This window comes from Dipodomys merriami, unplaced genomic scaffold, assembly GCF_024711535.1.
Source record: "Dipodomys merriami isolate MVZ:Mamm:240054 unplaced genomic scaffold, mDipMer1.0.p SCAF_31, whole genome shotgun sequence".
In the NCBI taxonomy this organism is placed as follows: Eukaryota; Metazoa; Chordata; class Mammalia; order Rodentia; family Heteromyidae; genus Dipodomys; species Dipodomys merriami.
In genome coordinates, this window is record NW_027204604.1 from 10,268,624 (window position 1) to 10,339,261 (window position 70,638).

Sequence of the window (70,638 nt, forward strand, 5' to 3'; positions counted from 1 at the left end):
GTGAATGAGGAACTGGCTCTTGTTTTTGTCTGTCTTTATTGCTATGACTGAATAAGTGTTACAATTTTGGGGATTGATTTTTTAAAAAAAAAATAAGTCTTTTGGGTCAAGTGTCTCTGAATTTGCTATAAAATCATGATCATAAGTCTTTAGACTTCTTTATTTAAGAGAATAAGAAATGGACTTCACTTGGAGCATATGTCAGGCTTTTAGTAAGGAAACAATTCTTAAACTTACTGCCATAAAACCTTTAAAGATATAGAAAACTATCTGGGGACAAATGCAGGCAGATGAGATAACACTGAACACATCTCTGAGTGATTTACTAACCTAGAATTGTTTCAACGTAAGATTCTGAACCAGCTGAAGGAGTTAGAAAACATTCAAACTTAACGCGTTTTCGCCAAATAGCGAAGACACTACATTTCCCAGAAAGCATTGGTGGTGGCTCTCCAATATTGCTAGGTCTCTTTGCCGCTGTACATGCTGGGAAATGTAGTTCTTCGAGCAGCCAGAACGAGACGCTTTGGGAAGAAAAAAAAAAAGGGTGGAGGGTCGGAGGCTCCCGGGGAGAGCACTCGGCCGGAGAATTAACCCCGCGCTGTCCTCCCTTGTGGGGACAGCCCCCGTGGTCTGTCCCCTGCCGTGGAGTGAGCTTGCCTGGATTCAGGGGCTGGCCGGAACCGCTGTGGAGCGGGGGGAAAGTCCCGGTGGGTGAAGCCGCGACGCCGGGTCCCGGTTCCCAGCAGCCGGGTGGGGCCGAGGAGAAGGTGCGAATCGCCGGGGGCTCGAACTCTGGCCCTGCGCCCCACCCAGGCTGCGGCGGCGCGGGGAGGAAGCGCGCACCGCGCATCGAGTGAGCGCAAAGTTTCCTTTTCTGCTTTGTGATCGGAGCTGCGAGCGGGCGGGGGGCCACCGGGGTGGGCATGCCTAACGTCGGTTTGCAGAGGGCCGGGTGCTGAAAGGGTTAAAACAGGCGGCTTCCCGCTTCCCGAGGACGCGGCCCCCGCGGCCATGGGCAGCCGCGACCACCTGTTCAAAGTGCTGGTGGTGGGGGACGCGGCGGTGGGCAAGACGTCGCTGGTCCGGCGGTACTCCCAGGACAGCTTCAGCAAACACTACAAGTCCACGGTGGGAGGTGAGGCGCCGCCGGGACGGGTGGGGGGGGTGAGGGGAGGGGACCCCGGAGCGGCGGGCGGTGGGCCCTGGGGTCCCTCCTGGGGTCGGGAAGTAGGCCAGGTGGCCGGGGTCCTGGAGCGACGAATTGATGGCAGGATGTCGGGTTTGCAACCTCTCTGGGTCTCCCCGGTGAGGTTTTTCCCGGCCCCGGGAAGAGATTAGGCGCAGAAGTGGAGAGGAGAAATGGGGGGGGGGGGGAGAGCGTGCCGGGGCGCCCTGCGGAGCCCCCAGCCCCCGCAGCTGTGGGTTCAGATTTCTCCACTCCGCCCAGACTGTGTGGGGCAGGGTTAGGTACCCGCTGGGACCCCTGGCCCTGCCTCCAGCTGGAGATGGCCAGCCCCGGGGTGTTCTAGAGAACCCAGGCGGCGGGCTGGAGGATGGCGGGGGAGGGGGGTGACACAAAACCCCTAAATGCCATCCGAGCTCAGCAGCTGTGTGAGTGTTGCTCACTGATAGCTAATATCCTAGGCATCTCCCACCCTTTCCCCCTCAAACTGGGGAGGGGAGGAAGGAAGAGAACACCAAAAATGAATTCATTTCTTTCCCTGTCTGACCTTTGGACCCAATTGAACTGTTTTTTGTTTCTTGGGTTTTTTTTGGTGGTTTTGGGTTTCTTTTAATCTTAAGAAATAGAGCTTCCCGCCGGGCGCTGGTGGCTCACGCCTGTAATCCTAGCTACTCAGGAGGCTGAGATCTGAGGATCACAGTTCAAAGCCAGCCCGGGCAGGAGAGACCCTGAGACTCCTATCTCCAATAAACCACCAGAAAACCAGAAATGGCGCTGTAGCTCAAGTGGTAGAGCGCTCGCCTTGAGCTGAAGAGCTGAGGGACAGCGCCCAGGCCCAGAGTTCAAGCCCCACGACCGACCAAAAAAAAAAAAAAGAAAAGAAATAGAGCTTCCCCCACCCCCGCCCCCAGCCCTGGAGCTTGAACTCAAGGCCTGGGCACTGTCCTACCAATTGAGCCACAGGGCCATTTCTGGCTTTTTCTGTTTATGTGGTACTGAAGAATCAAACCTTGGGCTTCAGGCATGCTAGGCAAGCACTCTACCACTGAGCCACAATCCTAGCCCCAGAAATAGAGCTTTTTGCTAATTAGAAAGTAGCTAAAAAGAGTGGGCAATGGAAAGGAGTAATTTATTAAAATAAAATGTAAAAACAAGAAAAAAAGCTTTTTTTATGTCTTCAAATACACTTTTTATAACTAATGTCAGTTTTAGAAACGTGTGCTGATGTTCACATGACAGGTTTTTTCCAATGAATATTTACTTTGCACTAAAACGTTCTCAGCAGTATTTGGCAAAATTAAGGATTTAATTTCAAACACTGTTTCCTGACCACTGCCCCCTACTCTGAAATAATATGAGAATCCTTATTTCAAGAATATGGGCAAAAATGTGTCCTAAGATTTACCCATTGTCCTAATTTTCCTTTAGTAAAGAATATAATTAACTTTATTTTTCCTGCAGCTTTTTTTTTTTTTTTTGGGTGCTCACACTGGGGACTTGCACTCTTGGGTTTTTTTTTGTTGTTGTTGTTGTTGTTTTTTACTCAAAGCTAGTGATCTACTACTTGAGCCACACCTCCACTGTGCAGCTTTTATTTCTGCCACAGATACAAAAGAATACTATTTCTTTTCTTTTCTTTTTTTTGTTGGTCGTGGGGCTTGAACTCTGGGCCTGAGTGCTGTCCCTCAGCTCTTCAGCTCAAGGCTAGCCCTCTACCACTTGAGTTACAGTGGTTTTCTGGTGGTTTATTGGAGATAAGAGTTTCACGGACTTTCCTGCCCTGGCTGGCTTTGAACTGTGATCCTCATATCTCAGCCTCCTGAGTAGCTAGTATTACAGGCGTGAGCCACCAGTGCCAAGCTAAGAATACTATTTCTAAACTTCAAATTTTTATTTCTCTTATGAAAAAGCTTTTCCCACTAGGTATCAGTGGCTCACACTTGTAATCCTGGGTTACTGGGGAGGCTGAGACCTGGAGGATCACATTTCAAAACCAGTGCTGGATTAAAAAAAAAAAGTCCACAAGACTCCATTCTCCATATATATACATGTGTGTGACACACACACACACACACACACACACACATACAAACACACACACATTTTTTTCATGAAAAAGTAGGGCTGGAGACAGCTCAAGTGGTAGAGTACCAGCGAACCAAGTATGAGGTCTCAGAGAAAGAAAGAAAGAAAGAAAGAAAGAAAAGCAAGCAAGCTAGCTTTTTTTTGAAGAGCACTTATTCAACCATAATTTATGTACTCCACATATCTACTTGCTGGTAGCTTCCAGCATAGCTCTTAGGCCTCATCCATATAATAGCCTCTTCCTAGGAATCCTCTGAGGTACCTTTCATTTATCCCATTGTTGCCTGAGGTAATTCCTACAGCTTTATGGGGGATGTAGAAATTCCCCAGAGTGTTTTTCTCATACTACAATTTGATTAGAAACTAACAGTGAAATTGAATGTGGGAGATACAAAATCCACCACACTTACCTCATTTCCTCCATCTTCCCCATCATCCCTAAGAAAAACCCCTACAAGGTTCCAGAAACTGTTTAATCTGAGAACAGAAGTTGTATACATAATTACTGCAACCCTCTAGGCCCCAGCCACGGAGAAAAATCAATGAATTCATTTGACAAGAGAAGAAAAGCTTAGAAGTTTTTAGAGGACTATGAATTATCTGTCCCACACTAGATTCACAAGTATGAGCTCATCTCAGTTTATTGAGGGCTTAAAAATAAATAACTGAGCCAGGCACTAGTGGCTCACACCTGTAACTCTAGTTAGTTAGGAGGCTGAGATCTGAGGATTGAGTTTCCAAGCCAGGCAGGGCAGGAAAATCTGTAGACTCTATCTCCAGTAAGCTACCAAAAAAGCCAGAAGTGGAGCTGTGGCTCAAGTCGTAGAGTACTAGCCTTGAGCAAAAGAAGCTCAGGGACAGGGCCCAGGTTCCAGGAATGGCAAAATAAGCCAATGGTTCAGGAGGCTGTGATCTGAGGATCAAGGTTCAAAGCTAAGCCAGAGCAAGAAAGTCTGTGAGACTCTTAATCTCCAATTAACCATGAGAAAGCTAGAAGTAGAGCTGTGGCTCAAGTAGTAGAACTCCAGCTAAAACAGAAAAAGCTCAAGGACAGTGCTCAGGCCCTGACCTGACTGAGTTCAAGCCCTGGGACCAAGTAGACAAACAAAAACAAATGGAATTGAAGTTACATGTCTTTAGGATTGTCATTACATATGTGATCTGAATTTATACTTGTATTCTTTTATAAGTAAATTTCATTGTAATATACGTATATTTTCAGTGGATTTTGCTCTGAAGGTTCTCCAGTGGTCTGACTCAGAGATGGTGCGGCTCCAGCTATGGGATATTGCAGGTAAAGTGGGAAGGCCAAATAGAAACAAGGAATACTGATTTTTTTGTTTGTTTGTTAGTTTGTCTGTCATGGGACGTGAACTCTGGGCTTGGGCACTGTCCCTGAGCCTTTCAGCTCAAGGCTGGCGCTCTACCACTTGAACCACAGTGCCACTTCTGGTTTTCTGGTGGTTTTTTGAAGATAAAAGTCTCATGTAGTTTCCTGCCTGGGCTGGCTTTGAACTGCGATCTTCAGATCTCAGCCTCCTGAGTAGCTAGGATTACAGGCGTGAGCAAGTTCTCAGAAATAAATTTGTGCAGCAAAGTCAGACACTAACTACCACCCCCTCCCCACCTTGAAGCTAGAATGATTCAGCTGCTCAGTAGATACAAGTTTTGAGATTATCTTTTTTTATAACTGTTTTGCTCTGAATAGCTAGCCATGGAGTAGTTTCTCTGGGGATGGAAATGTTTGTAAGGAGATGGTCAGACCCATCCATAGGTGGATGCTCACATAGCAGGGGCAGGTGCTTTTTTGAGATTCTCAGCTGATCTTGGTGAGAAACAAGATTCCTAGAAAATAAAGACAATAATAATAGTGAATCTTCATTGTGTGCTAACTCTTCGTCCCAGTATTTCAAATTTATGACTCAATAACCCTCACACACAAATCTGTCATGAAAGCTTTTATCTTACTTTACAGATGAGAAATCTGAAATACTAATAGTCTGACTTGTTAAAGTCACATGGATAATAAATGACAGAACAGAGACTTGGACTTGAGCCATCATAGAATCTGCCTTGGAGATAATGGTGCTTAATAATCCTTTATGGGATATGTAGACAGAAAAGCAAGAGGGAAGGATGAATGGCTCTTTCTACCACCTCTACATACTCCTACAGCAGTGACAACAGACAAGGTGGCAGAGAGGTGCTAAGAGTGGTTTTCAGGATCACCTCAAGAACTCTCTCTTCTCCCCAGGACAGGAGCGCTTCACTTCCATGACACGACTATACTATCGAGATGCCTCTGCCTGTGTTATTATGTTTGATGTCACCAATGCTACGACTTTCAGTAACAGCCAGAGATGGAAACAGGATCTGGACAGCAAGCTTACACTGCCCAATGGAGAACCAGTACCCTGCCTGCTTTTGGCCAATAAGGTATGTGGCCAATCTAAGAAAATGATGCCTGGCCTCTATCTAGTGGCTAGAGCAAGGAAATTTCATATGCCATCTGATTCTGAGCCTCTGTTTCCCGTTTTTCAAGTTAGCAGGACCTATTTTAACTCCTTTCAGCACCAGGGAATGAATTCAGAGCCTTATACTGGCTAAACCAGCACTCTTCCACTGAGCTAAATCCCTAACCCCAGTCTAACTCCTTTTTTTTTTTTTTTTGGTCAGTCATGGGGCTTGAAGTCAGGGCTTGGATGTTGTCCCTGAGCTCTTTTGCTCAAGGCTAGCTCTCTACCTCTACTACTTTGAGCCATAGTGCCACTTCCAGCATTTTGGTAGCTAATTGGAAACAAGAATCTCACAGAGGGCTGGGAATGTGGCTTAGTGGTAGAGTGCTTGCCTAGCTGCATAAAGCCCTGGGTTTGATTCCTCAGTACCACATAAACAGAAAAGCTGGAAATGGCACTGTGGCTTAAGTGATAGAGTGCTAGCCTTGAGCACAGAGGGGCTCGGGAACAGCGCCCAGGCCCTGAGTTCAAGCCCCAGTCCCAGCAAAAAAAAAAAAAAAAAGAATCTCACAGAGACTTCTCTGCCCGGGCTAGTTTTGAACTGCAATCCTCAGATCTCAGCCTCCTGAGCAGCTAGGATTATAAGTGTCAGCCACTGGTGCCTGGCTTCTAATTCCTTCTAAGAGATGTTGAGATCATGACTTTTTGTTTTTGGCTGGTCCTAGGGCTTGAACTCAGGGCCTGGGCACTGTCCCTGAGCTTCTTTTTCTCAAGGCTAGTTCTCTACCACTTGAGCCACTGTGCCACTTCTGGCTTTTTGTGTGTGTGTGTGTGGCTAATTGGAGATAAGATCCCAAGGATTTTTCCTGACCAAGCTGGCTTCAAACTGTGACCCTCAGATCTCAGCCTCCTGAGTAGCTAGGATTACAAGTGTGAGCCACTAGTGCCCAGCAAGAAATAATGACTTTCTTTGGATAGAATATTAACTGCAGATTGTAGATGCTGGTAGTTTTAGCCATTAATAGAATAGTGGGTTTCCCCCGTGGATATCTGAATCATGTTCCTGTTCCTAGGAAGTTGATGGTGTTGCCTTTTATGTTTTCTCCTGGTTAGTGTGATCTGTACCCTTGGGCAGTGAGCAGAGACCAGATTGACCGGTTTAGTAAAGAGAATGGTTTCACAGGTTGGACAGAAACATCAGTGAAGGAGAACAAAAATATTAATGAGGCTATGAGGTGAGTAGCTCATGACATCCTTGAGACAGGCACACAGCTTTACCCATCTCCCACTGTAGCCCCATACACCCTCTTGTCTTTTCCAGCCATTGGAATGTCAGCATCTAAAGGCCAGGTGTCTTTTCTCCCATCATAATTGTCAAACAACCTTGTAGCTTTACTGAATGCTGCCTGGTAATAAGACAATGTCTGCCATTTCTCCTCTATCCAGCTTCTCAGATTCCTTATTCATTTTCTTTTTAGAGTCCTCATTGAAAAGATGATGAACAACTCCAGAGAAGATACTATGTCTTTGTCCACCCAAGGGAGCTACATCAATCTAAAAGCAAAATCCTCCCCCAGTTGGACCTGCTGCTAGTAGCATTTGACTCATTTCCCATCGCTGGTGTACAAGGGTCTTTTCATCATTCCTGTTGGTCACCCACCCAGCATAATTGTGTGTGTGTGTGTGCGTGTGTGTGTGTCCCAGCATAATTGTGTGTGTGTGTGTGTGTGTGTGTGTGTGTGTGTGTGTGTGTGTGTGTGTGTGTGTGTGTGTGTGTGTGTGTGTGTGTGTGTGTGTGTGTGTGTGTGTGTGTGTGTGTGTGTGTGTGTGTGTGTATGCTGATCCTGGGGCTTGAACTCAGGGTCTGGGTGCTGTCCCTGAGTCTCTTTGTACTCAGGGCTAGTGCTCTAAAACTTGAGCCACAGTGCCACTTCTAGCTTTTTCTGAGTAGTTCATTGGAGATAAGAGTCTCATGGACTTTTCTGCCCAGGCTGACTTTGAATCGTGATCCTCAGATCTCAGCTTCTTTCATAGCTAGGATTACAGGCAGGAGCTGTTGGCACCAGTTGCATAAAAATTTTATTGAGAGCGTTTGAACTGTCTCTTGCCAACTGGACAGAAAGGAGGTTTGTTTTAACTTTAGAAAGATCTCTGGAATCCATATGCTCTTCTGGATGTTGGCTCTGACTTGCAGTTGGCCTTTGTGGCCTACTTAGCACCTTCTAAGGAAGAACAATTATCTCAGCCCTCAATCTGTGATCTGAAATTTTATGAAAAAGGATTAGAAATCAGCATCTGTATTTTACAATTACAAAACTCAAAGCCATGTATGGTGGCATGCACCTTTAATCCCAGCACTCAAGAAGCTGAGGAAGGAGCATTGAGGGTTCAAGGCCAGCCTAGACTGGCTTTGAATCAAAACCTTTAAGTTCTCAGCTGCCTGGGTAGCTAGGATTACAGGCTTGGCTTGGCTTGTTTTGTTTTTTTGAGATGAGATCTTGCAATGTAATATAGCTCATGCTGGCCTGGAACTGGCAAACCTCTTGCATTAGACTACTGAGTGCTAGAATTACAGATGTGTACCACCATACCTGTGCAAAGTTTGGTTATTCTTAAAGCCAAGACAAAAGAAAATTAATTATGACTAGAAATTTTGAAAACACAATGGCTTCTGGTTTACCACCAAAAGCCCAAACCCACAGATGTCCAATCTCCCCTATCTGCATTCCATAATAAAATATTGAAATTCCAATTCTAATCCCAGCTGAGATCTAAGAATCACAGTTCAAAGCTAACCCAGGAAAGAAAAGTATGTGAGACACTTATATCTAGTTAACAACCAAAAAGCTGGAAATGGAGCTGTGGCTCAAAGTTGTAGAGCACTTGCTTGAGCAAGAAAGCTCAGGGACAGCATTTAGGCCCTGAGTTCAATCAAGCCCCAGGACCTGCACAAAAAATAAATAAATAAATTCCAAATCCAACCACAGAGAATCTGAAAGCAATGGTCTATGAGGAATTTGGGGAAATACACCTGATTTCATATACCTTTCACTCTGAAGTTGTATTAATGTTATATACCAAATGGAAAAAAAACGCTGAAAAAACAAGAGAATTACAATTTTTTTCCAGATAGGGTTTCACTAACATAGCTCAGACTGGCATGAAACTCATGATTTTCCTGCTTTGCCCACCTGAGTGCTAAGATTACAGGCATGTATCACTGTACCCAGTTTGGATTGATGTCTTGATACACATGGCTGTAAATAATAGCAATTGGCTTGGTGCCCTGAAATAAGTCTGTTTCTTGTAGCTTTGTAAAGAAGAAAAGGAAGAGGTTAATAGAACTTAATGCAGCTAAGCAATTATGAACACTATGGGTGGCTAACACTTAACAGCTACAGGAAGCAAAGATATGTGGGCCTTGGCTTGGGGATGGAGAATAGATAGAAAATCATTAGTCAGTTTAAGTGCTAAATTGGGAAGGGTTCTTAATATGACATCATTTCTAGACAGTTCAATTTGTTTTTTTTTGTTGTTGTTGTTGTTTTTTAGGTCCAGTCATAGGGCCTGAACTCTGGGCCTGGGTGCTGTCCCTCAGCTCTTCAGCTCAAGGCTAGCGCTATACCACTTGAGCCACAGCACCACTTCCGGCTTTTTTCTTTTTGCTTATGTGGTGCTGAGGAATCGAACCCAGGGCCTCAGGCATGCAAGGCAAGCGCTCTACCACTGAGCCAACTTCCCAGCCCGACAGTTCAATTTGTTAAATTCTTTCTCAGATGGCAATTTATAATCTACCTAAAGTTATCAATACTCATACTAAACTCAGAGTCCTGAAGTTCTTGGATAGACCTTAAAGACGTATCCTAAACCAATGGTTCCAAAACTGGCTTGTCAGAACCACTCAGAGTTTGTTAAAGGAACTGAAATAGAACTAATTCTTCTATATGCTTCTGTCCATAAAGAAGAGGAAAACAACTAAGATGAGAAAAAAAAAACTGGGTGCTGGTAGCTCATGCCTATAATAACAAGGAGGCTGAGATCTGAGAATTGTGGTTCACAGCCAGCCCTGGGCAGATAAGAGAGACTCTTCTTTCCAAATAACTAGTAACTAGGAATAAGCTGAAAATAGAGATGTTTCTCAAGTGGTAGATCACCAGCTTTTAGGGGGAGAGGAGGAAGAGCTAAGCCAGAGCCTAAGGTCCCATAGTAGCATGCACGCACACGCACACTTGCGCACAATCACACACACACACACACACACACACACACACACACACACACACACGATGATGATTATATGAAAGAATATGTGATCAGACTAAAAACAGCCAAGTGCTTGTGCTTCACAACTGTAATCCTAGCTAATCAGGAGCCTGGGATCTGAGGACCAAGGTATGAAGCCAGCCTGAGCAGAAAAGTCTGTGTGATTCTTATCTCCAATTAACCAGCAAAAGCCAGAAGTGGAGCTATGGCTCAAGTGGTAGACTACCAGCCTTGAGTGAAAAAGCTAAGGGACAGTGCCCAGACCCTGAGTTCAATGCCCACTACGAGCACAAAAAAAAAAAAAAAAAAAAAACTAAATCACTAGGTCCCATCCTTCAGACACTAATTTTTTGGTTCAGAATATGCTTTTTTTTTTTGCCAGTCCTGGGACTTGAACTGAGGGCCTGGGTATGGTCTCTGAGCTTCTTTTACTTAAGACTAGCACTCTACCACTTGGGCCAGAGTGTCACTTCCAGCTTTTTCTGTTTATGTGGTACTGAGGAATCAAACCCAGGACTTCATGTCTTCATGTGTGTTGGCAAGCACTCTACCACTAAGCCACCTTCCTCCACATTCCTAGCTCAGAATATGTATATCCTTTTTTTTTTTTTTGGTCAGCTGTAGAGCTTGAACTCATGGCTTGGGCACCATCATGAGCCTCTTTGTGCTCAAGGCCAGTGCTCTACCACTTGAGCTATAGCACCACTTCCAATTTTTGAGTGCTTTATTGGAGATAAGAGTTTTCAAGCCGGGCGCTGGTGGCTCACGCCTGTAATCCTAGCTACTCAGGAGGCTGAGATCTGAGGATCGCGGTTCAAAGCCAGCCCGGGCAGGAGAGACCGTGAGACTCCTATCTCCAATAAACCACCAGAAAACCGGAAGTGGCGCTGTAGCTCAAGTGGTAGAGCGCTCGCCTTGAGCTGAAGAGCTGAGGGACAGCGCCCAGGCCCGGAGTTCAAGCCCCATGACCGACAAAAAAAAAAAAAAAAAAAAAGAGTTTTCAGACTTTACTGCCAGGGCCAGCTTCAAACCATGATCCTCAGATCTGAGCCTCCTGAGTAGGATTACAGGTATGAGCCACTGGTACCTGACAATATGTATATTGTTATAGTCCATCCCTATAGATATCCCTATATTTGAGACAAGATACCCCTCTAGCCACTCAGCTGGTTTTTGGCTAAAAAGAAAATAATCCCTTACAGAAAGCCAGGCATCACTATTTCACACCTGTAATCATAGCTACTAAGAAGGCTGAGACCTGAGGCTTGTAGTTCAAAGCCATCTTGATCAGGAAAGTCTGTGATACTATTCTCTCCAATTAAATACCAAAAAGCCAGAGCATAAAAGCTCAGGGACAGTGCACAAGCCCCAAATTAAAGCCCTGGGACTGGTTGGTGTGCATGCACATGTGCACGCACACGTGCACACAGGCACACACAAATTCTTTATAGGATGTTCTGAGAAACCTAATGAAGAGTTGGAGTCAGAGCTGTGAGATAGTGACTTGCCTAGACGTCCTTTAAACTGAATAGCAAGTGACCAACCAAATAGGCAGGGAAACAGGGATCACAGGACAGGAAATGTCTGCAGTGATGATTAGCTCTAACCAATTAGCTAAAATTACTCTTAAGATGATTTCCCTAATGCACTCTGCCTAGCTACTGCTAAGGTATAATTGGTTTTCCTCTTTTTTTTCCTGTTGTCTTCAGATTAATTTATTCTTTAGGTGGTCTGCCTTATGTCTTCAAGACATTGCTCAGTATCCCATGAAGCTTTTCTCTTGCCTGGTATTATCCTTTGGTATTTAGTGGCCTGTGTTTGACATGATCTAAGGCTGTGGAAAGAGGATATAAAATATTGATGGAATTCTGTAAAACCCAATGACTAAATTATCCAGAAAACAAACCCCAGCGCCCTTTTCCCCTCCATCTATTTTGAATTAGTATGTGTGGGAAGATTTCTACTGTGTGTTAAGTAATTCATCTACTCATAATCAAGTCATCCCCAAAGCTGAAGGATGGGATGGGTCACAAGTCACCGAAAATGTTTTACGCTGGAAAAAACCTCTGCATGTATTGTGTGTATGTGTGCACATATGTGTGCTGATACTGAACTCAACCTTATGCTCTTATTTAGCTTTTTCCATTCAAGGCTGGTACTCTACCACTTGAACTATGCCTCTACTTTTGGCTTGTGTGTGTATGTGTGTGTGCATGTGTGTGCATGTGCGCACGTGCTTGTGCTGCTAGCCGGGCTTGAGTTTGGAGTCTGGGAGCTGTCCCTTAGCTTTCCCAATCAAAGCTGATGTTCTTATCACTTTACCCAAGTCACTACTTCTGGAGTTTTGGTGATTAATTGGAGATAAGAGATTTACAGACTTTGCAGTGTCAGCTGGCTTTCAAACTATGATCTTTGAATCTCAGCCTCCAGAGTAGATAGGATTACTAAAGGCGTGAACCACCAGCACTTAACTCACTTCTAGCTTTTTGGTGATTTGTGATTTGTCTTCCCAGGCTAACTTAAACTGTAATCCTCAGACCTCTGACTCCTGAGTAGCTAGGATTATAGATGAGCCACCAACTTTTTTTTTTTTTCAGTTGTGGGGTTTGAACTCAGGGCCTGGTCACTGTCCTTGAGCCTCTTTGTGCTCAAGGCTAGTGCTCTACCACTTGAGCCACAGTGCCACTTCTGGTTTCTGAGTGGTTAATTGGCGATAGTAGTCTCATGAGGCCAGGCACTGGTGGCTCACGCCTGTAATCCTAACTACTGAGGAAACTGAGATCTAAGGATCTCAGCTCAAAGCCAGCCAGGGCAGGAAAGTCTGTGAAACTCTTATCTCCAATAAACCACCAGAAAACTGGAAGTGGCGCTGTAGCTCAAGTGGTAGAGTGCTACCCTTGAGCTGAAGAGCTGAGGGACAGAGCTCAGGCCCAGAGTTGAAGCCCCACGACAGACAAAAAAAAAAAAAAAAACACTTTTCTTCCTTTGCTGGCTTCGAACTGCAGTCTTCAGATCTACTCCTGAGTAGCTAGGATTACAGGTGTGAGCTACCGGCACCAGCACCAGCTCTACATGTATTTTTGATTCCATCATAATTACCAGAGATTGAAGAATATATCTCTGACTTTGTTAGAAAAACCCTACTTCCTTTTAGCTTTCAGGTGTAATCTGAACTTTTTCAAGTATTACCAGTGTAATATAATGGAATCATTCTATGTTAAGGTTCTTCAGGGAACATGCGCCAATAAGAGAAAGGAAAATATAGAGCACCATAAATATATAGATATATAAATGTATGTATATGTATTGTAAGGAATCGTCTCACATGAATATAGACACCAGCAAGTCCAAATTCTGCAGAACTAATGTCCCAGTTTGAGTCTGAAATCCAAGAGAATGGAAGTGCCAGTATTCTAGCTTGAAGCTTATTAGGCAGGATTCTCTTACTGAAGAGAAACAAGTCTTGTTCTTTCTACTCAGGGGAGAAAGAACGGACTGGATACGGCCCAACCACATTAAAGGGAAATCTGCTTTACAGTCTACCAAGTCAAATATTAATCTTATCCCGAAACATCCTTACAGAAACAGTCAGAAAATATCTGGGTACCCTGAAACTTAGTCAAGTTGACAAAGTTAACTACTGCATCCTCTTAGCAGTACTGAGTGATGAGTACTGATTTAATTTTTTTTTTTTTTTTTGGTGCCAGTGGTTGATTTAAACTCAGGATCTGGATGCTTTCTTTCCCTTAGGATTTTTTTTCTATTCTAGGCTGGTACTCTGCCATTTGAGCCACAACTCTACTTCCAGCTTTTTGGTGGTTAATAGGAGGTAAGGGTCTCATGGGCTTTCCTGCATAGGTTGGCTTTGAACCTTTATCCTCCGATCTTAGCCTCCTGAGTAGCTAAGATTATAGGCATAAACCTCTAGGACCAGGCCTAATATCTTTCCTTAACTATCTAATTTGATTCACACTCAAGTTAAAATTCATTTCATTAAGAACTCATTATATGTTAATGGGGATGAAGTGGAAAAAGCAGATAAGAAGGAGGGGATGAGCTGGGCGCTGGTGGCTCACGCCTGTAATCCTAGCTACTCAGGAGGCTGAGATCTGAGGATCGCGGTTCAAAGCCAGCCCGGGCAGGAAAGACCGTGAGACTCCTATCTCTAATAAACCACCAGAAAACCGGAAGTGGCGCTGTAGCTCAAGTGGTAGAGCGCTTGCCTTGAGCTGAAGAGCTGAGGGACAGCGCCCAGGCCCAGAGTTCAAGCCCCACGACCGACAAAAAAAAAAAAAAAAAAAAAAGAAGGTGGGGATGATAAGATTTATCATGGTGAATCGAAAGCATTGGATACCAGTATCTAATTTTGTGTAGAGCTCTTCCCTCAGATTTTCAAGTTGTATATGCCTCATATCATATCTGAAATAAGAAAGCAAATAGTCCTTCCTCTTTTATGTTGAAGGGAACAAATGTCTCAAAATTTGACTGACTGAAAGGAAACCATTTGCATTTGTAATAAAGCCAAGACATAACCACACGTCTTTTCATTCCCCGACTCCATTCTGTTGGGTTTCTGGGAAACATTTGGCCTTGAGAACCCATTTTTAGAAAATAAGCCCAGACATTTAGAAAAATAGAACTGAGCCCTTTGGGGTTTTAAACTCTTGATTTGTGTTAGATGGCTTTTAAAAACATGTCGAGACATGTGATTAAATTTGGGTCCAAATTGGGTGCTGCCTAAGTAGTATGCAGTGCAGAGGTCTTTAAGATGTTTAGTTGACAAACTGTACTTACCAAGGTAAGTCACCAAGTGCAGTGACGATCACTGAATTTTAAATATCAGTTCTCTTGTTTGCAGATTTGGGAATCAGTAGCAGCCATTCTATTTTCAACTGTTGCCAACAGTAGCTAATGTTAATCAGACTGTTTGCTATGAACTACATATTCTCTTAAGATTTTTTGTTGTTGTTGCTGTTAGTTGTGGGGCCTGAACTCTGGGCATGGGCACTGTCCCTCAGCTTTTCAGCTCAAGGCTACCACTCTACCACTTGAGCCACAGTGTCTCTTCCGGCTTTTTTTCTTTTTGCTTATGTGGTGCTGAGGAATCGAACCCAGGGCCTCATGCATGCAAGGCAAGCACTCTTAACACTAAGCCACCTTCCCAGCCAAGATTGTCCTTAATTCTTATATGTATATATGTGTGCTGGTACTGACTAATGAGCTCAGGGCCAAAGTACTGTCCCTTAGTTTTTTCACTCAAGGCTGGCCAGCTCTACCACTTGAGCCACAGCTCCACTTTTGGCTTTTTTTGGTGGTTAATTGGAGATAAGGGTCCCACAGACTTTTTTTTCTGGTCGTGGGGCTTGAACTCTGGGTCAGGGCACTGTTCCTCAGCTCAAGATTAGCACTCTACCTCTTAAGGCACAGCACCACTTCGGTTTTCTGAGACTTTCCTGCCTGGGCTGGCTTTGAACTGCAATCCTCAGATCTCAGCCTCCTGTGTAGCTAGGATTACAGGCCTAAAGCACTGGTGCCCAGATTAAGATTATTTTTATCTTTGCAATAACCCTATGATATAATAGATGAAAAAACTGAGGCTTTTCTGAAGGTTAGACAGTTGCATGTATTTAATCAAGGTCAGTTTTCCTAATTCCAGATCGATTAATTAGATTTTAAAATATAATGTCTTTTTTTGTTGTTGTGCTGGGAGTAGGGCTTGAACACAGGGCCCCATATTTGCTTGCTTTTTTGCTCACAGGTGGTGCACTGCCACTTGAGCCACACCCCAATTCTGGCTTTTTTTTTTGCTGTTTAATTGAAGATAGAGTAGTCTCTCAGACTTTGGGATGGCTTCATAAACTGTGTTCCTTAGATCTCAGCCTCCTGAGTAGCCAGGAATTCAAGTGTGAGCCAACAACCTGGCTAAAATGTGTAAGTCATTTTTATTTCTTCTGAGAATCATTTATCTCTAATCTTAGCTTGCTTCCTTATTTTTTGTGATTATATTATTCTTTTGGTGTTTGTTTAGGCGTGTGTACACACGCACACGTACACACACACACACACACACACACACACACACACACACACACGCTGGGGATTGAAGAGAGGGCCATGTACATGCCAAGCATGCTCTCTGCTATTGACCAGCATCCTCAACCTTTTCTTGGTGATTTTTTTTTCCAGTCCTGGGGCTTGAACTCAGGGCCTGGGCACTGTCCTTGAGCTTCTTTTGCTCAAGGCTAGCACTCTACCACTTGAGCCATAGCACCACTTCTGACTTTTTCTGTGTATGTAGTACTGAGGAATTGAACCCAGGACTTCATGCATGCTAGACAAGCATTCTACTTTACCACTAAGCCACATTCCAAGCCCCCTTCTTATTGATGTTTAAAAAGCTATTAATACCTGGCATGGGTGGCTCAAGCCTGTAATCCTACCTACTCAAGAGGCTGAGATCTGAGGATCACGGTTCAAAGCCAGCCCGGGCAGGAAACTTCATGAGACTCTCATCTCCAATAAACCACTTGAAAAATAGAAGTGACGCTGTGGCTCAAGCGGTAGAGCGCTCACCTTGAGCTGAGGGGCAGCACCCAGGCCCAGAGTTCAAGCCCCATGTCTGACAAAAAAAAAAGCTCTTAGTATATTAGGATATTAATCTTTTGTTAGTTATATCACAAATACTTTCTCCAATTCATGGAGGGATATTAAGCAGAGTAATAATTTGTGCATGAAGAGTCTCTCTTATGGCAGTTTAAATGCCAATTTCAGGAGTTTATATTTTATTATGGACTTACTGAAAAATTGAGTATGGAAAAGACAGGAGGACTGTGCTTTAGGAACTTAGTATTGTCTGATGTACCTACCACAGAATACTGAGGGGGGAAAAAGGCTGTTACATTGGCTTAAACATGAGTGATGGCGCTAGGTACCAGTGGCTCACAGCTGTCATTCTAACTACTCAGTAGGCTGAAATCTCAAGATTTCAAGGATCAAGGTTCAGAGGCCAGCCTATGAGGACAAATCAGAGAGTCTCTTATCTCTAATTAGACAGCAAAGAACATGGAATCCGTATCTCAAAGAGGTATCTGGACCCCCATGTTCCTGCAGTGTTATCCACAAAAGCTGAGAATCGCAGGTGGCCACTGATGGTTCACACCTGTAATCCTAGCTGCTCACCTGGGCAGGAAGTCTGTGACCCTCTTATCTAAACACCAAAACAGCTGGAAATAGAGATGTAGCTCAATTGGTAGAGTGCTAGCAAAGGCGGTTGGGGACAGTGACCAAGTCCTGAGTTCAAGCCCCATGACTCGCACCAAAAAAAGTGAGAAATGGAATGAACCTAGGTGTCCATCAATAGATAAAAGGATGAAGAAAATATGACATCTATAATAATGGAGTATTACTCAACATTTTTTAAATCCCTCTAATTGCAACAATGTAACTGAAATTGGAGGACATTATACTAAGTTATACTAAGCTAGACACAGAAAACATACTAAACTGGGCAGCCTTGTATCATGTATGTGAACCTAGTTACTAAGGAGGCTGAGATCTGTGGATCATAGTTTGAAGCTAGCCCTGGGAAGGAAAGTCCGTAAGACTCTTATCTTCAATTAATGTGCAAAAAGCTGAAAGTGAGCCAGGTGCCTGTGGCTCACACCTGTAATCTTAGCTACTCAGGATGCTAAGATCTGGGGATCCTAGTTTGAAGCCAGCTCTGGCAGAAAAGTCCCCATGAGACTCATCTCCAATTAAGCACTCAAAAACGGGAAGTGGTGGGGCTGGGAAGGTGGCTCAGTGGTAGAATTGAGCTGAAGACCTCAGGGACAGTGCCCAGGCCCAGAGTTCAGGCCCCATGACCGACCAAAAAAACCCCCAAAAAACAAAAAAGCAAAACAAAAAACTGTGAAGTAGTGCTGTGGCTCAAAGTGGTAGGGTGCTAGCCTTGAGCAAAAGAGCTCAGGAACCTGACTTCAAGCCCTAAGACCAAAAAATAAGCAAAAAAAAAAAAAAAAAAGAAAAGAAAGAAAGAAAAAGAAAAAAGCTGAAAGTGGAGTTGTCTCAAGTGGCAGAACACCAGCATTGAGGAAAAACAAAATAAAACCTAGGGGACAGTCCCAGGCACTGAATTCAAGTACTAGTATAGACATTTAAAAAAAAAAAGGCAAATACTACATGATCTCACTAATATATAGACTCTTGAAAAAGTTAAATTCATAGAGGAAAAAGGGAATTGGAAGAGATGAGGATCAAAAAGAACAAACCATCAATTTGGAGACCTAATGCACAGAATGTTAACTACAGATATTAATCATGTTTTATTTAATTGAAATTTGCTAAAAGAGCAAGTCTTAAGCATTCTCTGCACACCAAAGGAAATGTAACCATATAAGGGCATCATATTAATCACATATTAATATTAATGCATATTAATTAGTTTGATTGTGGTAATCATTTCATAACATATACAAAATACAATGTACAACTTAAATGTGCACAATTCTTGTTGATTATACCTCATTAAATCTGAGGCAAGGGAAGTGCTATATTGTTGGCAGAATTGGAGGAGTCAGGAAAAGAATGTGGAAAGAAAGATAATTGGTTCAGCACAGATAAATTGAGCTTGTGGGCATTCAAGTGGAAATGTGTGCCAGGCAGTTAGGGAGTACTGAGCTGGAACCCATAGATAGACAGACGTTGGCACTCGGGAGTGGAATGGGATTATGCCCATGCTGGACAGTTAGGAGGTCGTGGTGAGAGGTAATGACTTGGCCATTTTAGTGCTATGTATTTTGTCTTTATTTCTATCACCTTTTCCCACCCATCTGTAAGTTGTGACAAGTGTTATTAACTCAGGTTCGGGGTCGAGAAATGGTTGTGTTTTGCTGGGGCTGGGAAGGTGGCTCAGTGGTAGAGTGCTTGTCTTGCATGCATGAGGCCCTGGGTTGGATTCCTGAGTACCACATAAGCAGAAAAAGCCGGAAGTGGCGCTGTGGCTCAAGTGGTAGCGTGCTAGCCTTGAGCTGAAGAGCTGAGGGATAGTGCTCAAGCCCAGAGTTCAGTCTGCAAGACCGGACCCCTCCCCCCCCCCCAAAAAAAAAAAAAAAAAGAATAAATCTGCTGTTGGAGTTTGGTGATGTCCTGTTATGAAAACAATGAGATCCCATTCAGTCACCCACAGAGCTTCCCAGTCTACAAACTACTTTCACAAACAATCCCAATTTCTTTTTCCTTTTTTGTGCCAGTCCTGGAACTCAGGGTCTGGGCATTGTCGCTGAGCTTTTTGGCTAGTACTCTACTTCTTAGACTTTTCCATTGCTGGCTTTTTTTTTTTTTCTTCTGGTCCTGGAGGTTGAACACAGGGCCTAGGCTCTGTCCCTGAGCCTCTTGTGGTCAAGCCTAGCGAGCCACACAGCCACTTCTGGCTTTTTCTGAATGGTTTGTTGGAGATAAGCGTGTCATGGACTTTTCTGCCCCAGCTGGCTTCCAACCAAGATCCTCAGATCTCAGCCTTCTGAGTAGCTAGAATTATAGGCATGAGCCACTGACACCTGACCTACTTCTGGCTTTTTAGTGATTAAGTAGAAATAGGAGTCTTTCCTGCCCAGGTTGGCTTTGAACTGTGATTCTTAGATCTCAGTCTCCTGAGTAGCTAGGATTACAGGTGTGAGTCACCAGCATCTGGCCCCATTTTCTTGCTTGCTTGCTTGCTTGCTTTCTGTTGTTGTTGGTTATGGGGCTTGGGCCTAGGCGCTGTTCCCTACTCTTCAGCTCAAGGCGCGTGCTCTACTGCTTGAGCCACAGCGCCACTTCCAGTTTTCTAGTGGTTTATTGGAGATAAAAGTCTCACGGACTTTTCTGCCTGGGCTGGCTTTGAACCGTGATCCTCAGATCTCAGCCTCCTGAGTAGCTGGCATTACAGGTGTGAGCCACCGCTGCCCGGCCCCATTTTCTTTTTTTGCTGTTATTCTATAGATTTACTGGTGTCCAGCAATCTTGGTTTTTTGTTTTTGTTTTTTTTGTCAAGTTGTACAATTTAACTGTTTTAGCAGCAGAAATCCATAGACCCTTATCTTTTTTGTAGTACTGGAATATGAACTCAGTGCCTCTTGCTCTAACAGTCAAGCCATATCTCCATCCCTGCTTTTTACTGTTTTGGAGATGAAAACTTGCAGTTTTCTATCTGGACTGGCCTCAACTTGGTCTTCCACATCTCAGACTCCTGAAGCTGGGATTACTGGCATGAACCACTGGCATCAAGAATCTAAACTTAGCTTTTAGTGTTCTTTAAAGTAGACAGAAGGATGGAAGTCTGGAATTTTGGAGCAAATATAATTAAGACAGGAGCAGCCTCCTTAACCATCAGCTTATTCTCAAGCTTGTAACTTGGCCCCTGGATTGTGAGACACTAAACCCAAAGACACGCATTTCTTTTTCTTTTTTTTTGGGTCCGGTCGTGGGGCCTGAACTCTGGGCCTGGGCACTGTCCCCCAGCTCTTCAGCTCAAGGCTAGTGCTCTACAACTTGAGCCACAGCGCCACTTCTGGCTTTTTTCTTTTTGCTTATGTGGTGCTGAGGAATCGAACCCAGGGCCTCAGGCATGCAAGGCAAGCGCTCTACCACTGAGCCACCTTCCCAGGCCCAAGACACACATTTCTTCTATCCCATTGTGTGGTTTCTGTTTGTTTGTTTTGTTGGTCACGGGGCTTGAACTCAGGGCCTGGGTACTGTTGCTAAGATTTTTCTGCTCAAAGCTAGCATTCTACCACTTTGTGTCACAGCACCACTTCCAGTTTTCTGGTGGTTATTTGGAGATAAGAGTCTCACATGGACTTTTCTGCTCTGGGTGGCTTTGAACTGTGATCCTCAGATTTAAGCCTCCTGAGTAGCTAAGATTAAAGTTATGAGCCACTGATGCCCAGCCCCATTGTGTTATTTATTTATTTATTTATTTATATTTTTGTGGGTCCAGTCGTGGGGCCTGAACTCTGGGCCTGGGCGCTGTCCCTCAGCTCTTCAGCTCAAGGCTAGTGCTCTACCACTTGAGCCACAGCACCACTTCCAGCTTTTTTCTTTTTGCTTATGTGGTGCTGAGGAATCGAACCCAGGGCCTCAGGCATGCAAGGCAAGCGCTCTACCACTGAGCCAACTTCCCAGCCCCCCCATTGTGTTTTTTAGACCTGGTGAGATAGAGTCAGAAGGCTGGAGGCCAGCCTGGGAAAAGTTAGTGTGAGACTCTAGGTGGTGAGGAAGGAACTAAGAAGGAAAAGGAACAGAAAGAAGAGGGAGAAGGAAGAAGACAACAACTAGAAAGACTCTGCATGGCCGGGCGCAGGTGGCTCATGCCTGTAATCCTAGCTACTCAGGAGGCTGAGATCTGAGGATCACGGTTCAAAGCCAGCCCGGGCAGGAAAGTCCATGAGACTCTTATCTCCAATAAACCACTAGAAAACCAGAGGTGGTGCTGTGGCAGAGTGCAGGGGCAGCGCCCAAGCCCAGAGTTCAAGCCCCACGACCAACCAAAAAAAAAAAAAAAAAAAGAAATCCTCTGCATGTACTATATTTTTTGGGGGGGGGGGCAGTGCTGGGGCTTGAACTTAGGGGCTGGGCACCGTCCCTGAGCTTCTTCCCACTCAAGGCTAGCACTCTACCACCTGAGCCACAGCGCTACTTCTGGCTTTTTCTGTTTATGTGGTACTGAGGAATCAAACCCAGGGCTTCATGCATGCTAGGTAAGCACTCTACCACTAAGCCATATTCCCAGCTCCAAATTATTTTTTGTTTTGCTTTTTATTTTGGGTCCGGTTGTGGGCCTGAACTCTGAGCCTGGGCGCTGCCCCTCAGCTCATCAGCTCAAGGCTAGTGTTCTACCGCTTGAGCCACAGCACCACTTCCAGCTTGTTTTTTTGCTTATGGGTGCTGAGGAATCGAACCCAGGGCCTCAAGCATGCAAGGCAAGCGCTTTACCACTGAGCCACCTTCCCAGCCCTCCAAATTATTTTTTAAATAAAGCTCCCAGATGCTATAACTATCTGGTCTTTGAAGGAAATGGGTTTTCACTGAAAGTATGGCAGAATCATCAATCTTGTCATCCCAGCAGTGTCAGCTTTCCAGGCCTTGCGTGTGCGCGTGCGTGCGTGCGTGCGTGCGTGCGTGTGTGTGTGTGTGTGTGTGTGTGTGTGTATTTGTATGGTTCTTGAACCAGAGTGCATGCTAAGCACAAACTGGACCACTGCGCTACATCCCTACCTCTTACTGTCTTCAACATATGTGCAAGAAGGAAATGGCTGCTTCAGAGAACATAACTAAAATCAGGAAATTGAGCAACTTGGTTTAAAAGGCAATTAAGGATATTTATTTATTATTTTGACATAGGAGGGGCTCACTATGTTGCTCAGGCTGTTCTTGAATAGCCAGTGGGAATATGTGCTAGGCAATTTGGGAGTACTAAGCTGGAACCCAAAGAGGCAGAGGCTGGAATTTACTGGTAGGATCATACCCATAATAGTTCTGGACTCAAATGATCTCTCTACCTCAGCTTCCTGAGTACTACTGCATCAGGTTCCAGCTATTACTCCTAAAGGAATAACTGTCTTTTCTGTCACCTGAGACTTTTTTTTTTTTTTTTTTTTTTTTGTCGGTCGTGGGGCTTGAACTCTGGGCCTGGGCGCTGTCTCTCAGCTCTTCAGCTCAAGGCGAGCGCTCTACCACTTGAGCTACAGCGCCACTTCCAGTTTTCTGGTGGTTTATTGGAGATAGGAGTCTCACGGTCTCTCCTGCCCGGGCTGGCTTTGAACCGCGATCCTCAGATCTCAGCCTCCTGAGTAGCTAGGATTACAGGTGTGAGCCACCAGCTCCCGGCACCTGAGACTTTTTTGTTTCCATATTGTCCCTTCAGTGTTGACAGATGGTGGTTCTAAAGTCTAGTCTATCACATTGTAAGTATCTTCAGTTGCCAACAAACAGGTGTGTACAGGAATGCAGTCATGAGAAACAGAGAAGCTACGTATTGAGAGGTTGAAGTGGGAGCCTATTGGAGGGCCAGTGACTGCTGGTAGACACCTGTCTCAAAGACCTACAGCCCTCAACTACACTTAACACTATTAGAAAACTAAGCCATGAGAGTAGGAGAGGAAAGAAAGAGCAGAAAAACAATCCCAACAAACAAGATCAATTCCAATGGAGAGCTGAAGTGGAACACCATGGTGACTGGAGGGAGCCTGGTGAAATGAGGCATGGCAAAATGGTGCCTAGCTGTTCCAGGCCTAATTAGGGTCCTGGTCAGGGGGGGCAAAGTCATAGGGAGCTTGAGAGTTCATGACCCAAGACGGGCAGATCCAGTAACCTACTGTCCAAGTCCCTGCCCTTGTCTCTAGCAATTAAGGCACAACCATCTCCTGCGTGGTGGTGCTTTACCTTCCTCCACCATGAAGACAAGATGGTGTAGGTTGAAACCCAATTCCCTATGGTCTGCTACATGGCCATGATAGCACCAGTTAAACCCAGTATCCTTATTATTATAGATATTTTTTTGCCAGTCCTTGAGCTTCTTTCGCTAAATGATAGCACTCTACCACTTGAGCCACAGTGTCACTTCGGCTTTTTCTATTTATGTGGTGATGAGGAATCAAACCCATGGCTTCATTCATACTAGGCAAGAACTCTACCACTAAGCCACATTCTCTTATTTCAATAGGAAAGATTGGAAATGAGCTAGATGGAATTGACCTTGAACATGGAATTCTAGGTTCTCTTGGTTCTAATAAGGGTAGTTCTAAACTTGTCCACTAAAAACTAAACTAATAGTTCAAGTCTTAACTTATTTCCTTAGGAAGCAGTGTTGGTTGAAATAAGAGTGTTAAGCAAGGGGCTGGGAAGGTGGCTCAGTGGTAGAGCGCTTGCCTTGCATGCCTGAGGCCCTGGGTTCGATTCCTCAGCACCACATAAGTAAAAAGAAAAAAGCCAGAAGTGGCGCTGTGGCTCAAGTGGTAGAGCACTAGCCTTGACCTGAAGAGCTGAGGGACAGCGCCCAGGCCTAGAGTTCAGGCCTCACGACCAGACCCCTCCCCCCCAAAAAAGAGTGTTAAGCAAATGTTGGGGGGATGTTAGCTGAGGAAGTAGAGTATGACCCTCACCTTCACTGGCCATCTGTACACTGGTCTTGGACTACACTAGCAGACCAAGGCATGGAAAGTCTGTTCTGAACTTTCCACCTGCCTGGTCATCATGTTGACCATGGCTAGTTCCATTCATTACCTCATTAATGAGTAACAAGAACTCTGCCTCATCTCAAAAATGGTATCTGCTGAAGTAATAGGAACTTGTCCTAATTAATGAGCTTCCAACAAAGCTACTCTGTGATGGCTATACCACCCCAGTATTAGCACTAGCATTCTGACAGTAATATGAATAATACTACTTGGTATAACATATTTGGATATCCATCAGGATGACTATTTTTTTTTTTTTTTAAAGCTGGCACTGGTGGCTCATGCCTGTAATCCTGTAATCCTAGCTACTCAGGACACTGAGATCTGAGGATCTCAGTTCAAAGCCTGCTGGGCTTTGATAAGAGTCCAAGAGACTCTTATCTCCAATTAACCACCAGAAATCCAAAGTGAAGCTGTGGCTAAAGTGCTCTGAGTTCAAGCTCCAGGACTGGAAAAACAACAACTGAAATATGGATACTGGGTCTAAGTAACACCAACTTGTCCTCACCATCATCGGGCCATCTTAATAGATAATGGAGACTTTTTTTTACCCAGTCCAGACAACTCTAGAGGTGAAATAGGTCATTCTTTGAATTGCAGATGTGTCATGTGGTTTAGCTCCTACAAAGTTTTGCTCCAGAGAATACTTGCCCTTAATGCCCCTGATTGTTCTGGATAGTTTGCTTTGTTTATATATAATACTTCTATTAAGTTTAGTTCCCCACACCAATCATGTGGTTTTTGACTTTATAAGCATTGTGCTAACCTGCATTTGGGGCTGCAAGCTTTTGGGGGACATGTGTCCACTTGCAGACTCCTGATTTGACCTCTCAAAATGTGGCTTCTCTGTATCTGGATGATTGATTTCCCATGTAACACAACAACAAAACACCTGAAGCCGGGTGTCAGTGACTCATGACTTTATCCTTGCTACTCAGGAAGTTGAGTAGCAAGTTGAGATCAAAGTTCAAAGCCAGCCTGGTAGGTAAGTCAGTGGAACTCATCTCCAATTAACAAACAAAATGCTGGAAGTGGAGCTGTAGCTCAAGTGTTAAGAGTGCCAGCCTTGAGCAAAAAAGCTTAGGAACAGCACACAGGCCCTGAGATCAAGCCTGATGATAGAAGAAAAGAAAAAAGAAAGAGGGGTGGGAGGAGGCAGGCAGGCAGGCAGACAGAGACAGGAAGAAAGGAAGGGAGAAAGGAAGGAAAATAAAAAATAATTAAGCCATTTCTAATTGCAGCAAAAGCAGGAATGTGACTAAGTTCTAGCACATAGGCCTTTAGGGGATATTTAAAACCCAACCATAACATGGAGTTAGCTATTTTTATAGGAATCCTGAGCTCCATCTCTTAGTTTTCAGCATCCAACAAATGACCTGTGGTTGCCTTCATTAATGATTTTAAAGTCTTAAGCCAGCCACACCCACCTATAACCAAGAATAAGAGTCCTCTTTTTAAAACTCAATTTAATACATTTAAAGAGCACATGCTGCGTGCCAGACATTGTTTTTAAAGCCTTTTCATCAAGCAAACTATTTATTAGGGTTATTCCTCATAACCCTGTGATGTAGGTGGTGTTGGTTCCCACTTTGCAGATGATAAAACTGAGGTAGCAATTTTCCCAAATTAAACAATTATTAAGTAAATGGAATTGGTATTCTAATTAAAACTCCTTCGTGGCCCCAGAGCTCATGCCCCTAATTCACCACGAACCTCTTTTCTTCCCCCATGAAAACAGTAATGTCAGAGACTGGGACATTAATGACCCTGAGGAGCCTCTCTCTCAAGGACCAGAATGGATAATGGAATTGGGGGTGAAGGGGGTGAACCTATTTCTCGATCTTGTGTCCCTACTCCGGCAGCGTGGCGGGACCTTGGAGACGTAAGGCTAGAGCTCGGATAAGGGGCTTGTAGATTTAAGGTCAAATTTTTTGAACCTAAGGAATTTCCCTCCAAATCGGAAGCAGCCCCTTCGTGACGAATCTGCTACCTACCCCACGGGTTCTGAAACGGATAGATTTTCTCGGTGAGCAAGGCAGACGAAAAGTGAGGCCGTTATACCAACGCCAAAGGACGCCGAGTCCTACAAGATCCTAGTCGTTCCAACTTCCAAGCCGTGGCGAATCTGCCCCTCCGGCGGGGCAGCCAGGGGGCGGGCTGAACAGCGACCATTTTTGTTTTGCGGCCGTGCGCTCTCAGACCACCTTGACTAACAGGACCCCATGGAGGAGGCGGAGCCTATCAGAGGGCGGGGCGGGGCCAAAGAGACGTGATGATTCAAATGAACTAATGAGCAGGGCGCATCTGGCAGAAGTAGCCAATGAGCGGGCGTGTTGGGGCGGAGCGCACAAGCCCTAGTATGCTCGGTTGTACCGCAGCTTTGGCGCATTTTCGGCTGGTTTGATTCATCCATTTTGAAGAGACGGGGGAGCGGGGGGCTCGTCTGATCCAGGGACCCCGAACCAAGGAGCAGCGGAGTTTGAGACACCAGGAGCCCGGGACTCGGCGGCCGCGGCCTCCTCGGCCGAAGTTCGGGGGGGGTGGGGCGCCGAGTGCGCGGGGTGGGGGGGGTCGTGGTCTTTGGCTTCTCGACTCGGTCCTGTTTGGACAGCGAACATGTCTCGGCCTGTCAGGTCAGTGCGGAGCCCGAGGCCTGGCGCGGGCGGTGGGGGTTGGGAGTGAGGGGCGAGGAGTGGGGGGCGCACACCCGGAGTGGACCCTCCCGGGTGCCCCCTCGGCCTCCTCCCTCGCGGGGCCCGCGCGCGCCCTTGGACGTGGGGGGCCCCCGGCGCGCGGGGCCGGCGGCAGCGCGCCCGTGCGCGCGCCCTCCCCGCCCCACGCCGCAGCCCGCGCTCCGGTCGGCCCCGCCGCCTCCTCCCCCCCCCCCGCCCGCGGGGCGGGGTGTTCCCGAACCGCCGGGGCCGGAGGGGGAGGGGTGTGGAGTCGTCGCTGCGGAGCAGGCCCCACCTCCGCGGAGCCCGCCCGGGAGCTCGGGGAGACGCTGGGCCCCGCCGCCGTCGACGCTGAGGGCGGGAGACACCGAGTGACCTCTGCCCCCGGAGGCTTGTGCGGGGACACCCGGCCCTGTGGGCTGAGCCGACGGGGGAGGGGGGGCGGGTTCCGGGCAAAGGGGGAGGGGCCACGGGGTCGCCGGGCCCCGCCTTCCAGGCCGGGCGTGGGCGGGACTCCCCGCCCCCCCCCCTTCTGGCAAAAGTGAGTTTGAGAGCAAACCCCGGGAAACAGTGGACGGCTGTCCTCTCCAGGCCCGAGTTTGGAGAGCATTAACACCCCCCCCCCCCCGCAGCCATTCGCCTCGGACTGGAAATGTCCTTCCTCGGGGACACGTCCATTCCCAGGGAGGTGCGGGTTAACTGCGCGACCCAAATCCCGTGTGGTTCTCGTTCCACCCTCGCCCGGCCTACACGTCTCGGGGTATGTCTGTAACCCTCTCGTTCTCGGGGCGTCTTTCGACCTGAAGGAAATAAATAGGTGTCGTTAGCCGTCAGACTTCTATTTTGCACGTTTCAACAAGTTTGCCGCCCCTGCCCCTCGCGGGTCGGTGGGGTCGCCCTTCGCCGGCTTCCGGGCGAGGGCTTGGACGGTGCCATTTGCGAAGGGGTGTGGCCCAGCCCCGCTGGGGAAGCCTTTTTTTAAAGGGGTGCGCTGTTGTGAATAAACACAACTCTTACTGCAAAGGAGTGGCTACTTGGTGTAGTGTTTTCTAAACGGTTTATAAAGGTTTTTGAATGCCTGCATGTAGTCGCTTCCCCTTCGTTTCAAGTTTTGTGGGTAACAGGAGTTTTCAAAGAGTGGCTTGTGAGCTGGGAAGGGGTTCGGTAGCGAACCTCTCTATCTGGATGCAGCTCCAGCTGGGGGGTGGTGTGGGCCGGCTTGCTGCAGCTCCCGGAATGGGAATGCAGAAAGTGTAGCTTGTTTTTCCACCATGCACCATCTCTTCCACTGTGAAAGTTTTCCAGGCTTTGGGCAAGGAGTCAAGATGGCTCTTTCAGATCATAGGATGGATACTACTAGTCAGTATACGCATGAATTCAGAATATTTTTTGTAGGAGTAGGTGGTGAAGGCAATATTGCAGTAAAGATTTTTTTTTGGGGGGGGGAAGGGATGCTGATCCTGGGAATTGAACTTGGGTGCTCTCACTTTTCTCCTTGAGAATGGCGCTTTACCATCTGAGCCACACACTACACCGTTGTTTTTGGTGGTTAATTGGAGATGAGCAGCATGGACTTTTCTGCCCAGCCTGATTTTTCGAAGGTCCCATCCTCAGATATCAACCTCCTGAGTAGCTAGGATTACAGACATGAGCCAGCCGGCCCAGCTACTAAACATTTCTTTTAGATTGCTTTTTGTCTTCTGAAAGTAATTACAGTGTGGTAAAATTAAATCAGTTTTCTCTCAGCCTTAAATTTCAGATCACTTCTAATTTTGTTTATTTTTGGTGGTACTGGGGTTTGAACTCGGAACCTTGACTTCGGGACCTTAGTGCTTCACTGAGTAGGCTTTCTTAACATTTGGGCCATTCCTGCCAAATTTTGGTGTTTTTATTGGAATTTTCTTATTTATCAGAATTTGTGTTCCCAGATTTAAACATTGGAACGGAACAGAGCTTTTTACTGGAAAACTGGATATTTTAAATCATTGGGTAGGGATAAACATATTGAGCACATTTTAGTTTGTGTTTTTTGAGTCATTGGGATTGCTATGCTTTTTCTCAGTATATTAGTAAAAAAAAAAAAAATGACTTTGCCTTAAAAGTAAAGTAACATTTTGGGAATTTTGGGTCACTTTCAGCTTATTTCAGAGTGACTTGGTTTCCTCTTTTTTTTTTTCCTTTTTTTTTTTTTTTTCCGTGGTGGGGCCTGAACTCAGGGTCTGGCCATGTCCCTGAGCTTTTTTTCTGAAGGCTAGTGCTCTACCGCTTTGAGCCACAGTGCCACTTCCCGTTTTCTGGTGGTTAATTGGGGAGTAATATTCTCTTGGACTTTGAACTGCAATCCTCAGATCTCAGCATTTTGAGTAGCTAGGATTACAGGCTAGAGGTTCCCTGCTCCCAGCAGTGACTTGGTTTCTGATGTCAATTTTGCAGTTTTCTGTTCATTTTTTCTGGTAATAGTATTTCACTAACTTCTAAATGAAGCCAGCGATGGGCTGGTCTGCTGCAATGTAGTTACCACAATGAAATAACACATTGTTTTCTGATTTTATTTACTTGTGAGGATTGAACCAAGGGTCTCACATGTTAAGCTGGTGGTATACCACTTAGCTATATCATCAGCTAGCAAATTATGTTTTTTGTTTTTTTTTTAATGCAAGGTGGTTACTACATTTTATGTTTTGACAGCTCAACTATTTTGAGTCTTAGATTCAAATTACTAACACAAAAATAATCCTGGAAGTAGGAAGACAGCACCTAAAGTCAATTCCTCAGTTCATAAGGGACCATACTTGGTGGGTGTTGTTCAGCTTAGGACCTACATTTCTTTATTCCAAGCCCTGCCTATTCTCTGACTATAGTGGTAATCAATTTACTTTCTGCTTGGTAAATAGTATTTTTCTCAGGGTTGACTAAAGAACATAGTTTGGGACTTTTTTATTTTAACTTTTCAGAGTGTTTCCATCCTTGTGAAGTGAAGCAAAATATTACAGTAGTTGACTTGCCCAGACCAGAACCCTGGTTTCTTAATCCAGCTTGGTATACTCTCCAAGGATTCTACACACCTAATAACAATAATCACTCAAGCAATCTATTCTTTGCAACTTAAATGTGCTTTATGACACCTGTTGTTTGAACTTATTGGAGGGGGGGGAGTTAGTCATATGGCTGGAACTCAGGGTCTGAGCACTGTCTATGAGCAATGCCACTTCCAGTTTTCTGGTGGCTAATTGGAGATTAGAGAGAGTTCATAGACTTTCTTGCCTGGCTTTGAATGAGATCATCAGATCTCAGCCTCTTGAATAGATGGGATTAGCTACCTGTGCCTGGCAAATAGATTGTTTACTTTTAGATTGTTAATTCTTTGTGGGTAATGTTTTAGGGAGAACATGACCAAAATGTTTTAATATGAGCATTTTTGTTCAGTATACTATAAAAAATGTTTTCAGAGATATTTTGAAAGTGTAGAGGTAATAGCAAGGCTGGATTTAGACTGTAAGAATCTGCTGTAGGAGACATAGCTGACATTGTTCACATGGTAGAGTGTCAACCAGTGAGTAAAAGCCTTGGAGACCAATTTATCTGCCTCTAGTTTGAAATGACTAGAACCATTTATGTATGCTGATTGAACATTTGAAAGTGGTAGGTATATTGCATGGTGCCCGAGGCTCATGCCTGTATTCTTAGCTACTCAGGAAGCTGAGATCTGAGGATCATGAGTCAAAGCCAGCCAGGCCATGAAAGTCCATGAGACTCTATCTCTAAAAAACCCCACCAGAACCCCCCCACCCCCCCCAAAAAAAAATAAAGTGGTAGGTATACTGTAACATACCATCGTCGTCTGGAGTACTTCTGTAATCTAATACTTCATTATCTAATAAAAAGTTTTTTTTGTGTATGCCACTAGGACTTGAACACAGGGCCTAGTTCCTGTCCCTTAGATTTTTCCACTTAAGGCTCGTGTTTTACCACTTAAGCCTCACCTCTACTACCAACTTTTTGGTGGTTAATTAGAAATAAAAGTCTCAAAGACTGTAATACCAAGACTCGTCAGATCTTAGCTTCCTTGAGTAGCTGAGCCACTAGTGCCTGGCCTAATTTTTTGAATTTTTTCTCTAAGTAAATAAAGATCATTAAAAATCTTCATGTATAAATCAGAGTTTGCTACTAGGTAAATTTTGTAAAACTTAGTCCTTAAAACTTGTGGGTTTCTAAATTTTGCATTGTGGACATTATGGACCTTCAGTGGCATAAACTGGAAAAAGTACAGTCACTTTCATGTTCAGTAGAACTGAACTGAGCAGCTATACTCTGGCAGGTACTTTATACATATTTCAAAGTCATATATATATACTTTATACATATTTCAGCAAGGTATACTCTTCCCATTTCATAGTTTCTCTTGACTGTTAAGAGATGAAGCAGAAATTTGAATTCAGGTGAAGTCAACCAGTGTAATCCTACATGACACAATCATGAGGTGTTCTTTGTCATGATGGTAGCACACTTTGGAAGGGGTTGTAGCCCTTGATAGGAGTTCTGTCTGAGAGGACTGACTTTAAAATAAGATTTTGGAGAGTGGGGGCAAGTGGAGCAGTGGGTAATAGAGAATGAAAGAGCTAAAGGAAAACATACATGGCAATGAAAAACAACCAAATGTTTAGTGTGAGCCTTTGGATGGTGTATATTAGGTTGCACTTTTTAAGTATGTGTATTTACTAATGTGAGACTATTAATTTCTAATTAAGTGAATAAATTTCAAAGCCCCTTATAGAGAATGAAAGAACTAAAGGAAAACATACATGGCAATGGAAAACAACCAAATGTTTAGTGTGAGCCTTTGGATGGTATATATTAGGTTGCACTTTTTAAGTATATGTATTTACTAATGTGAGACTATTAATCTCTAATTAAGTGAATAAATTCCAAAACCACTTAATAGATAAGATAGTTAAGGTTTCAGAAAACCTCCACTGAATTTAGGTAATTAAATCCACTGGCTACTAAAGTATTATGTGACCAAATTTTTTTTTTTTTTTTTTTTTTGATCCAGTCGTGGGCCTGAACTCTGGGCCTGGGCGCTGTCCCTCAGCTCTTTAGCTCAAGGCTAGTGCTCTACCACTTGAGCCACAGCGCCACTTCCGGCTTTTTTTTTTCTGCTTATGTGGTGCTGAGGAATCAAACCCAGGGACTCATGCATGCAAGGCAAGCGCTCTACCACTGAGCCACCTTCCCAGCCCATGACCAAATATTTTGTTGAATGAACAAAACAATTTATCAGAGTATAAGATTAAAAGGAAAACCAAAGGCATTTGAAAAAAGGTTTTAACACCTATTACATAACAATGGGTTAAAATAAGATTAAGATTAAAATGAGTAAATTTAACAGTGAAGGTTACAAATAAAGACAAGCAGTTTTTAGGATCTTAAGCCTCAATTAGTGATAAACTAATTCTTGGGAGGGGTAGCAGTAGAGCAAAAAAGAAATGTTCCTGTTGGGAGACTTTGTTTCAGCCTCTTCTAAGTTTATGTAATACAGATGTTGAACGCCCTTGAGATTATAGTACTTTGTACTTGTAAAGCATTTTGCAATACCCAAAGCTTTCTCATCAGTTTCTTCTAGCTCTAAAATTAATTTCCTTATCAAGGAGAAAGGTGATTACAACTAAAAGTTTGTTTTTTTGGAGTTTTTGTGTTTTTCCCAGAAATGCAAAACAGTGTCACATACTGTGTAATTTTGGAAAATTGCATTATAGTCAATATGTATACACAGGTATTATTGCTGTGCTAATTTAATTCTATTTTTAAAAAGCCTTATCTACAAAGAGAAATAATTGTGACTTCATTACTCTAGAATCAGAAGAAGCTGAAGGAGGCCTTGTCAAGGAGACTTATATTGTACACAATACAAGGAAACCTTTGACATGGTGAAGAACCACTTTGGTCATACTTGTTTCATGGGGAAAATATATTTAGATTCTAGGAGGTGGAATTGATTGTAGTAGAATTACATTGCCATTTTTAAGATAAGTATCATAATGATAGGTCTTTGAAATACTTTAGATGGAAGAAACCACTGGCTGTCAAAGGTGCTTGAGCTAAGCAATATCTTAAACCTATGTATTTAATTGTGTACTTGTTCTGTTTTCTGAACAAGTGATCTTCAGGGAGATTTCTTTTCCAGCTACTGTAGGTTGAAGTGTATAGAATCTTTTATCTGGTAAGATAAGACAATCTAGCCAGGTGCTGGTGGCTCATGGCTGTAATACTAGCTACTCAGGAGGCTCAGATCTGAGGATTGCAGTTTGAAGCCAACCCAGGCAGAAAAGTCTATGAGACTTGTAATCTCTGCTAAACTACCCAAAATGCCTGAAGTGGAGCTGTGGCTCAAGGGGTGGAACATTAGCCTTGAGCAAAAAAGTCAGGGACAGTGCCCAGGCCCTGAATTCAAGTCCCAGGACTGCCACCAAAGAGGGGTGTGTGGGGGGGGAATAAACTTCTTGAGAAACTAAAATTTGACCAATAGGTTGAAATCCAACCTGCTATTGGTTGGAACAGAGTAACAGACACAACTGTCTTGTCATCCAAGGACATGCCACAGCTGAGAAGCTTCATAACCCTTCAAAACAACACACACACACTTGATTTTCTTCTTAACAAGAATAGTGGTTCTCTAGAATCAAGAGACTTGCCCAGGCATCAGTGACTCATGCTTGCAATCTAGCTACTCAGGAGGCTGATAAATGAGGATTCCAGTTCAAAGCCAGCCTGGACAGAGAATTCTGAGAGACATTTCTAATTTACTGAAGTAGAAGTGTGGCTCAAGTGGTAAGAGTGCCAGCCTTAAGAGGGAAAGGCCAAGTGAGAGCCTGAGGTCAAGCCCCGGTACTTGCACAAAATAGAATCAAGAGACATAAAACTTTGGCTGGAATTATATCTATAAGAATGAAGCAGCTGGGCGCCGGTGGCTCATGCCTGTAATCCTAGCTACTCAGGAGGCTGAGATCTGAGGATTGCGGTTCAAAGTCAGCCTGGGCAGAAAAGACCGTGAGACTCTGATCTCCAATAAACCACTAGAAAACAGGAAGTGGCACTGTGGCTCAAGAGGTAGAGCGCTCGCCTTGAGCTGAAGAGTACAGGGACAGTGCCCAGGCCCAGAGTTCAAGCCCCACGACTAACAAAAAAAAAAAAAAAGAATGAAGCATTGTAACTTCTTGTTAGAAGGATCTAAGTCATTTTGACGCACAACTCATTTCTAAGGTACAACTTCAGAGCTTTGGGTGAAGGATTGCTGGCGACTGCATCTATCTTGCTTGCTACCTTCCAGGTGATTAAGGACTCTAGATCCATTTTGCAGCCAGGACTTGATTTCTGTTCCTTTAGCACACAGTCCTATACTTAGAGACTCTAAATGTTGATGTACTGATTATTCCCCCAAAGCCCTATTTTTTTTTTCCTGTTAAATGAAGTACCTCATACTACGATAAGTTTTCCCTTGTGATATAAGCCTAATGTGGTTGGGCTACAGGTTTTGACTCTGATGATTGCTCTAAATGATTTTAAAGATACTTCAGTCTCACCCATTTGAAGCTTCTCTGTTCCCAGTTGAGTAAGTTTTGCATTAAGCCTCTATTGGGGGGGAATCTGATTTTACCTTATCTTGTACTCATTAAAATATTCTGTGTGAATTTGAAAGAAAATGTTTTCCTCTATGGTAAGCTGAATATTCTAAGTCATAAACTAAAATAACTTGAGTCCTGGGAATAAGTGTTAATTAAGGATTAGAGGTGTGGCTTTAAGTGGTAGACCACTAAGGTAGATCCAGAGCTTCAAGTTCAAGGCCTAGTACCACTGAAAAAATTTAAGAAGTGTTCACTAAAGAGCCAAAATGTAACTAGTGGACCAAAACAAATTCAGTAAATGTTCAATAGGAAAACTGACACCTAGCAAATGTGTGGCCCATCATTCAAATCTTACACCCTCCCTGGAACTTGTCTTACTCATTTGAAAAATTTAGAAACTTATTTCCTGTCATTTCCTTTCTTATTTTATTTGTTTATTCTGTCAGTGGTGGGGCTTGAAGTCTGGGCCTGAGCACTGTCCCTGAGCTCTTCAGCTTAAGATAAGTGCATTACCACTTGCGCCACACAACCACTTCTGGTTTTCAGGTGGCTAATTAGAGATTTAACTGTTGAGTAGCTAGGATTACAGGCATGAGCCACCAGTGCCCAGCTTTCTTCTTCTTTTTTTTTTTTTTTAATTTTCTTGCAGTCGTGGGGCTTGAACTCGAGGCCTAAATGGTGTACCTGAGCTCTTTTGCTCAGTGCTAGTGCTCTGCCTCTTTGAGACACAGCTCCATTTCCAGTTTTTGCTGGTGAATTGGAGATAAGAGTCTTATAGACTTTGCTGCCCCGGCTGGCTTTGAACTGTGATTGTTACAGTTGAGCCTATCGAGTAGGATTAGAGGAATGAGCCACCAGGGCCTGGCTCCTGTAATTTTCTTGCTTGCTTTTCTTTGTCTTGACGTGGTAGGCAAATAACCATTAAGCTACATCAGTCTTTGAAAAGTGAGTGAGATGCCAGTGGCTCAGGCCTGTAATTTTATCTACTACTACCAGCCCAGGCAGAAAATTAACTGTGAGACTCTTAGCTCCAATTAGCCACTCAAAAACCAGAAGTGGTGCTGTGGCTCAAGTGGTAAGAGCACTAGCGCACAAAGAGGCTCAGAGAAGGTGCCCAGGCCCTGTGTTCAAGCCCCACAAGGCGAAAAAACTGAATAACGTAAGGCAAGTGCCAGTGGCTCATGCCTGTAATAATAGCTACTCAAGAGGCTGAGATCTGAGGGTAACAGTTCAGAGCCATGCTGGCAGGAAAATCGGATTCTCACACCCAATTTAAGCACCAAAATGCTATAAATGGAGCTGTGGCTCAAGTGGTAGTGTGCTGGCCTTGAGCAAAAAAATCTCAGGGACAGTGCCTTGGTCCTGAGTTCAAGCCCCAAGACGTGTGTGTGTGTGTGTGTGTGTGTGTGTGTGTGTGTGTGTGTGTGTGTGTGTGTGTGTGTGTGTGTGTGTGTGTAAATAACTGAATAACTTAAAATGCTGTCAAAACCACATAGCTTCTTGTTCATTTATCTCTTTGAGAGAATAAGGGGGGGGTCACAGAAAGGTGGAGAACATAGGGTGAACAAATACAGCAGTGGTACTAGACACTGTTGTAAATGAACTATACAACTTGTGAGTGGGATGGAAGGGTAAAATGCAGAGAGCAAGGGAAGGGTTGACATTGTCCAAAAAGAAATGTACTCATTACCTAACTATAACCCCTCTGTATATCACTTTTATAGTAATAATTAAAACTAATACTAATAAACCATAAAGTTTAGGGAAAAGGAACTTGAAAGCCAATATAAATAAAACAATTACAAAAAATTATCCTGTGCTGAATTCAACAGTATCCTGGCCTCAAGTGAACTAACATTTTTATATTCTGAAAATACCTGGCATGTCTTAATCATCCTTGAGAAATAAAAGAGTAAGAGGCATATATCCAAACTGTGTGCGTGTCTGTGTGCTGTTTCTGGAGTTTGAACTCAGGGCCTACGTTCCATTGATACTATTTCTTGGGTAGTTACCTACCTGGGACATTTATATGCTCAGGATAATCTTGATAATTATTCCTGTTTTGCACTTAAGAAAATAAGTTCAGTAGTTGAAGGTTTAGATTTAGCTTAGTGGAAGAGCACTTGCCTTGGGTTCGGTCCTCAGCTTTGGGGGGGAAAATAAGTTCAGTGACAGGAAATTATTTACTCAAGGACATATAACTAGAGCCAGGTTTAAGTGGCTCATGCCTATAATCCTAGCTACTCAAGAGGCTGAAATCTGAAGAACATGGTTCAGAGCCAGTCAGGGCAGACTCTTATTTACAGTTAACCAGCATAAAGCTGGAACTGGAGCTGTGGTTCTAGTGATAGTATCAGCCAAGAAGACTGAATGAGAACATGAGACCCTGAGTTCAAGCTCAGTAGTGGTACCTCCCCAAACAAAAGGAAGGGATATCTAACTTGTAAGTGGCAGAATAAAGATCTAAATCTCAAATTTTCTTTTTAACCTCTGTGCTGTACTGAAATTAATTTTCTGTTGGCCTCCCAATTGTAGTTAATGTTCATTAAAATTAGAACATCCAGAACATTTAGTGACATGTGATGTCCCAATGGTTGGACAAATCCTTAACAGAGGCTCTACATTCCTGTCACTACTGACCTTCCTAGGTTCTTCAGTGTGGCTAGCTTTGGCCTCATTTTTTGAGCTTTATACATTGCCCTCTTTGAACTGCCCAGAGGGATCCCAACTTTGGCACTCATCCATGTCCTAGGCTTTCCTTTGAAATCTTTTCTTGGTGGAATCCTCTAACCCCAAAGTTCATGTGTATGATGCCAAGGTCTACCACTAGCTGAAGCCCTCTTGGACCTTGGCCTTGATTACCTGAATTATTGAATGGAGGGAAACACTTTTAGGTACCACATGGAAGCAGAACAGAGTTCTTTGTTTCACAAAGTCTTTCAAATAGGTTTATTCCTTAACATTCTTTAGATGGATGGGATCTGGTCAGTTCCTCAGAAGCTTCAAGACACCATTCCTATTGTGGATATGCAAAATACTTGCCCTCCCCTTTCTTTGCCAGTCCTGGGGCTTGAACTCAGGGCATTGTCCCTGAGCTTCTTTTGCTCAAGGTTAGCACTCTACCACTTGAGCCACAGCACCATTTCTGGTTTTTTCTGTTTATGTGGTACTGAGGAATCATGCATGCTAGGCAAGCATTCTACCACTAAGCCACATTCCCAGCCCTAGATGAGAGATTTTTTTAACTCAGCCTCCCACAAAGTCTCAGGGCATAAACAAAAAATATAGATGAATTCTGTGCCACAATGTAACATGAATGTACAATTCTTCATAAAATCTTTCCCATCTGAAGCCTCATGAGCATAGTCTTGACTGCACACGTTCCTTTCAGCATTCTGGTTCTGAGGGCCTGACAGAATCATCCATTGAACTCTATTGAATAGCACTTTACATTTTTTTTCTAGCCTCCCAATTTTCTCCAAGCCTCCCACAAACCATTTGGCAAAGCTTCTGAGCCACATGGTTGGATGTAGTCTCAAAAACAGCCCCAGTTTTTTTTTTTTTTTCCAGTATACCTGAGATGAACAAGTACAGCCTAAGGGAGGAGGGATTTTTTTTTGACGCATGGTTTTAGTCCTTGGTCATCTAGCTGCTTTGTGGGCCTGAGGCAAGGCTGACAGAAACTTGATAGCAGTTCACCTGGTAAACCAGAGAAGGGAGGGAGGGACCAGGGAAAAAGTAAATTTAAGGGATATGCCTCCAGTGAGAAACTTTTAACTGGGCCCCACTCCCTAGTTTTCACCACCTCCCAATAATGCCGTAAAACTGGGAATCCATCACTGTATTAACCATTGGTGTTAGAATCCACATTATTCTCTCACTTCCCCCATAACTCTTATGAACTGGCAACCGCCTTTAACACACGAGTGATTTGGTGAAACACTTCATATACAAATCATAATAGATGGGATTGGGAAGGTGGCTCAGTGGTAGAGTGCTTGCCTTGCATGCTTGAGGCCCTGGGTTCGATTCCTCACACCACATAAGCAAAAAAAGTGGTACTGAGGCTCAGGTGGTAGAGTGCTAGCCTTGACCTGAAGAGCTGAGGGACAGCACCCAGGCCCAGAGTTCAGGCCCCACGATCGACAAAACAAAACCATAACAGAAAGTAGTATACATAGAATTTCAACAGTTCTCTTTGGAAACCAGGTTTTAAAAATACACTAAAGGGGGCTCAATGGGTAGAGTGCTTGCCTTGCATGCATGAGCCCCTGGGTTCAATTCCTCAGTACCATATAAGCAGAAAAAAGCCAGAAGTGGCGCTGTGGCTCAAGTGGTAGAGTGCTAGCCTTGAGCTGAAGAGCTGAGGGACAGCACCCAGGCCGAGTTCAAGCCCCATGACTGGCCAAAGAAAACAAACATTAAAGTAGAATTTAATTTCTGGGGTTAAAAATAGCAAATTCTTCAGTATAAAGGAAACTGTCAATAAGGGCAGTTCAGTAGATGTCTAAATGCACCAGTACAGTACACATGCTCTATATTAATGATCTTATTTTACTCTGATCCTTTGCAGATGCCCACCAAGAACATTTCTTGGGTTTGGTGTTCTTCATGAGGAAGGAACAAACCCTGATCACTAGAAAAGGATTAAGGGTCTTGACAGGAAGTGAAATTTTATCTGAGTGACAATAATATGATCAGCCTTCCAGTACAAGTCAGTAGGAACAAATGATAAGAAACAACAGACTTGGAGGAATTACAGGCTTCTTGAGTTGCTAGGTAGCAACTGATGAGCTCATAAAAGTTTTGAGATTAGATAACAGAATATTAAGTTTCTAACAGAACCCTCAAATTTGATCTCAAGAGTAAACAGTTAAAATATTTTGAGGAGCTAGGACTGTGGCTTAGTGATAGAGCAATCGCCTAGCATGCACAAAAGCCCTGGGTTTGATTCCTCAGCACCACATAAACATAAAAAGCCGGAAGGTGGTGCCTGTGGATCAAGGGGTAGAGTTCAAGCCTTGATCAAAAAGAAGCCCAAGCACAGTGTTCAGGCCCTGAGTTCAAGCCCAGGATTGACAAATGTGTGTGTGTGTACACAAATATATATACATTTGAGTGTCTACTTTTTACCTTGCCCTATACCATAAATTTGAATGTAAGGCATGGTATTTCTGCCTGTAATGCTAGCTACTCAAGAGGCTGAGATCTGAGGATTGAAGTTCAAAACCAGCCCTGGCAGGAAAATCCCTATGAGACTCTCATTTATGCTTCCCACTATAGTGGGGATGGTAGGCATGTGCCACCACACCCAGCTTTTTCCTTTTGAGACAAAGATGTCCTGAACCTTTTTTCTGAGCTGACCTCATACTGATCTTAGGTGTGTTCAGTAGTGCATATTGTTGTACAACACTCCCAAACGCTTCATCTTGCAGAATTGAACTGTCCTACTCCGTGGCAACACCATTTTGACTTCTGTTGTTAATTGTTTGTGGGGTGTTTTTTTGTTTTGTTTTGTTTTGGTCATTTGTGGGTTTGAACTCTGGACCTGGGCGCTGTCCTTAAGTTCTTCAGCTCAAGGTGAGCACTCTACCACTTGAGCCACAGCACCACTCCTGGCATTCTGCTGGTTAATTGGAGTTGTGGGCTTTTCTTCCCAGGCTGGAAGGATCCTCAAATCTCAGCCTCCTGCATAACTAGGACTACATGGGTGAACCCCTGGCACCCAGCCCATTCTGCTTTCTGACTTAAAAGTTCCACTGCTCCAAGTCCTTAGTGTATAGGTGGGATTAGTAGCCTTTTTGTTTTCCCTGTACTGGGGTTAGAACTCAGGGCCTGGTGTTTGCTAGGCAGTTTTTCTACCACTTGAGGCACTCCCATGGCTAAAGAATTTTTTTTCTTTTTTTTTGGGGGGGGGGGTGGGGTAGGTGGTGGGGCCTGAGCTCTGGGCCTGGGCGCTGTCCCTCAGCTCTTCAGCTCAAGGCGAGTGCTCTACCCCTTGATCCACAGCACCACTTCCAGCTTTTTCTGCTTATGTGGTGCTGAGGAATTGAACCCAGGGCCTCATGTATGCAAGGCAAGCACTCTACCACTGAGCCACCTTCCCAGCCCGAGTCATTTTTTTTTTTAATCTCCCCTAATGTGGAGTGTTTGATACTCTAAACTTGTCATGCAAATATAAAGTAAGATTGTCAAAGAAAATGGAAGGCAAAATTCCTTAGAATCTTCTTCCTCTTTCTAGAGCTGGGGGTGTGATCGTTCATTTTTCCACATGAAAGCCCCAAGTATGTTTTCAGAATTTACTCCATACTTCCAGATGGCAAATGAGGGATCAGTGCTTCCATCTGACTGTGTACCTTTAAGTGGTGTCCGAGTGTCCTCTGCTGTTGTTAAGTGTAATGAGTAACACGCTTTTCTCCTAGTCCTCTCAGTTTACATTATACCCATTTAGGTCTGCAGTTGCTGTGTGTGTTACTTAAGACTCTTGTAAGCTAGTCTGTTTGAGTTCTAACATTGAAACTTTCCTCTAAAAGACAATTGTCAAACTTTCAGACTTATAAGATACAGTAGGAAAATTAAGGCTAGTTTGAGATGTTAAAAGATAAGTTATAGGAAGTACTTAATCTTTTAGAGTCAAGGAGATAGGTGCACAAATTTGTGAGGCTTTCATAGTTTTTTAAATTATATGCCTTTGTGAATGGGGGAGAGTTTAACCACTATATAATGTAGACTGGTCTAGAGCATGTGATCCTCATGCCTAAGTGTTGGGATTGGAGTTGTGTACCACCACACCCTACTATACACTCTTTAATAAAAGCCTCTGACTAGACCAGTTGAATTTTTTCCTTCCTCTTCTTTGTAGTCATAATTTATTGTTAACCCTAATTTTTGTGCTTTATAATATAACATAAGAACTGCTTTTGCCTTTAAAAAATGACTTAGGAGCAATCCTACGTTTGTAGATAGCAGTAAAAATAAAATAATTTGGGGCTTGTAATATGTTTCTGTAAAGGATATATGTGGTAAATTAGTGCATTTTTGCTATCTTATGTATGTGTGTTTTAGGAGATTGATTTATGGAGAATGTCATTACTGAGTGAAGAGTATAAGTACAGTTTGAAGTCCTTTTCAATTCAGCTGTACTTTGTAATATTGTGAAGTATTGAGAGCTGTTGTAATTCCTATAAAATAAAAACATGTTCTACGATCTCCTAAATCTTACATTTCTGTGATCTTAATTGTAGTCTCTTCTTTCTACAGAAATAGAAAGGTCGTTGATTATTCACAGTTTCAGGAATCTGATGATGCAGGTAAGTTTTGTGATTTCACAAATTATGTATAGGTCTGACCAGTGGAGGAAGTAACAATTTATATATTTTTTATATCATGCTTTAGGAATAAGTTGAATTTTTTATTTTTAGAATGTTTATATAACTTATCAGTGTCAAAGAGAACAAAAATTAAACTTGCCTGTGTTTTAGCTTTTTCTTTTCTCTTCTTTTTCTTTCTTTGCCAGTCCTAGGGCTTGAACTCAGGGCCTAGGCACTGTTCTTGAGCTGCTTTTGCTCAAGGCTAGCACTCGACCACTTAAGCCACAGCACCACTTCTGGCTTTTTCTGTTTATGTGGTACTGAGAATTGGAACACAGGGCTTCATGCATGCTAGGCAAGCACTCTCCCATTAAGCCACATTTCCAGTCTGTGTGTGTGTGTGTGCGTGTGCACACACAAACGCACATATGTACATATGTACTAGGGCTTGAACTCAGCATCTGGACTCTTTTGTAGCTTTTTTTTTTTTGGGTCGGTTGTGGGGCTTGAACTCTGGGCTTGGGCGCTGTCCCTGTACTCTTCAGCTCAAGGCGAGCACTGTACCGCTTGAGCCACAGCACCACTTCTGGTTTTCTAGTGGTTTATTGGACTTTCCTGCCCAGGGCTGACTTTGAACCTCAATCCTCAGATCTCAGCCTCCTGAGTAGCTAGGATTGCAGGCATGAACCACCAGCTCCCTGCTTCTTGTAGCTTTTTGATCAACCACTTGAGCCAAGGTTCTATTTTAGGCTTTTTTTTGTGATGAAACTGGAGATAAGGGCCTCATAGACTTTCCTGCCTGGGCTGGCTTTAAGCCTCAGTTGTCAGCCTTCTGAGTAGATAGGATTCCAATTGTGAGCCACTGATACCTGGCTCAGAAAGTCTTAGATCATGTTTTTAATCTCTCTTTTTTTTTGGGGGGGGGGCAGTCCTGGGGCTTGTGCCGTCCCTGAGCCTCTTTGTACCCAAGGCTTGCAGTCTACCAAGTGAGCCACAGCACCACTTCTGGCTTTTTCTGAGTAGTTTATTGGAAATGAGAATCTCACAGACTTTTTCTGCCCTAGCTGGCTTTGAACTGGTATCCTCAGATCTTACTCTGCTGAGTAACCAGGATTACAGGGGTGAGCTACCTGTGCCCGGCTACTCTTTTTTTCCTTACCTAATTTTACCTTACAAAGATAATACATTGGGCTAGGAATGTGGCTTAGTGGTAGAGTGCTTGCCTTGAGCAAAAGAAACTCAGGGACAGTGCCCAGGCCCTGAGTTCAAGGCCCAGGACTGGCCCAAAAAAATTAGGTTAAGTGAGGTATGGCCAAGACCAGAGAGGTAAATGGCAAATGTTCTTCCTGATATGTTGAAGTTAGATCTGAAACACACTGGGATATGACAAGTTACAGAGACCAAAACAGGATAGTTAGGAGAAATCACAGAGGTATAATATCCAAGGACCTCTTCAGATACATATGAAATAGGGGGGGGGGGGGGAGGCTGGGAAGGGATGTGAAGGGTAAACAAAGGAGGAGGCTGCAATGCTTGATAAGAAATATACTCATTATCTTGCCCATATAACTGTAACCCCTCTGTACAGTATGTTCACAATAAAAAAAAAATAGATACTGAAAAGAACTCCAAAGATAATAGAAACAAAAGATTTTTTTTCTTGTTTTTTCATTTACTGATGACTCTGTATTCTTTACATAAGGTGTATTCATATGCACATCTGGAGGAGGGTGAGGGAGAAGCATAGAATCAGGAAAAAAACAGTGAAAAAGTGCAGCAATGGTGAAAAGTGCAGCAGTGGAGCCCACTGGCTACACAGGCCACTATAGAAAGTGAACTGAGAAACTGAAAGTGAACTGTGAGTGGAATGGGAAGGGAGGGAATAGGTGAGAATGATATTACCTAATGTATGTAAAGGTAACTGCTGTATAGCACCTGTAAAACAACAATAAAGTAATTTAGAAAAAAATTAGGATTTTACTTTCTAAAATGCTTATTAGCATAACCATACTACTGTAAATTAAATATGAAGATATTAAAACATAATTAAATAATAGATTGTGAGAATCATAAAATGATATTTGCGTGGATATATGAAGTATGTATGCATGAAGACTTGAGTAATCCATAAAAATCAAGAGCCAGAAGCTGGGTGTGGTGACTCATGCCTATAATCCTATCAGCCTACTTAAGAGACTGAGATCTAATGAACTCGGTTCAAAGCCCACCCAGGCAGGAAAGGCAGTGAGACTCATATCTCCAATTAACCACTCAGAAAATCAGAAGTGCTGCTGTGGCTGAAGTGGTAAAACTTTGAGCTGCAGAGCTGAGGGACAGCACTCAGGCCCAGAGTTCAAGCCCCATGACTGACCCCCCCCTTCCCCCCCAAAAAAAAGAAAAAAAAAAAGAGCCAGGTGCTGGTGGCTTATGTCTGTTATCCTAGCTACTCAGGAGGCTGAGATCTGAGAGTCACGGTTCAAAGACAGCCCAGGCAGTAAAGTCCATGAGACTCTTATCTTCAATTAACCAAAAGAAAACCAGAAGTAGAGCTGTAGCTCAAAATGGTAGAGTACTAGCCTTGAGTGAAAAAGCTCAGGGGGATAGCACTGTGGCCCTGAATTCAGACCCCATGAGTGACAAAAAAAAAAAATCAAAATGGGTGAGATGGGTAAAAATTGTTTTCAATGAAAGAAACCATTTAGGAACTTGTATGTTGTTTACAGTTTGAATACCATGAAAGATAAATAACATAAGTAAATATAGTGGTGATTTAAACCTGTAAGATAATTATATTGAATTGAATTTGAAAAATTGCCTGTTTAGATGAAGATTATGGAAGAGATTCCGGCCCTCCTGCTAAGAAAATTCGATCATCTCCTCGAGAAGCTAAAAATAAGAGGCGATCTGGAAAGAATTCACAGGAAGATAGGTAGGAGTCATTATTTGTCAGCCCTGCTTGCTCTGTCACCAGCCTGAAATCCCCAGCAATCTGCCATCTCTAATCTCCATAAGTTTCTGGAAAGTACTTGTTATCTACTTGATATTTTGCCTATTTCATATTCAGCTGTACTTCTGTGGCTACAGGCAACTACAACTTCAGTCATGAGGCTCACTTGGTCAACCTTGAATCCAAGGTGATCACCAAGAATGCCTTTTCTGCTACCTTACAATTCTAACTTAGGCTGTGTGTTTCAGTTTGTAATTCGTTGCTTAAGGTTAGTATTGCCCCTTTGTTGTAGTGATAATAAAAAGGAAATTATTTCTGTTCCATTATAAATCACTAGTAAAATAAGGAAAGCTTGCAGAATATTAGTTTACCATCTCATAATCAGTTCTTTATTTAAATAGTGTAGTCAGATGGATGCTGGTGGCTCAGGGCTATAATCTTAGGTACTCAGGAGACAGATCTGAGAGCTACAGTTCAAAGCCAGCCCAGGCAGTAAAGTTCATGACACTCTTTATTTTTAATCACCCAAAAGCCAGAGGTAGAGCTGTGGCTTGAGTGGTAGAGCAGCACTAGTTCTGAATAAAAAAGCTCAGGAACAGAGCCCAGGCTTTGAGTCCAAACACCAGGATTTCCACTCAAAAGGGAAAAACAAACAGTATAATCATTTTGGTACTTTCTTTTTACTTAGGTGTTTTTTCTCTTGAGTTCTTCCTTTATTCTTTTTGCCTCTTTTCCTTATTCTCTATTCTTCTTTATTTCTTTGTCTCTTTTTTATCTTTCCATCCTTTCTTTACTGTTTCCTTCCCTTTTCTTTTTTTTCCTTTTGTGCTGAGGATGAAACAACATGCCTTGTGCACTAGGCAGGCATGCTAGTTCATTGAGATACATCCCCTAACCCTCCTTTCTTTTAGCTTATAGTAAAATGTATTCACATGAGTTGCAATTTAACTAATTACTTATAGTGAAAGTACCATGAGACTAGGATAATGTAACTTCTGCAATTTTCTTTCAAGGTATATATATACTCTCAAAGTTAATATAGCGTAACTTCTTGATAATGATCCTTTAAGTCTCACAACACTTTTACTAGGTTAAGAATAGTTCAGTGATTTAGCCAACCGTAGCCAACAGATGAAAAACATGTTGAAACCACAACCTGTTGAACCCCATTTTTCAATCCATTAAGCTCTACCACTTCCATGATAACATGAATGCTAGTTTTTCTAAGTACCTTGGAACATAAAAATTATTTAAATATGTGCATTTATCTATTAGTTTTGGGCTGTTTTGTGTTGCTGACTTCTAGTAGTGATGGAAAATTTCAGAAATGGGTTTTTCTGAAAAAAAATCACAATTATGACATTGTAAGAGTTTCATAATGTTCCTCTAATTCAGTTTTAAATAGCAGCCCAACTTAGAACTATTTTTCATTGTAGGGGCTGGGAAGGTGGCTCAGTGGTCGAGCGCTTGCCTTGCATGCCTGAGGCCCTGGGTTCTATTCCTCAGCACCACATAATCAGGGAAAAAAAGCCGGAAGTGACGTTGTGGTTCAAGTGGTAGAGTGCTACCACTTGAGTTGAAGAGCTTGGGGACAGCGCCCAGGCCCAGAGTTCAAGCCTCACGACTGGACCCAAAAACAAACAAACAGAACTATTTTTCATTGTATCCACTTCTGTTGCTCCTAAGAATGGGCTACTTATGGCCTGTTATTGTCATCAGTATGGTTGTATTAAACCTAAGGTTTTTGTTTTTGTTGTTGCAACCACTTATATTAAGTACCTTTACCCACTGAGCTTTATTTTTTTGTCAGTCATTGGGCTTGAACTGTGGGCCTGGGCCCTGTCCCTGAACGCTTCAGCTCAAGGCTAGCACTCTACCATTTGAGCCACAGCACCACTTCCAGTTTTCTGGTAGTTAATTGAAGATAAGAGTCTCATGGATGTCCTGCCTGGCTGGCTTTGAACTGCAATCCTCAGATCTCAGCCTCCTGCGTGAGCCACCGGCACCCAGCCAAGCCTTGACAGAACTTTTTTCTTTTGGGTCTTGGGAAGCACTTTGTCTTCAATAGTGGATAAAATAAAATAAAGATTGTTGCTGGGTGCTGCTGGCTCATGCCTGTAAACCTAGCTACTCAGGAGGCTGAGATTGAGGTTCGCAATTCATAGCCAGCCCCGACAGGAAAGTCCATGAGACTTCTATCTCCAATAAACCATTAGAAAACCAGAAGTGGCGCTGTGGCTCAAGCGGTACAGCACTTGCCTTGAGCTGAAGAGTGCAGGGACAGCACAGCGCCCAAGCCCAGAGTTCAAGCCCCAGGACCAACCAAAAAGTAAATAAATTGTTCATGTTCTGTAAAGTGAGGACATATTAAAACACAACTTTTTCCAGCTTGTTGGAACATTTCACTTACAAAAGTGTTTTTCAGTGTTCTTCTCAGGTCAAAAGTCAGAAATCTTAATTAGGCTTTAAAGATTTTAAGTGTTTACTTTTTCCTTATTGTCTTACAGTGAGGACTCAGAAGAAAAAGATGTGAAGACCAAGAAGGATGATTCTCATTCAGCAGGTAGTAAACTATTTTTAATGTAATATATACAAATTTATTCATATATTCATTAGACATTTTAACAAACAAATTTGTATTCCAGGCATTATTGCAGATACTAGTCTTACAAGAGTTTCTTTCTTTCTTTTTTTATTTTTTTACCAGTCCTGGTACCTACTCTGGGCCTGGGCACTGTCCCTCAGCTCTTCAGCTCAAGGCGAGTGCTCTACCACTTGAGCCACAGCATCACTTCCAGGTTTTTCAGCTTATGTGGTACTGAAGAATCGAACCCAGGGCCTCATGCATGCAAGGCAAGCACTTTTACACTGAGCCACCTTCCCAGCCCCAAGAGTTTCCTTCTTTAGAGAACTAAAGTGCTTCTCTGTCCTGGTGGCTTATTGCAAAGTACATATGCTGAGTCTTGCCCCTGGTTTCTGATTTAGCATGTCTGTCTTCAACAGATCTCTGTGAGCAGATATAATGTTCACTTCTGATAACTTAACTTACACTTTTTTTTAATTGTTTGATATTTTAATCTTCTAAAATACTTTAATAATTATTTTAATATTGGTGAACTTACACTTTTATTTAATTTTAAATTTACCTTTTAAGAATTTAAAGTTTTGGGCTGGGAAGGTGGCTCAGTGGTAGAGTACTTTCCTTGCATGCATGAGGCCCTGGGTGCGATTCCTCGGCACCATATAAGCAGAAAAGGCCGGAGTGGTGCTGTGGATCAAGTGGTAGAGCTCTAGCCTTGAGCTGAAGAGCTGAGGGACAGCACCCGGGCCTAGAGTTCAGGCCCCACAACCAACAAAAAACAAAAAAGAGAGAATTTAAAGTTTTTGGGCTAAGAATGTGGCTTTGTGTGGTAGTGTCCTTGTCTAACATGCATGAAACCCTGGGTTTTATACCTCAGTACCACATAAACAGAAAAAGCCAGAAGTGGTGCTGTGGCTCAAGTGGTAGAGTGCTAGCCTTGAGCAAAAGCAGCTCAGGAACAGTGCCTAGGCCCTGAGTTCAAGCCCCAGGACTGACAAAAAAAATAAAAGAATTTAAAGTTTTGAATGGTAACCCTTTGTGTAAGATAACAGCAAAAAAAGAATTGAAAGTTTTATTCCTTGTTGCTGCTAGGGACTTTTGACTTATATGCCCCTGGAGCTTTCTATTAATGAGATGACCTTTAGCTGAATTCACTCCACTGAGCTGCGTTTTCTCCCTCTTGTTATTTAAGAGTACATTTGGCTGTTGACACTCAAAAGATATTGTGTTAGGGGGCTGGGAAGGTGGCTCAGTGGTAGAGTGCTTGCCTTGCATGCATGAGGCCCTGGGTTCGATTCCTCAGTACCACATAAGCAAAAAAGAAAACAGCCGGAAGTAGTGCTGTGACTCAAGTGGTAGAGCGCTAACCTTGAGCTGACGCGTAATGGGATAGTGCCCAGACCCAGAGTTCAGGCCCCACAACTGGACCCAAAAAAAAAAAAAAAGATACTGTGTTAACCTTCTACACTATCCAGTGATTCTGTGCGCAAAGTAGTATGTACTTTCCTGCATTTGCTTTGTGAATCCTCATTTTTTTGTATTCTTCACTGTGGTTAAGCATATCCTACCAGGTAGGTTTAGAGTCTGCCAAGGTCTATTTTATTCTCCAGTTATTTCTGACTTTAGTTTCTAAAAACAGTGAATATAGATTTGAATGAAATTGAGAATTTTGTAGAAAGCATGTCTCCACACTTTAATTCATCTTGGTTACTGCTTCAAACTACATGCCAGCCAGTTGCTGGTGGCTCATGCCTGAGATCTGAGGATTGCTGTTTGAAGCCTGCCCAGTCAGGACAGTCAGTGAGACTCTTCAATTAACCGCCAGAAAACTAGGACAGGTACCATGGCTCGAAGTGGTAAAGCAGTAGCTCTTCAGCACAAAACCTCAGGGATAGCACCCAGGCCATGAATTCAAGCCCCACAACCAATCCCAAAAAGAAACCTACAACTACATGCCTAGCTGGGCACTGCTTACTCACTATAATCCTCGCTACTCAGGAGACTGAATTCTGATTATTGCAGTTCGAAGTCCAGCCCAGGCAGCATAGAAAGTCTCTAAGAGTCTTAATCTCCAGTTAACCAGCAAAAAAACTGGATGTGGTGCTATGACTCAAGTGGTAGAGTACTAGCCTAGAGCAGAAGTGAGCTCAGGACCAGCACCCAAATACCTAAGTGATTTTTATGTGTCATAGGTGCATAGTTCTCTGAATTTTAACATCCCTTCCCTGTGTTTTACAGGGTTTTGTTTGAGACAGGGTCTTGCTGTGTAGCCCAGAAAGGGGTCTAACTCTGAATCCTCCAACCTCAGCCTCAACAATAACTAAGATTCCATTCATAAGCTACCATGTTTGGCTTTCAGCAAATTCTAAGGGTTGAATTTACTCTTGTAGAATGATACAAGGCTGCAGGTTTATCCTCTATTGATAGTTTTATTTGCTACTCTATGTACGTGCATGCGGGTGTGTGCGTGCACATGTGGACACCTCAATACTGGGGCTTGAATTCAGGCCCCAGGTACTGTCCCTTAGGTTTTTTCTGAAGGCTGGTATTCTACCACTTGAGCCACACCTCCACTTCATCTTGTTGGTAGTTAATTGGAGATAAGAATCTTACTCTTTTCCTTCCTTGGCTTGCTTCAGTGATCCTCAGGTATCAGCCTCCTAAGTAACTAGGATTGATTATAGGTGTGAGCCACTGGCACCTAGTATTGTGTTTGCTTTTTCAGGCAGCTGTCTCTAAGAAAATTCTTTGGTCATTGTATCACAATAACTTCTACATTGCAGAGGAGAGTGAAGATGAAAAAGAAGATCATAAAAATGTGCGCCAGCAACGACAGGCAGCATCTAAAGCAGCTTCTAAACAGAGAGAGATGCTCATGGAAGATGTTGGCAGTGAGGAGGAGCCAGAAGAAGAAGATGAGGCGCCATTCCAGGAGAGTACGTGAACTTCTTTGGTTTTTTGTTGATGATTGTAATTTCTGGATTACTTTGGCATATCCCAAGATGCTAAACGTTACATCCAGTCCTTTAAATTAGGGAGATACTTCCTGTTAAAAGAGGTAACTGCACTGATAATATGTTAATATTTTAAAATGTTCAGATGCCCACCATTTGTAATGGTTGCACTCTATTTAAAGACATTTGTGTTTAAACACTAACCAAGTACTCAGAGTAAGTTAAAATGGATGTGTGACTGTGGTTTGTATAAATTGGCCAAATTTACATGTTTTACAAGTTACCCAGATTATATGTCATGTATTTTTGTTTTATGAGTAGTTTTCTTAGTTGATGTATTCAAAGTTGGATCTAAAGTACCAGGTTGGATCAGTTTCATTTCCCTGATCTCAACCAAGTACTGCCTGAAAATGATGGAATTGCCAAGTCTCATTTAGTTATTTGATACTCCTTTTGTTGTTGTTGTTTTGCTTTGTCTTTCGAGATAAGATATCATTATGTAGCCCAGACTGACCTCCAACTCATAATCTTCTGTCGTTGGCCTCCCTAGGTTGAGATTACAGGCACGTATCACCATATCTGACCTGATTTCAGTTTTTATTCAGATTGTCTTGATCTCTTTCAATTTCAGCCAACTCTTGAAAAAGTCCATCGTGCATTTCCTGTTAGGTACTTGCTAAATACATTTTTACAATGGGACCAGTGACAGTTCCATCCAATTTGGTAGACCAGCTACACAAAGAATCTGGTGCTCAACTCCCAAATCTCATCCTCTAGTCATTCTTTACACTCTTTCCTTTGTTCATTTGGAAGGATTTGTACATTAAGTTGGATGTTGAAATTCTTCTTTCCTCTCAGAAGATTCCGGCAGTGATGAAGATTTTCTAATGGAAGATGATGATGATAGTGACTATGGCAGTTCAAAAAAGAAAAACAAAAAGATGGTTAAGAAGTCCAAACCTGAAAGAAAAGAAAAGAAAATGCCCAAACCTAGGCTAAAGGCTACAGGTGAGCTCTGCAGAAGTGAAACTAAGTCACTTCTTTTCCAGTCTCTCTCTCTCTCTCTCTCTCTCTCTCTCTCTCTCTCTCTCTCTCTCTCTCTCTCTCTCTCTCTCTCTCTCTCCCTCTCTCTCTCCCCCTCTCGTGTGTGTGTGTGTGTGTGTGTGTGTGTGTGTGTGTGTGTGTGTGTGTGTGTGTGTGTGTGTGTGTGTGTGTGTGTGTGTGTGTGTGTGTGTGTGTGTGTGTCATGGTACCTGAACTCTGGTCCTGGGCGCTGTCTCTCTTCAGCTCAAGGCTAGCACTCTACCACTTGAGCCACAGCACCACTTCCAGCTTTTTCTGCTTATGTGGTACTGAGGAATCGAACCTAGGGCCTCATGCAAAGCAAGCACTTTACCACTGAGCCACCTTCCCAGCCCCGACCTTTTCAAATCTTGAAGAGCCAATATTTTCTGCTCAGAAATTCATTAGACCTCAGTATTATCTTTAAAAAGAAAAATTACTACTTTTGGGGGGGGGGGCTCCGGTCGTGGGGCCTGAACTCTGGGCCTGGGCGCTGTCCCTCAGCTCTTCAGCTCAAGGCTAGTGCTCTACTACTTGAGCCACGACGCCACTTCCGGCTTTTTTTTCTTTTTTGCTTATGTGGTGCTGAGGAATCGAACCCAGGGCTTCATTCATGCAAGGCAAGCGCTCTACCACTAAGCCACATTCCCAGCCCCTAAAAAGAAAAAGTTTTAGTAAGGGTTTATGTTACATATCAGGATGAATGTAGGGAGAAAGAGAAAAGGACATTTCTTGCTCCCTGTATATAAAATGCAAGTTAAAGATCCAAAACAACACTTCCAGCCAGGTGCCAGTGATTTGTGCCTACTCAGGAGGCTCAGATCTGAGGATCGTGGTTTAAAGCCAGATTGTGAGTCTCTTCTACAATTAATCAACCCCCAAAAGCTGAAGTACAGCAGTGGTTCAAGCAATAGTGCACTAGTCTTGAACTCTTGAGCAAAGAAGCTCAGGGACTAGTGCCAGTGCCCAGGCCTTGAGTTCAAGCCCTAGGACCTGCTCAAAATAATAAATAGGGGCTGGGAAGGTAGCTCAGCGGTAGAGTGCATGCCTTGCAAGCATGAGGCCCTGGGTTCGATTCCTCAGCACCACATAAACAGAAAAAGCCGGAGATGGCGCTGTGGCTCCAGTGGTAGAGTACTAGCCTTGAGCTGAAGAGCTTGAGGAACAGCGCCCAGACCCAGAGTTCAGGCCCCATGACCGGAAAAAAATAAATAAATAAAATAATAATAAATAAAAGGTACTTCCTCTCTGTAGCTTTTATACTTTCTGAGCTGGGTAAATCCAGACAGTGATTCCTTAGATAATGGTTTGGGCTGAGTAAGATGGGCAAGGCCTATGTAAAACCCAGGACATCACTTATTAATACATAATTTAGCTCTTCCAAAAGTCTAGTGGACTTAGTTCTGGTCTTCAAATGCTACCTTGTAAGAGCAAAATTTGGTAATGACCTCTTCATTTCAGCACAGTAATAGGACCAGTGTCAACCTAGCTATTACTGTCCTATTCTCCAACTGATAGCACAGTCCTTGCATCTCTTGAAATACTTGAAATGCACAGGCCTGTGATACTGCATTCAGACGTAGCTGTGGCTCAAAGTGATAGAGTGATTGCCTTGAGCACAAAAGATCAGGGACAACGTCCAGTCCCTGAGTTCAAGCCCCACAACCTACAAAGACAAACAAAAAAGATCAGTGTAAAATAATACAAATACATCACTGTGATACTACATTCAATTTGATGTTCTGATCTCTTATCCTCTCTACTGTCCAGGCATCTCCCCTCTCCCTCCCCCCACCCCACACACAAAGACAGTATAATCCTGGTAGAGAAAAAAATAATAAAACCACATTAACATTAAAGATTGATTTTCCTGGTGGTGACTGTCAGTACTGACCTAGTTGGAGCCAGTGTGTTAATTAAATCAAGAATCTAGATTAGCTTTATGTATATGTAATTTTTATCCTGGTCAGTAGTATCAGTGACTTTTTAAAAAAACTTTTACTTACCTTTTCTCTTTTGTATGGATGGTAGAACTATCAAGCTATTTAATGGCATCAATTTCTAATGAGAATAAGTTATATCTTTTCTTACTACAGGTGATACTTATATTCTCTATCATCATGTTTACTTTTTGTTGGGGGGGGGTCTGGTCCTGGAGCCTGAACTCTGGGCCTGGGTTCTGTCCCTCAGCTCTTCAGCTCAAGGCTAGCGCTCTACCACTTTTTTTTGCTTATGTGGCACTGAGGAATAGAACCCAGGGCCTCATGTATGCAAGGCAAGTGCTCTACCACTGAGCCACCTTCCCAGCCCATGTTTACTTTTTTAAACCATTACTATTCAATGTAATATTAGGATATTGAAATAAGTAAAGCTGAACCAGGTGCTGGTGGCTTGCGCCTATAATCCTACTTACTCTCAGAAGGCTGAAATCTGAGAATTGTGGTTCAAAGCTGTCCCAGACAAGAAAGTCCATGAGACTCTTATCTCCAATTAGCCACCAGAAAACTGGAAGTGGCACTGTGCTCAAGGTGGTAGAGCTTAGGAACAGCACCCAGAGCATGGCCTGAGTTCAAGCCCTACAGCAGAAAAGAGAGAGAGAGAGAGGCAGGGGGGCTCACCTATATAATCCCAGCACTTGGGAGGCATGGCAGGAGAAATGAGAGTTCCAGGCCAACCTAACTAGCACCCCACCCCTGCCCACTCAAAACAAAACAAAAAACCTGGGTAAATATTGATAAGGATAGGTTTAGCTGGTTTTTGTTGTTGTTGTTGTTGTTTTGGGGGGGCGGTTGTGGGACCTGAACTCTGGGCCTGGGCACTGTCCCTCAGCTCTTCAGCTCAAGGCGAGTGCTCTTCCACTTGAGCCACAGCACCACTTCCAGCTTTTTTTGCTTATGTGGTGTTAAGGAATCAAACCCAGGGCCTCATGCATGCAAGGCAAACACTCCACCACTGAGCTACCTTCCCAGCCCTAGCTGGTTTAAACATTATGAATTTAAAAAATCACATGGAACCCAGCATAAATAGACAATTTTCCTGTAAGCTTAAATTTTCAAATGATTGAGCATATTGGAGCAATTTTATGATGATCTGTTTAAAAATTGAGATACTTGTTTAATTTGTTACATGTAGGTACAATATTGCTCTTCTTTATAAAAAGTAAGTTGGAGGGGTCAGGAATGTGGTAGCATGCATAAAGCCCTAGGTTCGATTCTTCAGTACCACATAAACAGAAAATGCTGGAAGTGGCACTATGGCTCAAGTGATAGAGTACCTACCAGCCTAGAGCTAAAGAAGCTCAGGGACAGTGCTCACGCCCCGAGTTCAAGCCCCAGGCCTGGCAAAACAACCAAAATAAGTAAGTTGGGATGTTTTTTATAAGGTGTTCTTTCAGGTATTTATTTTAAATTTTACTAAATATTCTTGTGGCATTCCTTAATTTGTTTCTTTTCAGTGACACCAAGTCCAGTGAAAGGCAAAGGGAAAGTGGGTCGCCCCACAGCCTCCAAGGCATCAAAGGATAAGACTCCTTCTCCCAAAGAGGATGATGAGGAACCGGAAAGCCCTGAAGAAAAGAAGACCTCTGCAAGCCCTCCTCCTGAGAAATCGGGGGATGAAGGGTCTGAAGATGAAGCCCAGTCTGGGGAGGATTAAAAGTGATGATAATGTGGGGAGAGATTTTATTAAAAAAAGAAAAAAGAAAAAAAGAGGGTAAAAAAGAGAACCTACTTAAGATAGAATATGGTTCATGGTTTTGGCTATGGCTTGACTTTAACGGGCTTTCAGTGCTTTTTCCCATGTGTTGAAATAACCCTCTCCCCTTTCTCTCTCTTCGCTCTCACCATTGCATATGAAGTGTTTAAGTACCTTTTTGTTTATTGGTCTTCTCTTTGCCACCACCTCCTCCATTTCCCCAATGAAAGCCATGTCAGATTAATCACTGGGTTGACCGCTTCATCTTTTTATTTTTAATGGAAGGTATACTGCAGTTGTAAAGCAATAAGACTTTAGATGAATACTATGGAACTTTGCTTTTGGCTAAAGAATAGTGAGTTGGACTGTCATCAAAATCATAGAAGGTTTTAGTTAAAAATGATTGCTTCTTTCTCTGCCTGAACTTAAAAAAAAATCAGTTGTCATCTAATATGGAGTTTATATAAATCTATATACATATACATGTAAGAATCTTTAAAAATCATGATTCTAAACTTCCACCGATGAAGCAGGTAGGAGATAAAGATGAATTCTGAATCGTTACTAAAATTCTTCATGTTTTTTACCTTGGGTCATGGGAGGGAATGGGTTACCTGGTCTTGTTTGTGATTGTGGGTTTTCTTTTTTATTTCATCACTTGTTATCTCAAAAAGACTTGGAGTCAGTGATCCTTTTATCCTGCTACAGTCTTTAAGGAACTTAAAAAGAAAAAACAGGGGCTGCCAAAAATGAAATCACTTGATTTCATATTTCATTCTTTTTAATGGTTCATATTTTTTAAATACATATGTATCCTGTTTTTTGGATAAAATTTTACCAAGAATCAAAAAAAGACACCTTAGAATTTAAATGACAAGATAAATCTACATATTACTGTGGATTTCTTCTCAAACTGACAATGTTTAGGATTTAAAGAAATAAAGTTCCAGTTAATGTGAAGCTCAATACAAAAGGTTGAGACTTTTCCTTTATTAAAACTGAGATGAAATTCTTATGTTATCATTGTGCATTTAGATCCCATGAACTATGCTCTCTTTTTGTTTATAGATACAATATTCTTTTGTTTTATACCCCCACTCTTTTCTTTGTAGAAACATGGTGTGACGTACATCTCTCTGCTTCCTGCTGCTAACCTAGAACACCACTGCGCATTCTAGCCCACTCTCTGCCAGCTCTACTACAGGACTCTTCCTGGGTCTGTTCTCTATTTACTCACAAGATGGGAAGTATGTGACATACTGCTTTTGTATATGAAGTGTTTTTAGTATTGAGTTTACTTTTTTTTAAGTTGGTCTGAACTCTATCTATTGCTCATGTTTCTTAAAACAAGAGACAGACTAAAGAGTATAAAAATGATGCATTTTAGGATGCCTTTGTGCCATTGATAACACATTTTTTACATGCCTTAGGTAAGCAGGAGATAGTTCTGTAGATTTGATCCTCTATATCCTACACCATGAGCTACTTGGGAGCAGAGTTGAGGAGTCCTAGTAAGCCAATAAATTGAAATTTTAGTGAAAACTAATACCTATATTTTACCTGCACTTAGTGTAGATTTGCTTCTTCAATATCCTACTTTAATAGTTTTCTTTTTTGTGTTTTAAGGGACAGCGTGGGTTTTTTGACATGGTTTCCCTTATAGGTATTCTTAGGACAAAAGGTTCTTTAAGGAGTATTTTTACTCTGATTTTTAAAACAATTTAGAAAACATTCGTAACTCTGATTTTTAAAAACAAAAATACCCAGTGGCATAGTTATTTCATTGTTGCACCGTGTTAAAGAATGGATAAGACAAGACTTGAACATAGTTGCACATGGACTATTATCTAAATATGATGGTTAAATTGATAGTTTTGAACTCTGTATAATGAATTACTGTGGTCTAATGCATTTGTCAGATAACCATTTCTAAGAACAAAAACCTTTGTGTTTATAAAGACTCGTGAGTGTTTCTACCATGCACTTCTGGTTTTGGGGGCTTTACAACTAAGTCTTACTTTTCTAGTAATAATTGGGCTTTTTTTAGGCTGTGTCACAAAGTTTGACGGGGGGGGACACTCACTTTAATACATTAATATATATACCAACGTCTATGTGACGTGCACATACTTCAGAAGCAATCCTGTCTTCTAAGTTACTTGTGTGCATTTGATTGGGCTTTTTGTTTAGGGTCCCTTTTAAAATTAATTCATTACATTAAATATATTTTCTATTTCTAATAGGCTAGACCAAAATATCTGTCCTCAAGGTCCAAATGACCTTTATTTTCTCTACTTATTGATGATTTAAAATATTCTTAGTCTTCCCCTCGTATCATGCATGCAAATAGGACAGTTATGTGACTCAACTGGAATTAGGTGCTCAATAGTCAGGTCTGAAGCATTACTGCTATAAGCCAATAAGTGACTAGCCGTTGGCACCTCCCTTAACTTAACTCCCTCTTTTTCTAGTGTGCCTATGGTGAAGTGACAGTAGCATTTGCTGGCTTAGTTTGCAGTGCTCAGGAAGTGAGACATTAACTTTGGAGGTGCTTGTTTATGTTATCTGAACCCTCTAAGATAGCTCTGCTAGATTTACCTCTATAATACAGATTTCAGCAGCTATGCTTACCTAACACTACATTCTAGGTCTTAAGGTTGTTTCCAGTCTTCCCTCCCCTGGCTAGAAATAGGTAGCATCTGTCTTATCCAGTAGTAACTTATTGCTGGCTTTAACCTTCATCTCAGATCAAAATTGGGGGAGTAAGCCCACAGGATAAATTTTAATTACAATGATGGTAAATATGTCCACTTTGTAAAACACCTCATGCCACTCCATAATGAGGTGTTTACTCTTTAGGAAGGCAGTGAGAGGAAAGCTTTTCATCTTAGATAGTAGTTTAGTTCTCTTGAAGGAACTTTTGAGAGTGATTTTTTTTTTCTCTCATAGTACTGCTTTGTCCCCCAGTTCAGTCTCAGATTCAATACATCTTAGAACTGGTTCAAATAGCATTTTCTTGCATTTAACAATTCAAATGAATTTGATGTTATAATCTAGATATAATCAGATATTATCAACTAAACTGAATTTAACACTTTTAATAGTTCTATGTCCATAAACATTCAGGTAACATGGGGCAGGAAAATAGTGCTTTTCTTTCAACAAACTTCAGTTTTGGAGTTTCTGTGAGAGTATTAGAAAGACAGGAGCTACAGGAAAGGCATTAGCAAAGATCATAGGCCACTGTTGCTGCTGTAAAGAACAAGTGACCGTTCTTTCTTTGCCTTCATTGCCAGTGGTTACACTGAAAAAATTCTACCACCTTAGGAGTCTGGAAAGTACAAAATATGGGCTGTGGTCTCTGTGGCATTTGACCAAGTTATCTTAAATATACTTCCTGGCAAAGGGTAAGGAAAACTAAAGCAAGCTGTTTGCGCTGCAGGGTAAAATCTTGCCCTTTTCTCTGTGGATGAAGCTGAGTTTACTTGAAAATTGAGAGGTGGTTTATTGTTTAAATCTTAGGCCATCAAGTTTCCATTTAAACTAATTTTCCCTTTGTCTTGGACAAACAATACATAATTCTTTTGGAATATCAAATTCATAAATTTTACTTTTGTTCAAAGCCTAACACAAATCACAGTGGTGCTGATTGTGATAACCACTATTGGGAAAATCCCATCCATACACCTGCCTGTAGCCAGGCCAGTGGAGTGGCGGAACTGATGACACCTGTTTGAGCATGCCCCGTGTGGCTGGTAGAATGCCACCGTTGTGCAGACACTTTGTACATCAGGGGTGAGGGAGGGTTTTCTAGATTGGGGGGGGGGTAAAATTGGGATTCTGTTTTGTTGTTCCTTTTTTGGTGGGGTGTGGGGGTATAGTACTCAGTTTATGCCCTAAAATAACGTGTAAAAACCCCTGAAGTATTGTATGGGTATGGGTGTGTGTGTGAGTGCATTTGTATATGTCTGGCAATTAAACCTTTGTCTTCTGAAAATTAGTGAATCCTTTTTTTTTTCTCCAGAAGTATTTGTTACAAGATTTGTAAATAAGAGCTCTACTTAAGTCTGTTTACCATGAACGTGTTGCAGCAAACCTTATACACCTAATTCCTATGAGACTTAAGGAAAGACTAAGACTTACCAGGTTAAGCAGCAGCCAAGTTCTCTGTAATTGTTTGCCTTGATTCATCTTTTAGTCTGCATTATGCCAGCTCTAAAACTCCCAGTCTTGTTTTGTCCTTAATCTTTTCTGTTCTAAGCAGGAAGGGTAAAAGAGGAACCTGCTTAACTGTATTAATTCATTAGTCCAAGGCTGAAACCAGGCCTCCCTTTTTTCATTCATCCTGCCATGTCACTAGATACATGATCAGACACCGGAGGGTTGGGCATTCTTGCAATACCTTAACAGTGCTGAAATCTACAGCATGGTACTAAGGAAGTTAAAGTTTGAATGTAACCACTTTATTTAAAAGTTTTTTTCCCTTTAATTTAAATGAAATGGGGTTGAAGTGAACATGATTTTGTTAACCATGTTCGTGAATTATAGATACAACATGAATTGGTAGAATTTGTGTGATGATTTTTTGTGATACTTAATTTTTACATATCCCAGTCTCTGTATGTATCTGCATAAACAAAACAAATTCCTGCTTTGCTTTTATTGAAAGGTTTCCAGGACTATGTGTCTGCTCCTGAGCTTTGTTTTAAGTATGTGTATCCTTTGCTTGTATTTTGTATTAAAAAGAAAAAGAACCCATTATTGTTGAGCATGTTGGCATTGTCCCCTTTACTTTTTCCTCCCTCCTTTGGGGACATATGGAGCAAGTTAATCTTTTTCTGTATCTTTTTTTTTCCTTTTGTAAACTTTTTTGTTTTGTTTAAAAATGGCTTTATAAAAGGGCTTTTATAACCCATATGTGTGCTCTGTGTACTTCTTATGGTATTTGAAAGCAAATACACTGACCTGTACATCTGATTACTTTGGCTATCAGCTTCTGATACAGCCCAACTTTGGGGGAAACTCCCAGATAATTTAGAAACTTTAACATGATCACCCTGTTGTTAGAAATACATCTTGCTTCCAGAGTCAGTACTTAAGACCATGGAATCAAAAGCAGTGGGTAGACTTTTTGGTGCTTAAGGGGGAACTAAACTATTTGAGGGTACCTAATTAACATTTTTCCTGTTAATATCCAAAGCTAGGGAGTTGTAGAGGGAAAAGTATTTTAGTAGCCAAGTATAATGGAAGAGGGTTTTTTGTTTCTAAAACATTTGCATTCAATTTGATTTTGTTTTTTTTTGGGGGGGGGGGGTCCTGGTAGTGGGGCCTGAACTCTGGGCCTGGGTGCTGTCCCTCAGCTCTTCAGCTCAAGGCTAGCGCTCTACCACTTGGAGCCATAGCACCACTTCTGGCTTTTTTCTTTTTTGCTTATGTGGTGCTGAGGAATCGAATCCAGGGCCTCAGGCATGCAAGGCAAGCGCTCTACCACTGAGCCACCTTCCCAGCCCCTTGCATTCACTTTGAATGCAGAACTATATTAAACTATCTCAGAAGAATCTTATTTGCATAGAGGACATGGGACATGATCCCTCTTTAAAATTAGTTCTTCTGGATTTCACTGTTTCCAAGCTTTCTCTTTTATTTGCATACTTGCATCATCACATAATTGACATGCAAACTCTTAACAGCCTGTGCTGTTATCTGTCAGTGACTAGCTAACTTTATTAATAGGTATTTGTCCCATGTCAAAGTTGACTTCAGAAGAATGTCAGCCATTCACTTTTCCTCAAACTGTGTTTTATGGTAAACAAGTAAAATTTTATATTTTGTACAGTGTTGAAGACAACCTAATTTAAGACATTTCAAAGTCCATTGCATAGATAAGCAACAGATACATGGAGGTAAACCACATTTGGGGCTACCTTGACTGTTGTCCCTAAGTATGACTATAGTAATAGTAACTATAGAACTTTCTAGTTCATGGAGTTTCTACTTCCATAATGAATTCTTTTTTTTTTTTTTTTTTTTGGGTCCAGTTGTGGGGCCTGAACTCTGGGCCTGGGCACTGTCCCCCAGCTCTTCAGCTCAAGGCTAGCGCTCTACCCACTTGAGCCACAGCGCCACTTCCGGCTTTTTCCTTTTTGCTTATGTGGTGCTGGAGAATCGAACCCAGGGCCTCAGGCATGCAAGGCAAGCGCTCTACCACTGAGCCACCTTCCCAGCCCCATAATGAATTCTTAATAGCAATAGACATTAGTGAGATGTTGGTTCTCCAGGATTGCAGCTAAGATCCTTCAGTTAAGATGAGAATTGATATGATTCTGCAGTGGGCTAACAAAAGGATGTGAAACAGGTCTGTTGTCAGCGCTCTTTGTAGCATTTGGTGTTTTTATTTCTTAAGTAACGATACAGGAATCCAGTGAGTTGCATTAAAGATGTAATGGAAGGCAGGTAAGGTACTCAGTGGTAGAGTGCTTGCCTTGCATGCATAAGGCCCTGGGTTCGATTCCTCAGCATCACATAAGCAGAAAAAGCCGAAAGTGGTGCTGTGGCTCAAGTGGTAGGATGCTAGCCTTGAGCTGAAGAGCTGAGGGACAGCGCCCAGGCCCAGAGTTCAGGCCCCAGGACCAACCAAAAAAAAAACATGTACTGGTGATGTCATACTCATCTTGACTGCATAGCAGTTGTCATCTACCAATAGAGGGCAGTGTTTGCCCTCCACATGATTCTTCCCATCTCATTTTTTTAATAGGACAACCTGCCACCTACTTGAGCCATAAAGATTCTGATCCACCAATCATCCTGATCCAATGCAGCATTAATCTAGGTTTTAAATGGGAAATAGTATATCTGGACCCATGCACAACTCTTGTATTTATAACTCTCAAATATGTAGACAACATACCAAAACAGAAATGTATGTTTAGATTTCAGAATGCAGCTGGACTCTTGGCCCTATTCTAAAAGGTAGTCTTTTGAAATTGGCCTCCAGCTCTTTAAAAAAAAAAAAAAAAAAAAAAAACCTTGTTTCTTGCACTAGGTACACTGATATGTTGTTGCACACAACAAATAATGATACTCCTCAAGGTAGCTTGCTCCTTGATTTTCACATCTGCTTCTCCTTCCATTATTTAACACATTTTGACAAGATTTGTCTGTAAGTCAGCTCATGGGTGTGCCTCCTGTTTCAATAATAAAGCACTAGACAAATATTGTGAAATGCTGTGTTAATTCTGGAATCCGGGAGCAAGAGGGTACACCAAAGTTTCCATTCTAGTAAAGCAAATAATTGCTTTAAAATATGATAGCAGAATGTTGGAAATAATGCCATGCCTTGATTTAGTGCTAAGCTGGCACCTAGAAATGATTTTTGTTTAGAAACCTAACTTAAGGGGGCTGGGAAGGTGGCTCAGCATTTGCCTTGCATGCATGAGGCTGTGGGCTCGATTCCTCAGCACCACATAAGCAGGGGGGAAAAAGCCAGAAGTAGTACTATGGCTCAAGTGATAGCACACTAGCCTTGAGCTGAAGAGCTGAGGGACAGTGCCCAGGCTGAGTTCAGGCCCCACAACCGGACCAAAAAAAATATATAATAATAACTTTAAGAGGCTAGGGCAGGCTAGGAATGTGGCTTAGTGGTAAAGTACTTGCCTAGCAGGCATGAAGCCTTGGGTTCGATTCCTCAATACCACATAAACAGAAAAAGCCAGAAAGTGACACTAGCTCAAGTGGTGGAGCACTAGCCTTGAACACAGAGAGAGGCTCAGGGACAGTGCTCAGACCCTGAGTTTAAGTTCTAGGACTGGCAATAAAAAAAGAGGCTGGGGCATGGTTCAAATACTAAAGCACCTGCTTAGCAAGCACAAGGCCCTAAGCACTATACTCCCTCACTCTCCAAGAAAACAGGTAAAGCATGGAAGAATGTGGTGTGTGTACACGTGTACTTCCTTGTTCACCCTAATAACTATTACTGGTAATAGTTAAGCTATTAAGTTGGACATATGCATACATGTACACACATATGTATATGAATATATATACATGTACTTTTCTATCTTGAATATGAAGTCAACTCTGAGCTCTCTCCTGACTGCAAGAGATTAGGGTAGATTGGTAAACCAGGCTTTGAAGGAACAATAGGAAAGGGAATGATACAAAAATAGGTAGAAAGTCATTAATCCAGAAGAATCAGTAGTTCAACCCAGTGGATACAATACTAATTGCAGAATAACGTTATGTTAGCAGGGAGCCAGTGGCTCTGGAGGCTAAGATCTAAGGATAATGGCAGATAAGTCATGAGAGCCTTATCTCCAATAAAGCATCAAAACTGCCATAAGTGGAGCTGTGTCTCAAATGGTAGAGAACTAACCTTGAGCAAGGGATAGTACTCAGGACCTGAGTTCAAGCCCCAATATTGACACAAGGAAAAAAAATTTAAATGATAGTGATATTCTATAATAAAGCTATAAGCCAATAAGTGTCTTAGGAATCACTCACCTGACATTTTGTTTGGGACTTGAAACATAATCTGTAGCCAAGGCTGTAACTTCATATCTAATGCATGCTACATCTCAGTGACAAACTAGCTCCCTCCCCGTTTTGTCTCCTGCCTCTGACCCAGTTTGCCCCTATTTGTCTTTTGCTTCTCTTGATTTTTGTGAATTAACAGCTAGTTTCCATGGAGGTCAGTGCTTTTGAGGCAAATATATTTTTGTACATGAACTGGGTCGTCCTAAAGGTGGAGGGTTAGCGGGTTAGCCAGCTGTTCCGTTGAAAGCCACACAGTTGGCCCAAACACAAGGTAAATAGCATTTCTTGGTAAACTTGCAACAATACAGCGCTTAGATTCCAAAGGTGTATTGTGGTAAATTCTGGTCTCATTTCAGGTGTACAGGATATAGACAGTATCTGGTTCAAGAGTGTAAGTATTGTCCCTTGCACAATGAGTCAGTCTTGGGCCATCAGTAAAGCAGGTCATTCCTTCTCTTACCCTGCTCTCCCTCATTCTCTTCCCACACATTCCTGTGAAGCAATAAGACCAACTGTCGGGTCAAGCTACTCGAGAAGTGAACACCATTGAGTAGTCACTGAGAAGTAGGTGCCCCCTCTGGGACACTTAGTGTCTAAGTGGGGACAGAAGACCCTAGACTGACCGGTTCCTCTATAGGACACCTCAGCTTGGCTGGCAATATTTATTGACAGTGAAAATTATGGTGACTATATTCCAACCCAAAAATTGGGACCCATGCTATAATGAAAAGTTGGTCATTTTGGATATTAGCATGACTGGGTAACATGATTAAGAAACTAAAGCATGTTAGCCAGGTGATAGTGGTACACACTTGTAATCCTAGCTACTCAGGAGGCTGACATCCAGGTGATCACAGTTCTAAGCTAGCCACAGCAGAAAAGTCCCTGGGTCTCCATCTCCAATTAACTAGCAAAATGCCCGATGGAGGCAAAATGCTCGATGAAGGCATGACTTAAGTGGGCCAGCCAAGCTAGCCAAATAAACAAGCTCTAAGTTCTAACCCTAATACCACCAACCCAAAAAGAAAAAAAGACTAAAGCATGTGACAGATTATTTCAGGGAATTTATGTGAATAATACAAAAGTATAGCAAGTGGGGCTAGGGAGTTGGCTCAGTGATAGAGTGCTTACCTTGCATGCATGAGGCCCTGGGTTTGATTCATCAGCACCACATAAGCAGAAAAAGTAGGAAGTGGCGCTGTGGCTCAAGTAGTAGAGTGCTAGCCTTGAGCTCAGCTGAGGGTCAGCACCCAGGCCCAGAATTCAGGCCAAAAAAAAAGTACAGCAAGTGAAGTGTTCGCTCAGTTGAGAATCATACAGTGCTCACTATAGCATGAGTAGTTAGGTGTTGGTTTTATTTGAACCCCCAGTTTTCCTCACCTATTGACCTGCTTTGGAGAAGCTTTATATGGTTTGGATGAATCTACATTTGGGTGATCTTGGGGAAAAATCACCTATAATCTACTCCCTACCCCATTTCTCCTTTTTATATGATGTAGATAGTAAGGGACTGCTGCTGCATCAAAGGGACATTGTGAGAGCAAGTAAGGCTGTGTGTGCCCTGCACCTGGAGAACGGGCTCTTTATGCTCAGAAGTTGCTGTTGGCATCATAAAACCACCAGCTTCAACAAAAGCAGTAATGTGGCTCTAGGCAAGGTACACTTCAGGCAAATACCTCCTCATTCCTGCAGAACTGAAATCCTTTATCTTTGTCTCTGAAGTTCAAATGAGTTATTTATTAGTAAGAACACTCTTGCCAAAAGGTAATCTTTAACCTGTCCATAATAAGGGTAGTTTTAGAGGGGAGGGTGACAGTAACTCCCAGGTTACCTGCAATAGGAAGGCTTTTTCAGGTTTGGTTTAGAGAGTTTTCTTCACCCTAATTTAGAGCTGTTGTTTGGAATTTGGTTTTCAGTTCCTTGTAGAAAAAAAAAAAATCTAGTGGTTTCAAACTATATTCCTAAGAGCCAGGCACGCTGGCTTGCACCCATAATCCTAGCTACTCAGGAGGCTGAGATCTAAATAAATACCACAGTTGAAAGCCAGCTTGGGTAGAAAAGTCCCAGTGAGACTCCCCTCAAAAAAACTGGAAGTGGAGCTATGACTCAAACTGGTAGAGTGCTAGCATTGAGCAAAACTGCTCAGAGACAGACCCTAGACCCTGAGTTCAAGCCCTACAACAGACAAAATCAAAAAAACTGTAGCCCTAGACATGAGACATATTTCAAGTCAGAGAACATTCCTTTGGTCCAAAAAGCATTAAAATAATTGTCAGGGGCTGGGAGTATGGTTCAGTGGTAGAATGCTTGCCTAGCTTGTGTGAGACCCTGAGTCTGACCCCTATACTATGGAGGAGAAAAGAAGTAATATTTGTCAGTATCATATTTTTGTATATGAAGTCATTTATGTGTCCTTGGTCTTTCAAGTTTAATACTAGAAGCCTCAAGACTATCATAGGGGCTGGGAATGCAGCTTAGTGGTAGTGTACTTGCCTTACGTGCATGAAACCCTGGGCTCAATACCTCAGTACTCCATAAACAGAAAAGGCTGGAAGTGGCACTGTGGCTCAAGTGGTAGAGTGCTAGCCCTGAGCAAAAGAAGCTCAAGGACAGTGCCCAGACCTTGAGTTCAGCCCCCAGGACTGGCAAAAAGGAAAAAAGCATTGTGTGACAGGAGGAGTGTCTATCATGAGCCCCTTTTTGGGGTTTTGGCATTTTAGCAATGGAACCCTAGGACAAGGTACAAGATGGATGTCTCTCTTCTCCCCGACAAATTCTCTTCAATCTTTGGGCTAGTGAAAAGTTTGACTTAGCCGGGCGCTGGTGGCTCACGCCTGTAATCCTAGCTACTCAGGAGGCTGAGATCTGAGGATCGAGGTTCAAAGCCAGCCCGGGCAGGAGAGACCGTGAGACTCCTATCTCCAATAAACCACCAGAAAACCGGAAGTGGCGCTGTAGCTCAAGTGGTAGAGCGCTCGCCTTGAGCTGAAGAGCTGAGGGACAGCGCCCAGGCCCAGAGTTCAAGCCCCACGACCGACAAAAAAAAAAAAAAAAAAAAGTTTGACTTACACGTATGGAGTAACAGTCGACTACATAAATACTAAAGTTTGGTAGAGAGCCTGTTATCTTCTAATACACTCTTCCTCAGCTGGTACAGAACATCATTTGTTCTTTGGGGAGAGATAAGATATCTCCATGAAGTTCCTCTTGTCCTGCTATCTTGCGGAAAGAGATAAAATTCATTTTGGCTTTAGTAAAATTTTCAGTTTTCTCAACTCAGTTACTATCACAGCTCCGTTAATGTGCATGACACATGCTTCCCCTCATTAAACATTTTTTGGACAAGTGTCAGCATTTAAGGTCGTGAGAACTGGAGTTTTGTTCCCCTTAAAAGAATGGTACTAAAAAACCAGTTGAGAGCTAGGATAGCATTCTTTCCCCAGGCTTAGCTTTAAAAACAAAAAAAATTCTTGTAGCTTCAGACCACCAGCTTGGTCAGAGACAGGCACAAGGCAGAATGTTAATTTTTTTTTTTTTGGTCCAGTCTTGGGGCCTGAACTCTGGGCCTGGGCGCTGTCCCTCAGCCCTTCAGCTCAAGGCTCGCACTCTTAACATTTGAGCCACAGTGCCACTTCTGGCTTTTTTTTTTTTTCTGCTTATGTGGTGCTGAGGAATCGAACCCAGGGCCTCATGCATGCAAGGCAAGCACTCTACCACTGAGCCACCTTCCCAGCCCAAGGCAGAATGTTAAAATGGAAACATCCAGTGGTGGTGGAGTGGGGTAAGAAAAATCCCTGCTTTGGAAACCCTTCTCTCTGCCCACTTGGCAGGTCAAGTCAGTTCCTGTTGATGTTTGTAAGACTTTGTATGGAGTTTTGTTTCTGTTTCAGAATAAAATGAATCCAGTATCCCTGGTTCATGCCTGTAGTTCTAACTACCCAGGAGCCTGAGATCTGGGGATCAAGGTTTGCAGCCATCCAGAAAAGAAAAGTCCACAAGACTTATCTCCAATTAATCAGCCAAAAAAAAAAAGAGCTGAAAGTGGTAGAATGCTAGCCTGGAGTGGAAAAGCTCAGAGATAGCACCGAGGCCCTAATTCAAGCGCCACAACAGACTCAAAAAAATAAAAAATAAAACTCTTGAGGTGAGATAGTCTGGCTGTGTAGCCCAGGCTGGCCTTGAACTGGACATTTTCTTCCTTCTGTCTCCCAAGTGCTGGGATTACAGGCACCAATACCAGATCAGGATATTAATTGAGAATGCACAATCTCATTTCTTAATCAGGGAAGCTGAGCATCAAATAACTAAATGAACTATCATCATTGGAAAACGAAGTATGAAGTAAAGGTTCAGCAATTTTTTTTTGTTTTTGTTTGGTCGGTCATGGGTCCAGAACTCTGGGCCTGGGCGCTGTCCCTCAGCTCTTCAGCTGATGACTAGCGCTCTACCACTTGAACCTCAGCCCCACTTCTGGCTTTTTCTGCTTATGTGGTGCTGAGGAATCAAACCGAGGGCCTCATGCATGCAAGACAAGCACTTTACCACTGAGCCAACTTCCCAGCTCCAGGTTCAGCAATTTTTATTACTATTATATTTTTGATCAGTTGTAGGGCTTGAACTCTGGGCCTGGGCTCTGTCCCTGAACTCTTTAGCTCAAGGCTATTGTTCTGCAACTTGAGCCTCAGTGTCACTTCCAGTTTTCTGGGGGTTTATTGGAGATAAGCGTCTCATGGACTGTCCTGCCCAGGCTGGCTTTGAACTGTGATCCTCAGTTCTCAGCCTCCTGAGTAGCTAAGATTACAGGCCTGAGCCACTGGCACCTAGCTCACTACCCTTTTCTTTTCAGTGGATTCTACTGCCATGAGGTGCCTATGGGCACCTCTGCTTTAAAAAAAAAAAAAAAAAGTACAGGGGGTTGAGCTTAGGGCCTTCTACTTGCTAAACAGGTGTTCTACCATTTGAACCAGACCCAGCCCTTTTACTTCTACTTTTTATCCCATGACATCCTGTTATATACTACTTATCAATATCATCGATCCTGCCAGCTATTAGACTTCCTACAGATTTAAGCTCTGTTTGGATTTTTTTTCTCTCTCTCCCTCTGGAAAGAAAAAGCATAGATGTGTGTGCTCCCAAATAGAATGCAGAGAACACACACAGTAGCATTTTTAACAATCCCATTTTGTGTTGTCCTGTACCTCTTCTAACATTGTGTTGGTAATGGTAACTCCAGCTTATGGAGGACTTACTACACCTAAGACATTATCTTGAGCACTTAAACATGCCTTCTGTCATTAAATCCTTACTTCAGTCTCACAAGGTACTGGTAAGTACTGCTACTAATTCCAGTTTACAAAGGAAGAACCTAAGGCCTACAAAACAATGTGCCCCAGGTCACATAGCCTGACAACTACAAACTCACCAACCTGTTTTATTGACTAAAGTCAACACAGAATAGGGTGTGGTGGCTCACACCTGTAATCTTACCTACTTACAAGGTGGAGATGGGGAGGATCCAAGTTTGAGGCCAGCCTGGGTTTTAAAAAGTAAGCAAGGCCGGGTGGTGGCTCACACCTGTAATCCTAGCTACTCAGGAGGCTGAGATCTGAGGATCACAGTTCAAAGCCAGCCGGGGCAGGAAAGACTGTGAGATTTTTATGTCCAATAAACCACTCAGAAAACCAGAAGTGGCACTGTGGCTCAAGTGGTAGAGCACTAGCCTTGAGCTGAAGAGCTGAGGGACAGTGCCCAGGCCCAGAGTACAAGTCCCACAACTGGCAACAAAAAAAAAAAAAAAAAAAGTAAGCAAGACTCCATCTCGACAACAGCATGGGGAGCTATGTGGAAAGACAAAGGTAGGCAGCACAAGGTCTGAGGCCAGCCCTGGGCAAGAAGTTGAGGTCCTGGCTGAAAAAAAAAGAGCTACAGACTGCTTAAGGGGTAGAGCACCTGCCTAGCAGGAAGGAAGCCTTTGAGTTTAAACCTGCTGCCTATTACTTTATGTCTCTGTTGCTTCCTAGAATATCCAGCTTGACAGAAGCCTCTGGAGCAGTAAATTGAACAAAAGTAGATGAAAAGTCACAAACTGGGTTTGAGTTCTAGTTTTTCACTAACCAGCCAGGTTCATGACAAGACCATTTCTGAGTCTCTGCACTATGTCAGTCCCATCACTTCCAGGATTGTTACAGGCTCATTTGGAAAGCCACCAAGCCCAGGCCACCCAGCAGTGTGTGCTCCCCAGAATCAGTAAAGGCAAGGAGCCCTTGCTGAACCACAGTGCCCATTTATTCTTTTTTGCCAGTCCTGGGACTTGAACTCAGGGCCTGAGCACTGTCCCTGAGCTTCTTTTGCTCAAGCTAGCACTACCACTGGAGCCACAGCACCACTTCCACTCCTTTCTGTGGCTGTGGCACTGAGGACTCAAACCCAGGGCTTCATGCACGCTAGGCAAGTACTCTGCCACTAACCCACATTCCCAGCCCGCCCATATAGTCTTGTGACACTGGGAAGTAATCTTTCTCTAACTGTTCTATCTCTTGTGTGGGATTATGGTGCAATCTAGGCAAATGAGAAGGGAGGGCAGGCTGGGGAACACAGTGCCTCCCTCTGTGTCTCCTGTCTGCCTTGCTTTGCTACTCTCTATTTGTATTTGTTCTATGAGCTATCTGGCAAACAAGGTAATTATTATGCATATTTTGATACTTGTGAGTGAGCCTAGACAACGGTCTAGGTTGAAATGGTCTAGCACTCAAGAAGAGCACAGACCAGGCCTCCTTCCTACGCTCTTCAGGCTGGCCACTGTTCCCTGGTTAGGGCTGTGCATCAGGATGCAGGATGGGAATGATTGGGGCTGTGGGACCCTGTTGAGGGTGGAAGGGGCTGGAGATGGTATGACCTCTCCCCTAGCCTGCCATTTCCTGTGCTGCAGCAGATGGCAGAGATGGGAAGGTGCCAGGTAGGATAATCCCACAAGCTCTCTTGTTCCTTCTCCTTTGTTCCCCAGGGAAGTCACCTGAGTCTGGGCTTTGGACTGAAGGGTCTCATTCGGAGAGTCCCATCCAC

At 43.0% G+C, this 70,638-nt stretch overlaps 2 protein-coding genes across 5 annotated transcripts; both read left to right on the forward strand.

Moving 5' to 3' along the window:
• Positions 1 to 400: 400 nt before the first annotated feature.
• On the forward strand, positions 401 to 8,708 carry Rab29 (RAB29, member RAS oncogene family). Of its 3 annotated transcripts, XM_070041668.1 has the most exons (6): positions 656 to 856; positions 977 to 1,138; positions 4,494 to 4,565; positions 5,526 to 5,707; positions 6,841 to 6,962; positions 7,206 to 8,708. In XM_070041668.1, the coding sequence occupies exons 2-6, from the start codon at positions 1,015 to 1,017 to the stop codon at positions 7,318 to 7,320; spliced, it is 615 nt and encodes a 204-aa protein (XP_069897769.1). In that variant the 5' UTR covers positions 656 to 856; positions 977 to 1,014; the 3' UTR covers positions 7,321 to 8,708. The 3 variants fall into 3 exon arrangements, with proteins under 3 accessions (XP_069897767.1, XP_069897769.1, XP_069897768.1); XM_070041666.1 differs by lacking the exon at positions 977 to 1,138 and having other exon boundaries at positions 401 to 856; XM_070041667.1 differs by lacking the exons at positions 656 to 856; positions 977 to 1,138 and having other exon boundaries at positions 4,509 to 4,565; positions 5,531 to 5,707.
• Positions 8,709 to 26,588: 17,880 nt separating this feature from the next.
• On the forward strand, positions 26,589 to 59,959 carry Nucks1 (nuclear casein kinase and cyclin dependent kinase substrate 1). Of its 2 annotated transcripts, none has more exons than XM_070041663.1 (7): positions 26,589 to 26,836; positions 41,758 to 41,807; positions 44,631 to 44,736; positions 47,262 to 47,317; positions 50,119 to 50,271; positions 51,148 to 51,297; positions 54,806 to 59,959. In XM_070041663.1, exons 1-7 carry the CDS (start codon positions 26,820 to 26,822, stop codon positions 55,003 to 55,005), a joined length of 732 nt encoding a protein of 243 aa, XP_069897764.1. In that variant the 5' UTR covers positions 26,589 to 26,819; the 3' UTR covers positions 55,006 to 59,959. The 2 variants fall into 2 exon arrangements, with proteins under 2 accessions (XP_069897764.1, XP_069897766.1); XM_070041665.1 differs by having other exon boundaries at positions 26,599 to 26,836; positions 51,151 to 51,297.
• The last annotated feature ends 10,679 nt before the right edge of the window (positions 59,960 to 70,638 follow it).

Excerpts from the sequence above, each read along its gene's own strand:
- Rab29 (XM_070041668.1), top strand. The coding sequence starts at position 1,015 with ATGGGCAGCCGCGACCACCTGTTCAAAGTGCTGGTGGTGGGGGACGCG. Across the intron at positions 5,708-6,840 it reads GCCTGCTTTTGGCCAATAAG|TGTGATCTGTACCCTTGGGC; the intron begins GTATGTGGCCAA and ends TCTCCTGGTTAG. Across the intron at positions 6,963-7,205 it reads AATATTAATGAGGCTATGAG|AGTCCTCATTGAAAAGATGA; the intron begins GTGAGTAGCTCA and ends TTTTCTTTTTAG.
- Nucks1 (XM_070041663.1), top strand. Across the intron at positions 41,808-44,630 it reads TCAGGAATCTGATGATGCAG|ATGAAGATTATGGAAGAGAT; the intron begins GTAAGTTTTGTG and ends TTGCCTGTTTAG. Across the intron at positions 50,272-51,147 it reads TGAGGCGCCATTCCAGGAGA|AAGATTCCGGCAGTGATGAA; the intron begins GTACGTGAACTT and ends CTTTCCTCTCAG.